At 37.5% G+C, this 72,089-nt stretch overlaps 4 protein-coding genes and 1 pseudogene across 5 annotated transcripts; 3 read left to right on the forward strand and 2 right to left on the reverse strand.

Moving 5' to 3' along the window:
• Positions 1-26,537: 26,537 nt before the first annotated feature.
• Positions 26,538-29,010, reverse strand: LOC103956592 (chlorophyll a-b binding protein CP26, chloroplastic-like). The gene is made up of 6 exons (NM_001302295.1): positions 28,715-29,010; positions 27,932-28,016; positions 27,759-27,809; positions 27,552-27,672; positions 27,262-27,396; positions 26,538-27,023 (listed from the first exon to the last, which is right to left on the reverse strand). Exons 1-6 carry the CDS (start codon positions 28,932-28,934, stop codon positions 26,763-26,765), a joined length of 873 nt encoding a protein of 290 aa, NP_001289224.1. The 5' UTR covers positions 28,935-29,010; the 3' UTR covers positions 26,538-26,762.
• A 997-nt stretch (positions 29,011-30,007) lies between these two features.
• Positions 30,008-31,796, reverse strand: LOC103956594 (glycine-rich protein 23). The gene is made up of 3 exons (XM_018649724.2): positions 31,496-31,796; positions 30,986-31,169; positions 30,008-30,349 (listed from the first exon to the last, which is right to left on the reverse strand). Exons 1-3 carry the CDS (start codon positions 31,653-31,655, stop codon positions 30,256-30,258), a joined length of 438 nt encoding a protein of 145 aa, XP_018505240.1. The 5' UTR covers positions 31,656-31,796; the 3' UTR covers positions 30,008-30,255.
• A 97-nt stretch (positions 31,797-31,893) lies between these two features.
• On the forward strand, positions 31,894-38,480 carry LOC103956593 (uncharacterized protein ycf45). 2 transcript variants are annotated; one of them, XM_009368615.3, is made up of 9 exons: positions 31,894-32,231; positions 32,320-32,388; positions 32,603-32,680; positions 32,804-33,024; positions 33,319-33,391; positions 33,527-33,811; positions 34,713-34,856; positions 35,506-35,556; positions 38,268-38,480. In XM_009368615.3, the coding sequence occupies exons 1-9, from the start codon at positions 31,989-31,991 to the stop codon at positions 38,337-38,339; spliced, it is 1,236 nt and encodes a 411-aa protein (XP_009366890.2). In that variant the 5' UTR covers positions 31,894-31,988; the 3' UTR covers positions 38,340-38,480. The 2 variants fall into 2 exon arrangements, with proteins under 2 accessions (XP_009366890.2, XP_018505239.2); XM_018649723.2 differs by having other exon boundaries at positions 32,097-32,239.
• Positions 38,481-43,488: 5,008 nt separating this feature from the next.
• On the forward strand, positions 43,489-45,211 carry LOC103956603 (reticuline oxidase-like). The gene is given in 2 exon segments (XM_009368623.2): positions 43,489-44,373; positions 44,375-45,211. Coding segments are annotated over 2 exon segments (1,722 nt in total).
• A 5,368-nt stretch (positions 45,212-50,579) lies between these two features.
• Positions 50,580-59,429, forward strand: LOC103956604 (annotated as a pseudogene).
• The last annotated feature ends 12,660 nt before the right edge of the window (positions 59,430-72,089 follow it).

Here is a 72,089-nt window from a genome sequence, read left to right on the forward strand (position 1 = left end):
TTTGTAGGTGCAGTTTGTCCAAGATCAAGGAGGAAGAAATTTGCATCCACACTACGGGCAAGAGGAGAGTTTAATAATCAACAGAGCAATCCACCGTCTATATGCATGGATAATTTTAATATGCGTAGAATCTGAATTGTTTAAACTAAGTATAGGGATTTATATACAGATTTTATTCATCTATTCATCGTATAGGGGAACAAATTAATTAATAGGTAATTTTGTATAAAATCAATAAAAAGTTACAATATTAATAAATGTTTGAGAACAAATTAATTAATGAGTGATTTTGTATAAAATCAATAAAAAGTTGCAATATTAACAATATTTTTCTTGAAAGAATATATCAATAATATTTATGTTAATTATAAATACGTTCATGATGTATTGTGACACTTAAATGCATTTAAAATAAACAAAAATTACAAAATATGCCACCACAGTTGGCACTAACTTCAACTGAACCCTTTTCGCTTATATTTTATATTTTGAAATAGGTCAATATAGATCTAGACACTGTGTTGCAAAAATCGTACACATGGCATGTGACGAGTTATCAAGAGGGGCACGTGTCAACACTTGGCGGTAAGTAATTAAGGAATTATCTTTCTAATTCTTTAATTTAACTCAATCAATTTAATTGATTTAAAATGCCAAATTAAGGATCAAAGGTTATTGATTTTATTTGATTTAAATCAAACATTATTTGATTAAATCAAAGATTTTTATGAAGTCAAATCACGAAACAAGCCTATCAAGTCTTGTTTCTTTCGTCAATTAATCAAGACCAAATCAACCCTCAGTCAAGACTTGGAGAGCCTATAAATACGTGGCTCTAAGACAAAAGAAAGACCCTCTTAGAGAAATTCATCCTCACACCCACTAAACCCCCAAACACTTTCACAACTTAGAAGATTCAAAAAGCTCTCTACATGCTTTGTCACACTTGTGAAGAACCAAGCACCCCTACACGTGCCGCTTCCTCCATCACCACAAGTCAAAACCTTGAGGTGTTCATTAATTCGAGATCAAGTCACCACGACCCTCAGATCAACAAAACACACACTTTTCACCTAGGAGATCGAATTAGTGGATTCAAAGCTGTAACAGAAATTATAACCCTAATTTTACATTGATACAATCATTTACTTTGTACACACATTCTTGTTTGATTTGTCACAAGAATTTCGCGTTTACAACTTTCATAGAATTTGCTTCACCAGTGCGGATAATGTTATTTTAATGTTTTGTTTTGTTTTTGTTTGTTTGTGTCAAACGATAGATTTTGTTAGATTAGATGTTAAATTAGCTACCGATTGAGTTTGAAACCATGCCGTCATGCAAAGGCTCAACACCTTTCCACCACTGTGGTAAAGGGCTACTTGCTTATTTTAATGGTTTCAATGAGATGATTTAGAACAGCTTCTGTATTCATTTCAACTATCTTTCTTTCAGTGTTTGTTTTATTTTCTTTTCTTGACTGTGTTTATCATCTCATGGAGTGTTTTTTCGAAGCTTAGAACCTTAATCAATATGCAAGTGAAAGGCAAAAGTTCTATATTACAGGTTAATTGTGATTCATTCTTAATAATCCTATGCATGGTAGTTAATAAATAATCTGCTATTTGAATGGTAGTTGATAAATATCTTTATAATTAAACTGTGTATTTCTTAGCTTAATTATAAATTAAGGGTGGTTGAAAATTATATATTCATGCATGCAGTGGCGAAGCCAGGAATAAATGAGGGGGGGGGGGGGGGCAAAATTTAAAAGCGTTAATAAAAAAAAGATAGACAATTAAATCCTTTTACATGTTAGACAAAATCAATGTCGTTTATAATGTATCAATACAAAGAAATATAGTTACAATTATGTGGGCAAGGTTTCAAGTCATAAAAGCTTGGCATAATAGGTTCATTATTAATAAAAGCAAAAACATCTCTTTCAATGTGAAAAACCAAGCTATCACTCAACAATGGATTTCCATTTTGCTACACAGGTGTTTTAAACTATTCATATCACTATTTCTTATAGTTTTGTTCCATTACGTAACTTTATAATGGGAAAAAAAATAAAAAAACTTAGACTCTTAATTTTATGGTATAGTCTACTATATGACTAATAACTAATTAAACTAACAACTTAATTAATCAATATCAATAATCACATAAATTATTTTATAATCATATAAGCTATTCAATGATCATTAATTCAATTCATCAATAATAAACCATTTCATTCATCAATAATCATATAATTCATATCAATAATTAATGATCAATACCATAAGCAATAATTCCATATCAATTAACCACACTTCATGTTAAATTATCAATTAGGAATTTAAATTAAAAAAACTAGAAATTTAACTTAAAAATTGGCTTTAAAATCCGGCTTTGAAGCAGAAGTTGCTGACTTGGTTTGGAACTGGAAGTTGCTTGCTAAGGCTTGACTTGAAGGTTGTAAAGGAAGGGGGTAATTTGGGCATAATAACTGATTTGGGTGAGGGGATTGGGAATTTGGGATTGGGAGAATGAAGGATTAATGGGGCTGAGTGGTCCCCATATTGTATTATATATTTTTTTATGTTAAAAAAACCACGCTGGTGTTAGTGGGTGGTCCCCATATTGTATTTTATGGTTTTTTTTCATTAAATCAAACGATGTCATCCTTCCTTTCGTTTTGGGCCTGAACTTTTCATAAAAAAAAAAGAAAAGAAAAAGAAAGAGCCACCGTACGCAGCAGCAGCAGCAAAAAACATAACCCTCACCTGCAAATTTTCCAACGGACCAGAGGGGCAGCTACTCACTCCTGGCTTCATTTCTGGTGAGAGGAGGGGCGTTCGCCCCTCCTTGCTCCTCTGTAGCTTCACCACTGCATGCATGTGTTTTTCTTTCTTCCTAGCTTTTAATCCGTTATCTGAGGTTTCAATTTTATTCACCCGATATTCAAAAGGACTACGAATAATAAACCAGACGGTAGAAGAACATCTTGTGGCAATGAAGAAAAAAGGAGAGGGAAGTACTAAACAACAATGTGGAAATATTTTTCATGTTTAACATGACTATGAAAATGGCTTAATATATTCCACAAACACCTTTTTTTTTTTTTTTTTTTTCTTATTGAACATAAGGATGTAAATAGATTTTGCTATGGATGTCAATAGATTTTAATATTTGAATATCGGATTGCGAACAAACGAGACTACAAAATAATAAGAAAATTATTAATAAACAAGAATGCTGGAATGGTTATAAAACTCCAAGAGGCTAAATTGTCAATGACTTATTCCACGGAGCTACGAAGCATTATGTTTATAGCGAACAAACCTAACCCTAATACTAACAGGCTAGGCCCACTAAACTTATAAGAAAACCCAAACAATATAATACCTAAAATACTAATATTCCAACACCCCCCCCCCCCCAGGGTCAAACTCATGTTGGTATATGACATGGGTTTGCAAACAAACAGATGTGGACTGGCAAACATGCAAACTTGACTTGACTTGACTGGCGAACTTGCGAACTTGACTTGACTGGCGAACTTGCGAACTTGACTTGACTGGCGAACTTGGCTTTGCGAACTGGCGAACTGATTTTAATTCCGACCGGCTAGTATTGAGAGTATGAAAAGAACCCGTCACTAAACAGACGAGATTTCCATATCTCAATTGTAACTACGAACAAACAAAAACAAAGTACTACCACTCGAGTGGTCACAAATCCAAACACTCGAGTGATGTCACAAAATCAATTCCAAACAAGCCAACCAACAATTCATGCAGGCGTAAAACAAACATAACCATATATATATATATATATATTTTTTTTTTTTTGCCCGTGTGGGCCTAAAAACCTTTCAACCTTTTCCTTTTTTTTGTATTTTGTTTTTTGTTTTTGTTTTTTTCTTCCTTCCTATTCTTTTATATTCTATAAACAGTATACCAACAAACAAGCAGCAATCGGGTCAAACTGGTGGTGCAACAACAATGAGCAAGAATGGGCACCAACAGGATTTCAAGCAGATACGGTGGTCAGCGTTGGTTGGGTTCGTCAGGCAGGTGGTTCCAGGTGGCAGCGAGATGGTGATGGTCTGGTACAATGATCAAGCGGTTACGGGGTAGAGGGTTGGTCAGGTAGTTAGTAGTGATGTTGATTCTAGTGGGCATGATGGCAGGTTTGATGCAAGTTGATGGGTTCAACAACTCTAGTCAGGTAGGTGTTGTTCTGGGCTTCACGGTGGTTCAGGTGGACGGCAAGATGATATGCAGCAGCAGTAGCTTTCTGGCTCGTATTAGAGTATGAGTATGATTCTTACATGTCTTGGGATGATTAACATTATCATTAAGAAGTCTTAGTCATGTCAGCTAAAGTAAATCCTGTTGTGATTGGGATATTGAGAACTCTTGTATTTACACAAGTACAGAACTCATTCTGGTATGAGGAATGATATTCCTTATTGGATTGTAATAGGGCAATCTGTGGATTGGTATAAAAACACAAGCCACTGTTCTCACAAACAATGCTCTTACTTTTGAACCAATAACCTATTCTTGGGAGAGCATTCTCACAAACAATGCTCTTACTTTTCATGGATTCATGTTTCAATAATTAAAATGCCACTGCATGCTCTCAATGTGACGACCTATCCCAAATTATTATATATATTTTCTCCCCTAGTGTGTAAAGTGATGAAATTGCCCTCGTTGACTTAGTGACGTGGATGTACATATGTAGTTTTAAATTAATTTCCTCGCTATTGTAATTAGATTGTACTCGACGTCACGAGTGCGTTGACGCAAGTTAGGGCCGAATCGGAGTTGTAACAAGGAAGTTACGAACATATAGAACATAAACCGACCAAAATAAGAAACCAATCACCATAATTCCTATTTCCTTGGACCCAATTAGGTATTTGGGCTATTATCTCATCTGGACCAATCAAAATTAGTCCTCTCTCTCCCTTTCTCACGACAGCCCAATCAAGTTTTAATATTTTCTTCTTCTGCCAATCAGGAGGACACACACATGTTAGGTGACTTTGACTGGCATACTATTTTATATTGGTTTCACACATGGCTTACACTTATTCTTGTTGAGATATTGTGACATGCCATACTTCAATTTTTGCTGCTCTTGTGCATTCATTTTTCCTACCTACGTAGTAATATTTTCTAGAAATTATATGGGTTTTACGGAGAGGGGTTATTATGTTCGTAAAGATAAATGTGTTTTTAAACGCCTTGTTTTTGCCCACTCACCCTTCTGATTTGTGCCCCTCCAGGTTCTAGGTAGCTGTTCGTCTTTGGTGGCTCACGAGGACTACATTGCGGTTCTGATGTTTCCATAAATAAAAGTAAGGATCTTCTCCCTGTTTGTATAATTAGTACTTAGTTAGTTCGATTGCACTTTCATTTTACCTATGATCTGATATGTGTGGATCTTATATTTGATCACTTTCACACACTTACATAGTATCTCTATTTGAATAAGTTTAGTTTTGGTTTTTAATTATTGACATTTCTTTTATTAGTATTACTTCTGTTGCGTACTTGGCTACGTCACTCTCACGTGACGGCCAACATTTCTCGATTCCGGTCGGGGTGTGTCAGTTTGGTATTGGAGTAAGGTTGGGCAGTCCTATAGTTTTTTCTAAAGTCCTAATCATTTTGATCTTTTATGTCAGAACCATGCCGCCTCGTAGAGAGCCACGTACTTCCTCTGAGACTAATTTTCTAGATATTAGACAACTTGGTGAAGCTATTGGTAGTGCTATTCAATCCTCACTTTGTCCTCCCTAGAAGACCCCCTTGGAGACTGTATATAACTTGAATCTAAATGATTTCTTTGGTAATGAGAGGTCCTAGGGAGCTGAGTGTTGGCTCGACCATGTTGAGAAAACCTTTCGGGTGATGCAATGACGAGGAAATCTTTCAGAGGATAGATAGGTCGAGACATCCACTTGGTTCTTGCGTTTGGAGACTGCATCATGGTGGAAACAGGAATCCTTTCAGCTGTCAGCAGGATGATGCCATAAATGGGAAGGTTTTCAAGCATCTATTTCAAAAGAGATTTATACCTCCAGAGTATTTGGATCATAAGAGAGATGAATTCTCAGAACTAAGGCAAGGGAAAATGTCAGCGACTGAGTATCATCGAAAGTTCACTGATTTGTCCCGATATTGTCTAGAGATTGTTGCAAATCCTGTTGAGATGCTCCGACGTTTTAAGAAGGGTACTCGTAAGAAGTTGTGTTCTATGGCGACTTTGACTCCCTGTTCCACATATCAAGAGTTTTTCAAGGTATTACTTCGGGTTGAGGACTCCAAGAATGCTCTGGATGATAGTGATGAGGAGGAAGAAAAAGGTAATGCTTAGAAAAATAATACTAATAAAGATAAAGGGTAGCCCTCATACGGTCCTTGTAAAATACATAATTTTAAGTGAAGTGGCAACAGTTCTGGTTCATCTAGTGGTGGTTTGAATTCTGCTACGCCGTAGAGTGGTGGCAGGTTCACAGGTGGTTCCCGATTCCAGAGGCAAAGAGAATCCTAATAGTTATGGTGCTCCACTTTGTCGTAGGTGTAATAATCGTCATTTTGGAGAGTGTAGACAAGGTGGTGGTAGATGTTTCACTTGTGGTCTGACGGGGCATAAGGCTAACCAGTGTTCGTAGAATCAGTAGAAACCTTAGCCCCCTGCATTACCACTAGCTATACCTCTTAAGCAGATTCTGAGGCCTAGTGGCTATACTCTGACAGGTTATGGTGGTCCTTACTGATGAGTCCATATTATATCATATATTTTATCCTAATCTTAGTATTAATTTATTGGTTATTTGGTCAGAATTTTGATACTTTGGATTATATTTTCAATGTAGGACATTCGACTTCCTCTGAAGCAAAAAGTGATCAAACAGATGAATTTTGGAGTGATTCCAATTGGAGGATGTTGGTGTACCTTTCAAGATGATTGTTTTTTCTACCAGGCCGTTTGACCGTGGCGATGAAATTAAGGCCCATTGCACAGCTTTCCCAAATTGACGTTTTTAGACGTTTTGAGTATTTTGGAGGTCAAGATGGCATATTTTGAGGAAGATTTCTTCTGAGGATTTGTAAGGGACATCTTCAGCTTTCAAAAGAGACTTTTTAGGACCAAATCAGAGTTGATTTGGTCGGTCAAAAGTATGATTTTTTGAGAACTCCAAATTCTGGTTCAAATAGGAAACCTTTTATTTTCTGTTTTATGATTTAATTATGTTTCCTAGTTTTATTCTAAGACCTTTTCAAGGTAGGGTTTTATTTTCTAGTAGTATAAATAAGGCTTGTTAGCCATTAGGGCTTTTGATGCAACATTGGAGGAGAACGCACGCACAACTCTAGAGGGTTTTTGAAGTTTATTTTCTAGGTGTTTTCTATTTTTTTCTTTTTCAATAAAATTCCTTTTGTTTTATGGTTGTTTGTAACTAATTTCCATTTACTAGGGCAATGCCTTGAGGCTTAGCATGAATATGTAGTTTTTATTTAATTGCTTATGATTATACATGCATGCTTTGAATTATTAATCACTGTGCTTTAAATTGTCTCTATATCTTAATGCTGAGCTACCATTATGATATTTAGATAAGTAATTGGATGCAATTCTGTCGGAATGCCACCGGGGAATTGAGTATTGCTTCTTGTGATTGATACTTGTAATTTCACCTAGGCGAATGCCATGTCTTAGGGGCTGCATGGTTTTTCAAAGGGTTTCACAAAGCGTAATGAGTCATGCATGTTTATATTTGATCTGAATGCCATAGACGGATTGCATGTTTGATATAGGTTCTAGCTTGAATGCCACAAGTAGAATATGCATAAGGAAAACCTAACCTTCAAAGTTGCATGTGTAATTCATAAGTAATTGGTAAATCTACATAGGATTGTTAAGGGGACGGCATAACCCTAGGCTTTTACAATTTGGTTTTCAAAATGTTTTCATTTGTTTTCTTTACTTTGCTAATTTCTTTATTCATTTTAATTAAATTCGTTTTTATTATTCTTAAATTCAAAATCAACCTTTTCCAATCTTTGTTTTCAAATAATTAGCTAAGAATTAATTTACATAAATTATTCATTCAATCCCTGCGGAAAATGACCTTGCTTGAGTCGTTTATAGTACAACTACCTTATTCTCTTGCAAGTATTTTTAAGTGCTTTTTTATCCCTGCTTTTGCAGTTGGTAAAATTCCTATCACTTACCATTATCAGGGAGATGTAGCTCTGTATTCCGGGGGAGCATACCAGTATCCAGCTAATCCATATTATCAGGATAGTTATCCACAGTACGAGGGAGGCTATACGCTGTATACGCCATATCAGGGCGGTGGACCATAATGGTATAATGGAGGACAGTCCCAGAACCTTGATGTTGCCTCTAGTAGTGCTGGTTTGTCGAGGCAGCCTAATCAACCCAATCAGGGACGAGGTAATCAAGGAAATAGAGGTTGTGGAGGTTGACAGTAAGCGCAAGGCTATGTTCATCACATCACTCTACAAGATGCTCAAAGCAATCCTGATCTGATTATGGGTACGTTAAATATTCTTGGTCATTTTGCTAGAGTATTAATTGATTCAGGTGCCACGCATTCTGTTATTTCTCATATATTTGCTCAAAAGACTCAACCACACCCTACTCCCCTCAGTTATGAGTTGAAGTTTTCCATGCCTAGAGGCGAGACTTGTTATGTTAGTTGGGAGTATCAGGGATGTCTTGTTTTTGTTGAGGATGTCATCATGCCAGCTAATCTTCTTCCTCTGGATATTGTCGATTTCAATGTTATTGCTAAGTTGGATTACTATGAGAAGGTTGTCACTTTCCATCGGTTGGGCTTGCTTGTGGTCACTTTTGTTGGTCATCGTTGTGGATTAAGACAGGGTATTATCTCAGCCATGAGAGAGAAACGATTGTTGAGGAAAGAATGTCAAGGTTATCTAGCTCATGTGGTGCTAAATGAGGATACTTCTACTCATATGGAGGATGTTTGGGTAGTCAGGCATTTTCCTAATGTTTTTCCTAATTATTTATCTAGACTACCACTAGATCATGTGGTGGAATTCGCTATAAATTTAATTCCAGTACATATCCTATTTCTTTAACCCCTTATCGAATGGCTCCTACTGAGTTAAGAAAATTGAAAACCCAATTACAAGAGCTTGTTGATAAGGGTTTCATCCAGCCAAGTACTTCGCCATGGGTAGCTCCAATTTTGTTCTGTGAAAGAAAGACGAAACTCTGAGGCTATGTATTGACTTTTGATAGTTGAACTGGGTGACGATTAAAAACCGTTATCCGTTGCCTCGTATTGATGACTTTTTTTTACCAGCTTCAGGGTGCCTGTGTATTCTCAAAGATTGATTTAAGATCAGGGTACTATCAGTTAAAGATCAAGCATGATGATGTCCCGAAGATAGCATTTTGAACTCGTCATGGTCATTACGAGTTTCAGGTGATGCCATTCGGGTTAACTAATGGTCCAGCAGCCTTTATGGGCCTGATAAATCAGGTATTTCATCTGTATCTTGACAGGTTCGTTATTGTCTTCGATGATAATTTGGTATATTCTAAACTAAGGCGAAGTATACTAGACATCTCACTCTAGTTCTGAAGAAGTTAAGGGAAAATTAGTTGTATGCAAAATTTCCTAAATCTCAATTTTGGCTGGATCAAGTGGTGTTCTTAGGACATATGATATCAGCCTAGGGTATTCTTGTAGACCCTCTGAAGGTAGCTTCAGTAGAGAATTGGGAACAACCTCGTACTGTCACGGAAGTACGGAGTTTTCTTGGTCTAACCGGCTATTATCGACGTTTTATGAAAGATTTCTCAGCTATAGCTCTGCCATTGACGAGGTTAAACCAGAAAGGAGTTAAGTTTGAGTGGGATGATGATTGCAAGCAAAATTTTTAATCAGTTGAAGTATTGTCTCACTTATGTACCTGTGTTGGCACTTCCGGATGACAGTGGAAATTTCGAGATTTATAGTGATGCTTCTTTAAATGGTTTGGGTTGTGTACTAATGCAGCATGGTAGAGTGATCATGTATGCCTTGTAACAATTAAAGCCCCACGAAAGGAATTATCCCATTCATGATCTTGAGTTAGCCGCTATTATCTTTGCATTGAAAATCTAGAGGCATTATTTGTATGGGGAAACGTGTTGGATCTTCACCAACCATAAAAGTCTCAAATATATTTTTACTCAAAAAGATCTTAATCTTAGACAACGGAGACGGATTGAGTTGCTCAGTGATTATGACTGCACGATTGAGTATCATTCTAGTCGTGCAAACTCTGTAGTTGATGCTTTAAGCAGGAAATCAGGGTCGACTCAACACACTTTATGCACACAGTGTTCCACTCTTGACTAAATTGCGATCTATTGGAGTCACATTAGGTGAAGATTACCAAAGAGCTCTACTTGCTAATTTTCAAGTTAGGCCAATTTTGCTAAATTGTGTACTCGAAGCTCAAGCAAATGATCTGGAATCTCAGGAGTTAATACAAGCAGTGTTTAGTGGGGAAAAGAAAGACCTCAGGGTCTGGAGACCTGATGGTATGTTTATGCAGGGTGATCAGATGTATGTACCAGACATAGCAGAATTAAAGAAAGAGATACTTGATGAGGCACATGTTTCAGCATATGCGATGCATCCTCGGAGTACCAAAATGTATCATACTATCTGACCTTTCTATTATTGGCCTAGTATGAAAAGAGAAATTGCTGAGTATGTGAGTCATTGTGCAATTTGTCAGCAAGTCAAGGCAGAGAGGAAAAAACCTTTTGGGTTATTATAGCCATTTCCCGTACGTCAATGGAAATGGGAAGATATTACCATGGATTTCGTGTACAAGTTACCTCGTATGTGGAATGGTTATGAGGGTATTTGGGTGATAGTTGATCGACTCGCCAAGTCAGCACACTTCATACCTGTTCAGGAAAATTACTTGTTGAGTTAGTTGGCAGAATGGTTCATTTCAGAAATTGTCAAATATCATGGTGTTCCGGTGAGAATCATTTCTAATTGGGATCCCAGGTTCACTTCTAAATTTTGGGTAGCTTTCCAGAAGCCCTCGGTTCCAGATTGCTTTACAGCACAACTTATCATCCTTAGATGGATGGACAATTTGAGAGAACCATTCAGACGCTAGAAGATATGCTGAGATCCTTAATGTTGCAGTTTGGGGATGCTTGGCATAAACGTTTAGCTTTGATCAAGTTTGCTTATAATAACAGCTATCATTCTAGCATTGGCATATCACCATTTGAGGCGCTTTATGGTAAACCATGTCGTACCTCGTTATGTTGGTCTAAAGTTAGCGAAAGAGTGTTGGTGGGCCCGGAGATTGTGGATGAGACTACATAGAATATTCAGGTGACTAAAGCTAACCTAAAAGCAACCTAGGATCGACAGAAGAGTATCGCCGATAAACATGCCACTGACAGAGTATATAAAGTTGGAGATTGGGTATTCCTAAAGTTATCTTTGTGGAAAGGCATGGTATGGGTCGGTAAGAAAGGTAAGTTAAGTCCTCGGTATATTGGACCATATCAGATCACCAAGTGAGTTGGTGAAGTTGCTTACAGGCTTGAGCTACCTCCAGAGTTATCAAAGGTACATGACGTTTTCCATGTGTCTATGCTTTGTCACTATGTCTCTGATCCATCTCATGTAATTCCTCCTCAGCCATTAGAGATTAACCCATACTTGACTTACACTGAGGAGCCGATGATGATTTTAGATTGGAAAGACAATGTTCTTCGTAACAAGACCGCTTTTTGGTGAAAGTTTTGTGGAGGAACCATTTAGTCGAGGAGGCCACCTGGGAAACTGAAGAGCGTATGCGAGATCTGTATCCACGTTTGTTTTAAGGTTATTGATGCATTCTTGATGTTTAGGAATTTCGGGGATGAAATTTTCTTAAGAAGGGTAGACTGTGACAACCCGTCCAAAATTATTATATATATTTTCTCCCCTAGTGTGTAAAGGGACGGTATTGCCCTTTTGGCTTAGTGACGTGGATGTACATATGTAGTTTTAAATTAATTTCCTCACTATCGTAATTAGATTGTACTCGACGTCACGAGCGCGTTGACGTGAGTTAAGGCCGAATCAGAGTCTTAACAAGGAAGTTACAAATGTATATAATGTAAACCGACCAAAATAAGAAACCAATCACCATAATTCCTATTTCCTTGGACCTTAATTAGGTATTTGGGCTATTATCTCATCTGGACCAATCAAAATTAGTCCTCTATCTCTCTCACGGCAGCCTAATCAGTGCTTAATATTTTCTTCTTCTGCCAATCAAGAGGACACATACACATACACGCGCACACACACATACACACTCTCTCTCCCCTATTCTTGAGCCTTCTTTTTCCTTCTTCTCTCTACACCGTGACACCCACATACACCATCATCATCAAACTCTCACAGATCAAGTATTTGGAAACCACCATCATTCTCCTCTTGACCTCACGAGCTTAACCATACCCTTAGCTTATTGAACGAACGATAGGAATGTGAGAAAACATAAGCTCCGGCAAGGAGTCAAGTTTGCTCCAATGCGATCCCAGCGTGGTTTCGAGATTTTAAGGCTTGGAAAGGTATTCATCCAACTTTTCTAACCCTTTGAAGTAGTTTTGGAGTAAAGTGGACGTTGGTATAGGCAAGTTTAGAAGGTTGTAGAGTTGGCCGGAAGTATTGAGGGAATTTCCGACCGTAATCCGTTGGATTTTTGAACTTCTATTAGGTACAAATATGTTCTACTCTTCAGAGCTTCAAATCCATATAAATTTCATGGACTTTGGTTGAGAAATCACAAAGTTATAAGCTTTAGAAAAATTTCCAAAAACTGGCGAGTGTAGACGGCGGCGGACAACGGAGATTGGTGGAGTGATCGAAGAAGAAAGGGAATATTCCGTTTAAGTTAACGGAATATTCTAATGGTGTTAGGTACCATCAGTTACATCTAACGGAATATTCCTAGCAGTGTCAGTCACACGGATGGCACGTGCCTGCGCGTGGCCGACGCATGAAGGCACGTCCGGTGTCCAAAATCTTTTCTAAAAATATGGGGGTGCTCGTGTTGTCTAGCATATCACGTTGGTATATTTAAACACCCCATTTGAGCAACTTATGAGGAATTAATCTTAGGCTTTGTTTATATGCTATCGAATTAACGTTAAATTAGTTATTTCGCATATAGGTGAAAGGTGAGACGTACCCTGAGGATGAGCGTAGACAAGTGAGGTTAGGGGGCTACGATCCTACTACTTATCAGTGAGTGGGCATTTGTTTTATATATATATATATATATATATATATATATATCTATATATGCTTTACAATTTCCAAAAAACGTTTTTAAATGAATTTATGCCTTGTATGCCATGTCTATACCACTTATTACTATATTGTTCCAGTAGTGTGAATACTATTTGATGTTGCAGAGGCTCAGGTAAGCTTCAGGTGAGTTAACATGTGATTGGTCTTGTTGCATTGCATATTGCTATGTGATAAGGATTTTACCACCTAGAAAAGTAGGGATAAAAACATTTAAAAATACTTGCAAGAGAACAAGGTAGTTGTAGTATAAACAACTCAAGTAAGGTCGTTTTCCACAGGAATTGAATGAATAATTTATGTAAATATCATATCTTAATTAATTATTTGAAAACAAAGATTGGAAGAGGTTGGTTTTGAATTTTAAAATAATAAAAACGAATTTAATTAGAAAGGTTAAAGAAATTAGCAAAGTAAAGCAAACAAAGGAATACGTTTTGAAAACCAAATAGTAAAAGCCTAGGGTTCCGCCGTCCCCTTAACAATCCTACATAGTTCTTCTAATTCCTTATGAATTACACATGCATATTTTGAAGGTTAGTTTTCCTAAAGTATGCCCTACTTGGAACCCCCAACATAGAACGTATATCTAACATGCAACCTGTTCGTCGCATCCAGATCGAATGTGAACATGTAAGACTCATTAAGTTTTGTGAAAACCTTTGAAAAACCATGTACTCCTAAGATGTGTTGTCCATCCTAAGTAGTTACACATGTTAACCATAAGAAGCCTTAGTTAATTTTAGGGACAGCCCTCTGCCAAAATTGCATCCAATTACTTATCTAAACATCCTAATGGTAGCTAAGTATTAAGATATAGAGACAGCTTAAAGCACAATGATTAATAATTCAAAGTATGCATGTATAATATCATAAGCAATTAATTAAAAACTACATATTCATGCTAAGGCTCAAGGCATCGCCCTAGCAAACGAAACTAGTTACTAACTGTTTGGGCCCAAAATAATATTATTGGGCCAAGCGTAGGTTTGTGTTCGGCCCAAACCTTCTTCAAATGTATTATGGGCTGTCTGGTGGTCATAAGCCGCTCAGTTAAGGCAGTTGAGTCCTACTGCAAGAAGGAGTGATTTGGATAAGAGCAGATAGGTCGAAGTCCTAGTACAATAAGGGGTCCTAATACAATAAGGATTCTTGGCCGGAAATGAATACAGCCTGAAAAATGGGTGAGTTCAAAGTCCTAATAGGAGTAGGATTGGTCGAGATAAGGTTGGATCAGAATGAGAAGTCCTAGTCCGAATATGGTTTCAACTCGATCTTAAGGAGGATTTGTTGCTATAAATAGAGAGCAAAGTGCATCATTCAAAGCCCCTCCAATTCAGCACACAACTGCCCTGCGCAAACCCCTCAAACATCTTGAGATTTTTTTTTTCTTTTTCCGTCGACACACCTTCAGTTTAGATAAACAACACTATGAAGGCAACCGGCGAACATCTTCAGTTTGGATAAACAGCACTGTTGCCGTAGAATCAGTCGACCAAGGAGCATCTTCAGTTTAGATAAACAGCACTGCATCGAGGGTGACTGGTTACTTATCCAAGTCTCGGTCGAGAAGGGTTTTCGAATCCTTATTGGCAGAGGTCATCTTATTAGCCTTCTCGGCGAGGTAAGGTGTTACAAGTTACAACATTCGGCACATTGAATGCTGAGTGATTTTATGATTAGATACTCACAAGTGAGTTTCAGAGTTCGGCAGTCGAACGGCCGAACAACATTTACCATCAAGACATACATTTCCTTTAAGTACTTGTGTCCATATAGTCTGGTGTCGATTCGACGTGCTTATACTTTTACGAATATAATCACTGTGACTGAATCCGGCGCCGACGATTCATGAACTTTGCAGAACTAGCAGCTTTGTCTTCAGGCTCGAGAACCTGAGGGCTGAGACTTGTTTCTTCCTCAGCCACAATCGCAAGATCAAGAAGTCAGCAACATGCTCAACACAACATCAACAAATTGTACTCCTCGGCCAAGCTCGGCCGACGAGTTGGTACGCCTGCATCAATCGAAAGACGTAGTTAGCTCGTTAGTTACTCGACCTGCACGCCATGTAGGCTTGGTAGTTTTTAGGGTCAACATTTTGGCACACCCAATAGGACATAGTGCTAAAGCTTTAGAGTTCATGACCATTGAGACACGGTCGGTAAAAAAGAAAATAGTCATGGGAAAGTTAACGACCAACTTGCCAGCTCAGGGTCCTGGACAAGATTTGTCACAAGTACAAAATCCCCTCATTAATGTAACACCCGAGGTTGCAAGTGCGACACACCAAGAAAATGAAGTTTGTCTCGGCGGCCAACCTCGCAACGCAGAAATTCCCAACAAAATCGTAGGCATTTTAATCGAAGGAATAGTGGAAGACTGCGACGAAGATGGTGGGGAAGGTTTTGATCCCCCGACTAGGTCGTTTCTTCGAAGATGACTTGATGAGCAATCTCAGCAGGTTGAACAGTCGGTTGGCCAAAAAATGAACTTGCTTGAAGTAATACAAAGTAATGGTGATACACATACTAGATTGCTTGAACTATTGGTCAGTAAAGCCTTCGAAGATGAACACGTCGGTTAACCTCGACCACTTCCATTTAAGAGTGTTCCACTGCAAGCTGAGACAAGATCCGCTCGGCTCCAGCCAATTGACTTAGAAAAAAGAGGAAGATCAAGCAGTAGATTAGACGGACCCGACCAGGAAGGGGAAACAGCATTCGTCAATATGACCAAAGTCCAGAGGATGATTGAATCGGCCTTAAAAAAGGGGTCGAAGTTTCCAGAGTTCATCCATCCATACTCGGCTTATGTGGAGAAGTTTGAATATCCTAAAAGCTTCAAGATCCCGGATTTCAGCCTTTTCGCTGGAAAATCGTCCTTATCTTCGTTAGAACATGTAGCTCGGTTCACTGCGCAATGTGGAGACGTTAATAGCAACTTTCATAAAATGCGACTATTCAACTTCTCACTAACAGGTTTGGCATTCACTTGGTACATCAACCTCCCACCTAACTCTGTCCAGAATGGGAAGGAACTAGTTGAAAAATTCCATGAACAATTCTACCGACTGGGAATGGAAATGTCAGTTTCATCATTAGCAAGGATGGCTCAAGAATCAGACGAGTCGCCAATGGAATAATTAACAAGGTTCAAGTCGGGCAAAAATTGGTGCTGAGTACCTCTCATTAAAGTTGAATGAGTCAGAATAACTCTAAATGGCCTGGATGTGGAACACAAAAAGAAATTCCTAGGGGTAAATATTCGAGATATGTACGAACTGGCCCAGCACATTAAGTAGTATGAGTATTTGCTCCAAGAGGAAAAAATCTCAAAATCCTCATCCAGGGGAATGATATACAAGAATCCCATGATTAGTTACGCATTGGCCGAAAACGAGGATTCCCAATACGCCAGTGTAGATGCGGCTGAGATAGTAATAGATAAACCATACGTTTGCAAGGCATTAACTCAAAATAAGTCCAAGGATGCCAAAACCCACTCAGCCTCTGAAAAGACGATTAAAACATCGAAAGTCTACAATTTCGATATCACCAAGGCTGATGCAATTTTCGACCAGTTGTTGTTAACAAAGATCATAAAACTTCAGCCCGGACATAACATTCTTAAGGTTGAAGAGTTGAAAGGCAAAACATATTGCAAGTACCATAACTCGAACAAGCGTACCACCAATAATTGCGTTGTGTTCCGTCATGCCATTCAAAGCTAGATTGATAAGAGCAAGCTAAAATTTGCTGAGAAACAGATGGTATCGACGTTAATCCCTTTCCCTAGATGACAATTGGCATGGTGGATGCTCATCTACCTAAAAACAAAAGGAAGGGGAAGGCCGAGTTCATCTCAATACAACATGTCCGTAAGCAAAACTCTCAGCCGCGACTCAAGATTGATTTATTTTCAAATGAACCGCCCACAGAGTTTTTGGGACCGGCCATAGTCGAATCTATGTCAAGCTTCAGTACCGAAGAGGCTAATGGACCGATGGTTTTGTGAGGTCGTTGTAAAACACACGTCGTCCTGACCAAACCTAAAGAGAAAACACCTTAGGCTCCAACTTCATGGCAACCATCCACGGCCGCAGCAACACCTCCAAAGGAACTCGGTATTAGCCAACGCCAGAAGGTGTTCGAGAGACTTGGCCCTCAAGTACGAACACATGGTCCTCAGCCAGACGGCGTCTTGACTTTGACGCGCCATTTTATAATGAGGACTATTACTTGCATAACTCCAGTAGTTCGAGTTCATCAATGAGTAAAAAAACCTTCAAGCCACCTAAGCCCCGCGACCAATGTTGGTGTAGTTACAATTCTCCTACTGGCATGTACGCGGCATTATCCAAATCTCAAAAACTATGTCACCAATGGATAAACTGTATGGCTCGACGACAAGAAACACAAGCTAATTCGACTACCAGATGGCATCCAAAAAAAGCAGCAGGAAGCGGCGATGACCGACTAACCCCAACCATTATGGCCGAATTACTTCAAGAGAAAAGGGCAGTTGATCATGACTTTGAAACCACCATTGAAGAGTGCGAAAAGCGCATCAAACTCCTTCTTCGGCCTGGGGAGATGCAAGCAATTCTCTTGTTGATATTTATAAGAACTCAAGCTCTCCAACCACTCTACTAATACCTCCAATCACACCCCTAAACTTTTTATTTGCTTTGTATACAATTTTTTCTTTTTCTTCTTCTTCTTCTTCTTCTTCTTTTTATTTTGTTTTTTGTTTTTTATTCTTTTTTATTTTTATTTTTAGTGAACCAATTTTCACATAACTAAATATAAACATGAAATAGCCCCACACTTATTCTTTTGCCAAACTCCTTCAAAGTACTTCACAAACATTTCTCATAAGACAATCTCACATTACTCACTAGCTAGCTTGGAAAGGGTAAGGAAAAATGTTTAAGGTATAAGGCAGACATATCTGGTGATAAGAAATAAAAGGCTTAACATATACAGCTCAAATTGGCAATCTAATGATATCATTTTTCGTTAGGAAACATGCTTATTTGGGCCATGGTGATAAACCTAATGCCTCTATCCTTTTCAAGTTCATGCAATCAATGACAAACATTTCGAAAGATCGTTACGCAAGTTCTAGAGATGTAAGTCACATAAGTTCATCACACATGAAAGAATACGAGTGTATGAAAAATGCACACTTTCAATAGGCTCAAAAACTCACATAGGTTGTATATGGTCACTATGTTCACATACAAAGCTTTAAATCATGCTTTAGTTTCACATCAACAAGGCTACGTGCATTTGGTTTTTCAAAGATGATTAAACATGTACAAAACTAACAAGAGAATAAGGAATTTCACACAATACATGCTTACTAAGTTCTTGATCACCATGGTTCAAATTCAATTCAGGTATATCATTGGGTCGGGAAACTAACAAAAATCTAATTCAAAACAATAAAGAAAATAAGACTATTTTTGGATTTTCAAATTTTCAAAATTTTCTCTTTTTTTTGGGTTTTTTTTTTTTAGGGTAAACAAAAATAATTAAGAAAACAAAAAGCAACAACAAGGAAACAAATTAAACCAGTTCTTAGTCAAAGGGATGAAAATTTTCAATTTGGTCATTTTTTCAATCCTTACCCCCAAACTTAAACTGGACATTGTCCCCAATGTCAAAAAACACAATAATGCATAAAATAAAAATAAAATAAAATAGTAAGAAGCAAAATAAAGCATTCGGACTAAAAACTTCCCCAATTTGTAGTAAAAGCAAACGATGACCCCCAAACTTCAATTTTGCAATCAACTCCAAGGGTAGACATAACCAAATGTTCCTCCACATTATGCTCTGCAAAAGACTCGTAATATGGGTTGAGTATATGCCCATTCACTTTTAACACGTTTCCGATCTTCGTAGGAAGCTAGGTCAATGCTCTTGGACCTTTGAGTATGCATATACTACATAGAGTACCTGAAATAAATAAATAAATAAAATAAAAAAAAATTAAAAAAATTAAAAAAAAACACTAATTAGACAAGAAAAGAAAACAATAGAAAAATAAGTAATTAGAAATAAAAATCCCCGGCGACACGACGCCAAAAATTTGATAGGATTAAAAGCACACCACAAAGTAGCACACAAATGTCCTATTAATTTTCCTTATTAAGAATAAGATTTATCAATTCTAGCATATGAAAATAAGGGTCTTTCCCGCAGAAGATTATTTTATCTAACTACTTAAAATGTCACAAAAACTGGGGTGCTGTCCCTACTGGCCAACCACCGAAAAATAATTATTAGACCGACTTACACTTATCTAAAGTCTACGAAATTTTATATGCAGATACTAGACACACAGAGCTACACTCATACAAATTTTTGGGATTTTTGGAGTTGATTTGATATTTAAATTAAATCGAACAAAAACAAGACAGAGACAGATTTTTAAGTAGTTCACAAATTAAGAAAAACGAGTTAGGGGAATTGTTATCCACCACCAAATAATCATACAAACATGTTATGTCTAATTCAAATTCCTTTCATTTCCGGATGAAGATGCTCAAGTTGGCTCAATGTTAGAACTCAACCTATTACTCTTTCTTATGTAGTATGTTAAGAGAATGGCGTTTTCAACTTAACTTAGTCCCTAGCATGCAATCTAGAATGGCGTGTTCATAGATTTAACAAGTAGAAATCATTAAGAACGAAAAGAGTTTGAGTCATCACAAGGCATCGTAAGTAGTGGCGTTGTCTTACTTATCCTAGAAATTGGTTCACAGGTTAATCGCAATTAACAAGTACTACTCTAGAACATATGTAGGTCCTCATTCAACAAGGGCAGGCACACACATATTCATAGCATTAGAATCCTGGATATGCTTACTAAGTATGCATCCGTAGAAAACACATAAAGAATTCATCAATGAGACAAATAGTGAACCAATTTTCATCCATTCATAAAAGTAATTCAAACGAAATGTCATAACAAACTTGCAATCATATTCGGGGCTTCAAACAGCCCCTAACTACTAAAAATTTAGTTACACAATCCCTAAGTTAAAACAAAAGGTAGACATGAGTTTGAGAAAATAGAACCGAAAGAAATCGACTAAGGCTTCTCCTCTCTTTCCTTCCTTCCCCAACACTTCTTTTAAATCAATTCTTGCTGCATCATTTTCTTCTCCTTAACTCACCCACTAATAGCCATTTAGTGATGACAATAAGTGAGAGGAAATGGTGAAACAATTGTAACTCCTTGGGTAGCCTTTATGCTAATAACTCCCTCTTAATCCTCATCTTTAATTCCATTTCCTCTATTATTTGAATAGGTGTCAGCTGGTTTGTTCTTGATTGCATCAGTTTTGGCTGCTAGTTTTATTGGATTTATTGCTTTCAATGCTTTCTTGTCAGTTACAAACTACTCAGCCTCTTGGGAACCTTTCAGTGTTAAAACGACCATAACTTCTTCTAGAAAAAATGATATTAACAATCCGTGAAATGCTCCAGAAAATAGACATCCGTAGCTTTCCAAGCATATAAGGCTCATTCTCTAATTCATTCTGAGCTGTCCGCAACTTTATTCCAAAGTCAGCTGAGGTGCACAGGCAGTTTTGACGAATTTGTTACTTAAAATTCCACTTGTGCTATTTTTCTTTTCTTTGCTTGACAAATCCTACAAAACACAAAAACAAAGTAAATAACTCAAAAATATAAGGAACTAATTAAGAAAAGACAAGTGAATTTGATATAAAATATATATAAATATGAGCTTATCAGGCGCTCCAGTCAATAAAGTTCCGGCACTTGGTACATTCGTCGGAGAGCTTGGAAATAAAGGTGTTGGAAGCCATTATGGAGAGCTCGAAGAATTTCTGGGTTTTCTAGGATTTTGAAGACAAAATGGCAAGAGGATTTTCAAGGTTTCTGGAAGCGTAAAATGCAAATGGAAGGGATTCAGGTATTTATAGGCGTTTCGAGAGGAAAGTCAAACATTTGATTTTCAAAAGCATTGATTTTCAAACTTTAGTGCAAAATCAACCAGGAAATCACTAATCATTATGGATATCTAGGGATAGGGAATCTAGGGATAGGATCGAGGTTTTTGTGGTTTAAGGATGCACGATTGCGTGTTGCGACAGATTTAATGCATTAATACAGAAGAGACGTTTCGGCTGACGTATGTTTCCGAGGGTCATGATTAAGGGCTACTAGGTTAACCAAAGGATTGACACGCGGCAAGACGTGCAGGGGAATTCTGATTGTGCGATCGTGCTTCATAAATGGGCTCAATGGATGGGATGTTTGAGGCTTTTCATTATCCTGTAGTTATCTTGTAGGGTTTAATTTCACTTCTTCAAGGTCGAAAGTAGGTTTGTGTTTGGCCCAAAGCCTCTTTAAATGTATTATCGGCTGTCTGGTGGTCCTAAGCCGCTCAATTAGTGCAGTTGAGTCCTATTGCAAGAAGGAGTGATTTGGATAAGAGTGGATGGGTCAAAGTCCTAGTACGATAAGGGGTCATAATACAATGAGGATTCTTGGCCAAAAATGAATACGGCCTGAAAAGGGGGTGAGTTCAAAGTCCTAATAGGAGTAGGATTAGTCGAGATAAGGTTAGATCAGAATGAGAAGTCCTAGTCTGAATATAGTTTCAACTCGATCTTAAGGAGGATTTGTTGCTATAAATAGAGAGCAAAGTGCATCATTCAAAGCCCCTCAAATTCAGCACACAACTGCCTTGCACAAACCTCTCAAACATCTTGAGATTTTTTATTTTCTTTTTCCGCCAACACACCTTTAGTTTAGATAAACAGCACTGTGAAGGCAACCGGCGAACATCTTCAGTTTGGATAAACAACACTGTTGCCGTAGAATCAGCTGACCGAGGAGCATCTTCACTTTGGATAAATAGCATTGTGTCGAGGCCAACTGGTTACCCATCCAAGTCTCGGTCGAGAAAGGTTTCCGAATCCTTATTGGTAGAGGTCATCTTATTAGCCTTCTCAACGAGGTAAGGTGTTACAAGTTACGACATTCAACACATTAAACGTCGAGTGATTTTATGATTGGATACTCACAAGTGAGTTTCAAAGTTTGACATTCTGACGGCCAAACCACATTTACCATTAAGACATACATCTCCTTTGAGTACTTGTGTCCATATAGTCTGGTGTCGATTTGACGTGCTTATACTCTTATGAATATAATCACTGTGACCGAATCCGGCATCGACGATTCGTGAACTTCGCAGAACTAGCAGCCTAGTCTTCAGGCTCGAGAACCTAAGGGCCAAGACTTGTTCCTTCCTCGGCCATAATCGCAAGATCAAGAAGTCAGCAATGCGCTCAACTCAACATCAACAAATTGTACTTCTCGGCCAAGCTCTGCCGATGAGTTGGCACGCCCCGCATCAACCAAAGGATGTAGTTAGCTCATTAGTTACTCGGCCTATGCGCCACGTAGGCTTGGTAGTTTTTAGGGTCAACAGTAACAACCATAAAACAGAATATTATTAAGAATATGGATAGAAAACACCTTGAAAATAAACTTGAATCGTTAAAAGCTCTCCAAAGGCAAAGTATTGCGTTCTCCCCCCCCCCCCCTTTTTTTAACCTAATAGCTAAAAAGCCTTATTTATACTACTAGAAAATAAAATTCTTCCTATAAAAGGTCTTCGAATAAAACTAGGAAACATAATAAAATAATAAAACAGAAAATAAAAGGTTTCTTATTTGAACTAGAATTCAGAGTTCTTAGAAAATTAGTCTTTTGACTAACCAAATCAACTCCAATTTAGTCCAATAGGTCTCTTTCGAAAGTTGAAGTCGTCCCCTACAAATTCTTAGAAGGAATCTTCCTCACAATATGACATTTTGACCTCCAAAATACCCAAAACGTCAAGAAATGTCAATCTAGGAAAGCTACGCGTTGGACCTTCTTTTCATCGCCACAGTCAAATGGCTTGGTAGAAAAATCTAGAATTTTGATACAATCATCTTGAAAGGCACACGAACATCTTCCAATTGGAATCACTGCAAAATTCATCCGTTTGATTACTTTTTTTGCTCCAGAGGAAGCCGAATGTCCTATATTGAAAATATAAAGCAAAGTATCAAAATTCTACCAAAATAACCAATAAATTATAACTAAGATTAGGGTCAAATATGTAGTATAAAATGGACTCATCACTATGCATTTATGCATTTAGAGCTTATTATGTTGCACCACGGTGTTAGTGCTCCCACTTGAGGCCAGGGCACAGCTTTCACATGATTATTCACCTCCCGCACTGCACGCTCACCTTGGATCCAAGTTTTGGTGCTAGCCTGTTGTACAGACCATAATAGGTGGTTTCGACTCATAGGTGACCCGTGATCTATCGCACAGCTTTCACGTGATTGTAGCACTTGAATGTACTTATTTACACCCAGCCCGTCGTACAGGTCACATTAGTTGACTCCATCTCGTGTGTAGACATATGTTGATAAGCTACAGGTCCAGTCGTATAGGCCTCGTTAGGTGACTCCAACTGGCATACTATTTTATATTAGTTTCACACCTGGCTTACACTTATTCTTGCTGAGATATTGTGACATGGCATACTTCAGTTTTCACTGCTCTTGTGCATTCATTTTTCCTACCTATGTAGTAGTATTTTCTGGAAATTATACAAGTTTTACGAAGAGGGATTATTATGTTCATAAAGATAAATGTGTTTTCAAATGCTTTGTTTTTGCCCACTCATCCTCCTGTTTTGCGCCCCTCCAGGTTCTAGGTAGCTGTTTGTCTTTGGTGGCTCACGAGGACTATATGGCGGTTCTAACATTTCCATAAATAAAATTAGGGGTCTTCTCCCTATTTGTATAATTAGTACTTAGTTAGTTCGACTGCACTTTCGTTTTACCTATGCTCTGATATGCGTGTATCTTATATTTGATCACTTTCACACACTCACATAGTATCTCTATTTAAATAAGTTTAGTTCAGTTTTTTTTTAATTATTCACATTTCTTTTATTAGTATCACTTCTGTTATGCACTTGGCTACGTCACTCTCATGTGACGGCCAACATGTCTCAACTCCGGTCAGGGTATGTCACTCAATGATAATGATCCTTGAGGTAATTCTTGTTAATTTCATTTTTTTTATTCATGATGGAGTGATGTTCTTTGATCTAATTGTTAGAATCCCGAAAAATTTTGATTTAGTATGAACATCCTGATACTTGTGCAGAAATTAACTATTTTGTTTATTATTGCTTCGATTTGGTTCGAAACGAAAACCATGAGTTATCTTTGGAGTTTCTATGTTTGCAACACTGTAGAATTGTTTAATCTATATATGCTTTTCGGTGTTATTGAAAAGTTTGTGTATATGATTAAATTGGTTTTTTACAGTAATGTCTCTAGTGAACGTAGATTGAATCAAGAGCTTAGAGTTCTCTTTTGTGATTTCATTTACATGTCTGCAGTTCCCCTTAAAACCCTTAATCTAGCAACTGTTCCGATTCTCACTGGTGGAAGCAATTATAAGAGATGGAGGCGTGAAATTGGTCTATTGCTAACTCTAAATGAGTTTGATATTGCATTAAGCACGCCTAAGCCATCACCATTGATAGATAAAAGTACCAAATCAGAAAAAGATGATTTTGAAAGGTGGACAAGGGCCAACAAAATTGCTTTATCCATTCTTGAAAGTGGGATGGCAGACATGGTGAGAGGAGTAGTTAAGAAATAAGATCTCGCAGTTGATTATCTCAAGGCCATTGAAAGCAAGTTCAAGGAATCTGAGAAGGCTGAAATTAGTTAGTATATGTCTATGTTGACAACTTACAAGATTGAAGGGAATGCATCACTAAGAGATCGTATAATGCAGATGACAGATGCTGCATAAAAACTCAATTCTATGGAAGTGAATATTGGTGAGAAGCAATTGGTCTTTATGATACTTCAAGCTCTTCCAGCAAAATATAGTCAACTAAAAGTGTCATACAACACTCAAGACAAGACTTGGATTGTGGATGAATTGATTGCTCAATGTGTGCAAGAGGAAACTCGGTAGAGGCAAGAGAAGGGTAAGGAGCCAGAATCTGTGAACTTCGTGCAAATTGGCCATAAAGAGACCATTGTGATTTCTGGTAAGGCATCTAAACCTTTGAATTATGTTGATAAGTCTAGTAAGTTTGCTAAATATTTCAAACCCTCTAAATCTAACAATCTTAGTGTCAAAATAAAAGATGTGACTAAAATTAGATGTCATCATTGTAAGCTTAAAGGTCACCATAGAAAGGATTGTGAACAATTCAAGGATTGGCTAAGGAGCAAAGGTAGAACTAATGCCTATGTTTGTATGGAGTCAAACTTGGTTAAAATTCCTGCAAATTCATGGTGGTTTGATTCTGGATGTTCAGTGCATTTAACAAACACATTGCATGGTTTTGAAAGATAAAAAAAAATTGATAAGTTTTCTTATAATGTTTATGTTAGAGAAGGGTCAAAAGTAGCAGTTGAAGCCATTGGAATTGTAAAATTGAAAATGCAAACTGATTTTGTTCTTGCATTGAAAGATGTTTTATATGTCCCAGCCATGAGAAGAAATTTGATTTCTGCATCCAAATTAGTGAAACAAGTTTTGGTTTTCTCTGTGATGATGACAACATTAAGTTTTTAAAAAGAAGTAAATGTGATTCACTTTTATGGACAACTACTTTATATGATGAGACTTATAAGAAAATCCAAACAATATAATACCTAAAAGAGTAATGTTATTCATATCATGTTTTTGTACCATATTTTCATACCACCTTAGGTGGCATTTGATATGGACAGCCACATTATTTGAATTAATCATATTTTTAAATTTAGTTCATTATTTAATAAACTAATAATTAAGAAAAACTAGTTAATTAAATGATGATTGTTGTATACGAGAAGTCTTTCTCATTTCTTTCCTTGAGTTTTGCAAATTTTTCAAATAATGTGACTATCCATATCAGATGTCACCTAAGGTACTATAGAAATATGGTATAAAAACATAGTATGAATAACATTACTCTACCTAAAATACTAATATTCCAACAAATATATCAACGTTAACACAGTTTTAGGCCCCGCTACATCGTAGGGGCTGCTCGTTGGTTCTAAAAATAGCTAGCCAAACAGACAAGTGACAATTGAATGTCACGAATCGGCACAGGATGATAATTTGGCTTAGCCCCGAAGAAATATAATAGTTCTATCAACAACAACCAGCGTTGTAACGTGGGTGAAAAGATAGAGCAATTCCATTTAAAGATCAAGGTTAAAAGCCCTTAAAAGGACTCAATGTGATATACAATGCTTTTAATTTTGATTGGAGGAGAATAAAGAGGAAACTTAGAATTACAGGGTTGGAGCTCTTTCGATAGATCCACCAATGACAGTAAGCAAGTTGTTGCCGAAGGGATCGCTGAGATGCTTCGATAGGTTTTCGACAGGACCTTCTCCGGTGACATACGCTTGGAGGAAGAAACCGAGCATGGAAAACATGGCAAGTCTTCCGTTCTTAATCTCCTTCACCTTTAGCAATGCAGCCTGGTCTGGATCCTTAGCCAGCCCCAATGGGTCAAAAGGACCACCTGGGTGAAGCTTGTCCTCCAATTCCTACAACAGAGTCATGAGATTGTCGTCATCGGTTCTTCTTGCAAGTTTCAAATTAACACTAGGTGGTAATATAAGTACGTACTCCGGTGTGAATTGCGATATGGTTAGTTTTATTGTACAAATAAAATAGTCGGACAAACTTTCAAAAGTTGTAATACCTTTTGTTAGTATTCGGAGTTGTCAGTTCGGATAATAACAGCAATGCTATAATTAACTAAAGTGAATTCTAGGTACGTACCAAACCGTTAGTGATTCTGTAGTATTCAGCTCCACCAAGAAGAACAACCTCAGCAACAACAGCGAAGATAAGATTAATCGGTATGTTCTTCCCAAAGTAATTCAGTGTGTTCCCATCAAGGAGTAGAGCTCCTGTCTGCATTCATGTCGTCACCATGTGTACAAAAAGCGTCAACAATATTTCAAACGTCATAACTCCAATTGGCAATTACTCAACTTGCAATAATATGTATGTATGTATGTAATGTATGTTTGTAAAATTTCAAAGAAAATGGAATGCGAATGAATGACCTTGAACCAAACAGCCTCAGGGCCGCAGTTAGCTCCGAATTTGTTGAAGGCCTCTGGAATGATGAATCCGGCTGCACCAAGCATAGCCCACCGAGCGTGGATCAGCTCATATGCTTGGTATCTGCATTCACATTCATCAATTAATTAAATTGAATTAAGGAGAAATTAAGTAATAATTTCTCAAGAGAGACAGATGAGAGAGGATACTTGCTGAAGTTTTCTGGCTTCTTGCCAAGCCCAAAAGGATCATATCCATAACTGCATTAAAGGAATGGACAATCCAGGATTCGATTAGATTCTGGTAATTAATTATTAATTAAGTAGGCAGAGAGTGGGGGGAGGGAGGGAGAGAGAGAGAGAGAGAGAGACTACTATCTTACTCTCCAGGAACTTCTCCAGTCAAGTACTCTGGGATCTCTGATCGGTCCAAGAGCCCCGACGGCAAGAAGATTCTTCTATCAGGACCTGAAATGCGAATACCACAATTATCATCAAAGTTCTAAGACGCTAGGCGTTAGTCGGGCAGTGAACTAGGGTTTAGCGCCTAGGTTGGGGCGTAGGCAAACTTAAGTAAATTTATTATATATGATATAAATAAATGCATGTTTATACTTAAAAAAATGCATAATTATATTTGGATACATAAATTGAAAAATAGAATGACGTATAAATTAGAAAGTATTAGAACATATTGAAAACATAAGAAACAGGATATAATGAGTGTTCATCCAAGTATTCAACAAGTTTCTTATAATTTATTAAAAAACTAAAATGCAAAATAAAAGTTATCAATTATCTATCTAAGTAACAATCACGATCTAACTGGGTGCTTAGGTGAGTCTAGGCAGGCTAGGCGGGCGCCTAAACATGTATGTGTGCCCTTTCTTAATTTTAACGTCTATGAATTAATTGAGACAATGACAAACCACCTAGCGCCAAAGAAGGCATAGGCGGTTCTAGGTTGCGATTTTTAGAACATTAATTAACATAATTATGAGCTATTGAATCAATCTACTTCTAATTAGCTAGGTAAATTACATTACATTTATTTATGTGTTAAAGTCCATATGATATATTACATAACTCATCGAGTGTGTGAGATATATGAATGATGAGCAAATATACTGTATACACTTCAATAATATAATTAGATATGCACTTACCATACCACTTGGCGAGCTCTTCGTCAGCGGGAGCAACAGCCTTGGCCTTGGGAGGTGGTGCGGCCTTCTTCTTGGAGAAGAGTGCGACTGTCTTGAAGGTGGCTTGGGTGTTGGCTGAAGGGGCCAACCTCGCTGCCCCGGTGAAGTTGATCAGGCTGTTTCCGAGCAATTCAGACATGCCGAGGGAGGCGGCCGCTGTCGATGCTGCCAGAGAAGCCATTTGAATATCAGTCTCAACTACACGTACTGGCCACGTCCTTCCCGGCCAGGAGACTCTCTCCCTATCTCAGTACTGCGAAGTAATGGAAAACAATGACTGAGAAGGGAATACTATAAGCTTGAGCTTGTGGATGTCGACCTGCCACGTTGGATTTTTGTTTGCTGGCTTTGATTGGCTAACCTTGAATCCGCGCAATCCATTCCTATGATTTCATAGGATGGATTTGCTGATTTGGCAGATGATGCTGCTGACGTGGGATGCTCTTGAAATTCCAGGGATAACATCTTGTATCCGAAAATGTTGATAATGAATTGGTCTGCCTTTCTTTTTCTCTCTCTATCTCGGGTCTCAGCCGTGCATTCTTTTTTCCTGTGCAAAATTTTACCACAAATAGCCAATCCCAAGACAGACGCACAAGTGAAGTGAGTGCTTTCACAGTTTCGCTTCTCATTTTCCCTCCTTGTCTTTTCTATCAAGACATTACTGTTTATTGTCATCCCCCTTCATCACATACTGCCAATGCAGTGGGAACGCACACTCGAGTAAGATACCATTCACTGAGTCCATTTTAAATGCCAACTTACTTTTTTTAATGGAGGAGTTAGATTGTAGCAAATGGTTTAGAGCAAGGGAAGTAATTTACACTCCCTCTTTCACCTCCGGCATTCCCCTCCTCAATTTTAGTTGTTTATTCTCCTCTAAATTATTCAATCTAACGGCTAAAAAAAAGGAGAGTATTGCTTTAGCTGAGATTAGAGGGCCATGACTAGGGCAAATTGGTAAAAGTTCCCGCCAATGAGATAAAGGGCATTTCCCTTCAGCACAAAGGCTAACCAATAAGGTCCTTACAAGAATCCAGGACCAAATAATTTGCAGGTCATATACACAATCAACCCCAAAAAGAATGTAATAAAAAGCATAAGGCCTGAATACAGATTTAGTACTGTAGCGACAATTGCTGTCCTGCGTAAGTCCATTCATAAAGATTCAAACTTTCTTTACCCTAAGTTCAAAAGTTGTGTATCTTGCACAAATGACAATAGGCAAATCATGAAGGAAGACTTTTAGAGAAGTACAAACCACAAAGCTACATGTTGAAATCCTAAAGACAAGTAATGCGAGTCACAAGTGTTTTCTTCAATGGCAGTGTACAGAATCATAAGCATTGGTATGCCTCGACAATGGAGATATACACTACATGTCTTAGTAATCCCCATTCCCAAACATGCATATTTTTATAACTTAGCTTTGTATATTATAAATCATATTCATTCCAAATATACACTGAGAATGAACTCATAAAAAACTCACAAAAGCAACCTCATCTTCTCCACTTCTCCATCTCTCTTGTAGTAGCTCTGACAAGTTTCTTCGTATTATCAACAAGCTCCTCAACAAGTGCACCAATATCATCCCTAATAAGATCAAGGAATAATGAAAATACATTCATACACACATGCATTTCAATTACAAAATTATCACCTGAAAAAATTTAACAGCAGAAAAGTACCATACAAAATATTTTTATTTTAGTTTAAACTATTTTGAATGTTCCGCTTCATTTGGTAACTTGATCCATAGTCCGGTAGATGAGGTCCTACTGTTCTCCGTCAACTAAGACATCAGATTCCCATTGCTTTACATTTTTACTTTTCAAGGTTACATGAGTTTGTTGTAAAAGTTGCGATATCATATGCATCAAAGAAACAGCGGTGTTCCCAGTTTCAGTTGTTGCATTCCCTAATTAATTAGGGAACTGTTATTGGCACTCCAAAAATCTCATTCTACACTCCAAACTTTCTATATTTGGAAAGAAAAATATACTTGTGAGGAGTTAGAATGAAATTTTTGGAGTGCCAATTATACTTCCCATTAATTAATTTGATAGCTATTCAGCTTTGTTTTTCATTCTTTCTGTTTCGTTTCATATGGTTTATGTTCTACATTTCTGAAAAGTAAGAAGGAATCATCAGAAAATGAGTGAAATTGAATTGATATATAGCAAAACACAGTATGCAGAAGTAAAGGAATGATGAATAAAACAAACTTACTGAGTAGCAGGAGAAATGCCGACATTTTCACCACGAAAAAGGTTGCCTACATTAGAGTATCTGCGATTGTCATCGTAAGCAATGCCCCTTCCGACACCGTAGCCGAATCCTAAGCCGACCCCGCATCCAGCACCAAGGCCAAAGCCAACTTGCAAGCCAGGAATCCCAGGACCAAATCCTGCGCCTGGACGATTGGAATTTTAAAAACCAATAACCAATACGGCATTAAGCATATACGTGATTTGCATAAACATAATGTAGCAACACCAGCGTAAGCACGAAATCGCCACTGAAGTTGCAGCAGCGGTGTCTGATTTAAGGAATGCTTAGCTTTTACTAATTAAATAAATTAAACTAATAAATAGACGGACCCAAATTGAATAGCTATAACCTGTAGTCTATAGAGCTAGCTCGCTACAACATAGTTAGTTAGGTGGTGTAGTTGGCAGGATATACAGCACTGAAAACTCAACTTAACGTCAGAGAGAAAAAGAGGGAGGGAGGGAGTACCGCCGAGGAGGCCGATGCCGAAACCTAAGCCGCAGCCAGCGCCGAGGCCAAAGGCGGGACCCACCTTCCCTAGTTGCTGGGTTCTGAGGATTGGAAGCTTCCACAACAAACCTTTCCCCGCTCCTCCATCATCTTCTCTGCTCCCCCTGCTGCCCATCATCCCAAATTCTCTCTCTCTCTCTCTCTCTCTCTCTGTGTCCCCTCTGATTCTGGTTCTGATTTCTTCCGAGTCTGGCTGATCACCTCAAAGGAAGAAACGGTTTGTGCCTCTGCCCAAGGAAGGCCCACGGCCCATTTTATTTCTGTCTTTTATTTAGGTTTCGGCACGGCCCAAAACCAAAACCAAAACAAAAGAAAACAAAGGAAGAAAGATTGTTTACATATATTTGTACCTGTTGCGTCCGCCACCCTCGGCCGTTGCCGCCACTCCATTCAGCCGGCAAGAATTAAGTAAGGACAGACGGCAGTAGCACAAGAAGGAAGAAGCAGCAGCATGAGTAATAGTAGTTTGTGGGCAACTGCAAACACAAACCCGGCGGCGGCGGTGAGAGTGAAGCGATTGAATTTGAACCAGAAGTACTACTACAGCAGCAGCATTTCGTATTCCTCCTCCTCATCCTCCTCCTCCTTCACGGGGTGCCCCCTGCGAATGAGAATGGGAAAGAGGGCGCATATGGCTACGGCTTCTAATTGCCTTCATCACGAGCAGGAGGACCATCTCCTCTCCTTGTTGCAGGTACCTAGGTCTCCCTCTCCCACTGACCTAATTCTCCTTTTTATTTAGTTATTAATTAATTAATTCAAGTTCGAATCTTTGTTTGCAGATTCTTCCGCGTGATTTGCATGACAATTTGCTCAATCAACCCCAACCCAAACGAGCTCAACTCTTAGAGGTCTCATCTCGTCTCATTTAATTACTCCTTCTGGTTTCTATTATTATATCTTCGGATTAATTGCACTCTTCACTTGTATCAATCGCTTGACTTGTTTAAAATATTCTTCAAATTATAGAAACATAGAATAGAAACATAACAATTAACAAGGCAGGGCCCTGCTGCAAATGCAAATGGTTGATTATCTAATGTTGTTTCTGTGTACCATATATAGGTTATAATGGATTTGGGTCGACTGCCCGAAGCACGCTACCTTGATGATCTTGGCGCCCAATATTTGAGGACAACTGCGGTACTACCCCATACTTTTGAGCTTCTAAATTGTACACACACACTCCCTCCCCCCAACACCCACACTATTTTAAACAAGAAGCAAAAAAATAATACTGATGTGTTCAAAATATCCGTTACTCAGGTTTCATTGAAAGAGTTGGAGGATGCTCAAAATGCTGTTGGAGATTTTGGGGGGGACAATAGAGCTGGCATTGCGGGTACCTTGCACAGAATATCAGCAATCAGGAGTAGGAAAGGGATGATTGTTGGATTAACTTGCCAAGTTGGCAGGGCTGTATCTGGTCATATTGACATGGTTTACGATCTGCTTCAATACAGCAAGAGCATCTTGTTTATCGGAAGGTAAAGTTATCTGATTCTTTTTAAAGTGGTTTTTCTGGTGTAAAGATAGCTAGAACTGGATGTGATTTGTTTCTAAGGGTCTAAGTAGTTGAAAAACAGTATTAACAAATAATGAAACAAGAAGAGTGGATGTATTGCAAACATTGATGTTAAAAATGAACATCACTGTGACTCACTAAAGAATAACTTATTGATTGATACCAAATTTCCAAAAGGCACTTGTAGTTATTAACATATTTCTAAGCTATTTGATATATATAACTTCTTAGTGAAGATGCCCTTCAATTTGTAAAGGCCCGGGGTTGGTAAGACCACTGTTTTGCGAGAGATTGCTCGAGTCATGTCAGATGAATATCACAAAAGAGTGGTACGTGGAGTTTTTTTCTTTCCCTTTTTATGGTGCCAACTTCCTCCCTCCCCCTCTTTCTCTCTCTCATGTTATAAGTGTTTGCATCTGTATTTCATTACATGATTCAAAAGAACGCTAACACTACTGGGATAGGTAATTATTGATACAAGCAATGAAATAGGAGGGGATGGAAATATTCCACATGCAGCAATAGGACGGGCACGGAGAATGCAGGTAACAGAACCATCCATGCAGCACAAAGTTATGATTGAGGCAGTTGAAAACCACATGCCTGAAGTGATCATTGTTGATGAGATTGGCACGGAATCTGAAGCTCTTGCTTGTCGCTCGATTGCCGAGAGAGGGGTCATTCTTATTGCTACTGCTCATGGGCAGAAGCTTGAGAATATAATAAAGAATCCTACTCTAACTGATCTGGTTTGTTCTGGTCTCTATAAAAAGACACATGTAGAATTATTTTTGCTTGAGGTCCTCTTTACATTTGAGACATAATTTTTGAGTCTGAACTGTCTTCTCGTTATTGCATATTGTATTGCCCTAGATAATATCAGATAAAGATCAAAATTCTTAAAGACATAATAAAGGAGGTTATTAAGGGGGAATCTGGATGGTTAATACACCAATTTCCATGTTTGGTTATTGGTATGGAAGTTTGTAGTAATTTGTAATTCAGAAGGCTAATATTTTTCTTTTATTTTTTTTCCAGGTAGCTCTGATTTGTTCCCGGATGCTAATATTAAAAAACTTGCACAAAAATAGCATCATATTGAAAATTATGTTTTGTGCATCAAGAACTCTTTTTTTTCGTTGCTTATATTTGAGTTGTCCTTTCAAGTTCATAATCAATGATCTATCAAGAAGAAAGATGATCTCTTTGGGCATGGAAGAATGATAGGCAAGGGAAAACAATGAGGGAAGCCCATTAGGATTCACTGAATATATCGGATGGTTTTGAGGGACTTAATTTATGCTCCCTTTCTTGCTAATGTATTAGAAAAATCCACAACACTCATTGGACAAAAGAAAAAATTTCGACGCGGTAATGGAACTTCTAATAGAAAAACTCTAAAGCTATCAACATGGCTTCATCATTTTACGTTGATGCCCTGCAGGATTACTTATCCTATATATACAGTACAGTCCCCCATGGCAGACATGATAGAAACTCTACGATGCGATTGAACTTGCTGGTTGTTTCTCCTATTTGTCTAAAGTAGTGATTATAGCAGTGTTGGCTTTTAAGAGAACGTGGAATAAATAATTTGATGCATGACTCTTTGGTCAAATTGCACTTCCAATTGTTATTTTCTGTTTTCAGGTTGGAGGAGTAGAAACTGTTACTTTAGGAGATGGAGAAGCCAAATCTAGAAAATGTCAGAAAACCATTCTTGAAAGACAAGCATCCCCAACATTTGAGTTCTTAATTGAGATGAGACAGAGGGACTATTGGGTTACACATCAGGTGCGTAAATCAATTTCTATCGTCACTTTAAAATTTAATCTCAGGCATTATTGTGCTTGAATATGGATTGCTGAAACTGTACACTCAAAGTTTAATTGCAAAAAGTTAATGTAGGGGAACTTTAGAAGTATTTGTTTCAACCTCTCTATCCCTTTGGAAAGTACCAAGTATCATGCTTTTTATGTCTTTGTGTGATTATATGTTTGGATCAAGAAACTACCACCGTGTCTTCTTGAATGTAAACCTATCTGCTATAAAATTACTTGTTTCCTTTATAGACACATGCTACTGTTTACATTGGATGGAAATCTAAATCTAATTGTTAAAAGGTTAAAGGCTTAGAGCATGTAAATAAATGACATTTTCTCTGTTTATAATTGTTCAATTTTCACCATATTCTAAACCTTTGGATGGAAATCTAATGGTTCAAACAACTCTACTCTCTCTCTCTGTGTTTATAATTGTTCAATTTTCACCATATTATAAACCTTTGGATGGAAATCTAATGGTTCAAACAACAATTCTCTCTCTCTCTCTCTCTCTCTCTCTCACACACACACACACACACAGAGACAGTGCTCCTAGCTTTCTACAATAACTTGTTCACTTCATATAATATTTCTTTTTCCTTTTCATTCTCATCTGGCAGACAGAAAAGAGTGTAGACCTTTTGCTCCGGGGAAAAATCCCACAGGTCGAGGTAATTTTCTCATGTTGTATATTCTGACATCTAATGGATTTAATTAGAAGTTCCGTTTCGAATATGAAAATTTACTCTTTCCCCCAGGGTTTTACTGATTATAACTCTATAACATTGAAAATTTTATAGCAACCAAATTCAGATTAAATCAAGACACATAATTATTTAAGTTACTTATTTCTATCTTTGAGGTCTTACCTCAAAGATCATGTCTACCAAAAATCACGCAAGTCCGAAACCATATGACCAGTGGATCAAATTTAGTGTGTCTTTGTAGAATTGTATTCGTCTGTTTTCTTCGATGCAAATGAATGTCTTAATGGTTTTGGATTTGTCTAGTTTTTTGCAAGGATGATCTATGGATGATGTACTAAAATATAGAAGGTTGGATAGTTGAAATACATAGTGGGCCCCATAAAAACGAGTGTCAAACGCATGTCCCCACAAAACAGCTTTGTCACTCCTTTCGGACATTACGAATGGAATGTAATGCCATTTGGATTAAAGATTGCACCCAATGAATTTTAAAACATTATGAACACAATATTTAATTCATAGTCATTTTTCCATAGTCTACATAGATGATGTCCTCATCTTCTCAAAATCAATCGATGAACATTGGAAACACTTAAACATGTTTGTCAAAATAATAAAGTCAAAGGGATTAGGTGTTTCAGCAACAAAATAAAATTGTTCCAAACAAAAATAAAGATTCTTAGGATACAATATCCCCCAGTCAACTATCCAGCCCATAGACAGAGGAGTAGTTCTCTTCTTTGTATGTTTTCTTTTAACTTAATGTCAACATTTAATGTTTTCCAATATATTTTAAACGGTTTATTTAAAACTAATAGTTGTTGGTTTACTCAAAATCAGTTGTTGGTGATGTTTGTTCTTCCTGAAGAGTTTTAGTTTGACTTGGGTTTTCGTAAGAGGGATGAGTAACCTGAGAGTTTGTTTTAATTGATTTAAGCCTCATATTTACTAAATCATTAATTAGTTCTTGGTCACGACCTAACATGTCTGTTGAAGCGGATCCTGAAACAGAGTTTCTAACTGGTTCTTTAAACCTAGTGGATTGACTTAATTCGTGAAGTTGGACACTGGACTTGCTAGCTGGAGGGTTAAAATGGATTTTAACTGTACCATCAAAGTATTGTTGTATGTTGTCTAGGTTGACTAAGTTGTTTTGGATGTCTATTGGTTTACTTTCGTTGGTTAAAGACCAATCTGAGGGTGGACAAATTTCTGACCACTTAATTGTTCTTGGTATTATGATGTTGGCGTTTTGATTACTTTGGATTAATAGAGGTTGATCTTTTGGGCTTTTAATTATAGCTTGGAAAATCATTTTGGTGCCTATGCATGTGTAATGATCTCTGTATATTAGAGCTAGTGGTTGGATTCCTTCTAAGACTTGATAATAAGAGGTTTTTATGTTTAATGTGAGTCTGAAAGACTTACCGTGACATATGGGTAACAGTCAAAATGGATTGGCCCATTGTATAAACTTGAGAGTCAATCATTCCAAGAATTCCATCACTAAAGTTAGTGAATTTGGCATCTCGGAGACATAACAAAATAGAGGTGTTGAGACCTCTTCTTGTTAATGGTTTTACTGTGATCTGTAGTAGACTAATATGAATATATTTATGACTGTCTTTTCTATGAGCGTTTATTTGTTCTGAAGTGAATAACTGAGAGGTTTCATGTTCTTTACTAAGAGCATAAGCTTGCTAGATTGTTCTTACATGGTGTTCACTTTTAAATGAAGAGATTGACAATTTCTTTCTATGAATTTCTTTACTAGATATTTTGGGGATATTCCAATCACCAAAATCAACACTTTCAAATTCTCACGTTTGTTCTTCATTTACTATGTCTGGTGTCATATTTAGACTAGACCTAGAGCTAATACTGGCAGATGAATTAGTCCTAAATAGTCTTTTGATTTTTGTGGAGGGTAATAATAAACTAAATCCCTGAACGGGTACTTGAACCTCTCTCCTGACTAATTTTAACTAAATTTCTGAGTTTACAGGTATAAAATAAATTATCTAAATATTGGAAATTTTGGACTTACATGATTTTCTCTCTCTCCGCTCATGCTGCTCCGCTCGGGCAACAAACTCAAAAATTATCGTTTGGATACAGTATCTTGTTTGTTTGAGAGGGGAAAATCAGACAGATGAGAAACAAATAAACAGATTAGATATTGAATAACTGATGATACCAGCCACTTGGGCACAATGAATAGACTTTAAATGACTAACCCAATTACCAACCACTTGGCTCTGATACCAGGCCACTCACCGAAGCAAGTAATCATGCCAGATATGTGTAGTTTGCTCAAAAAAGCGAAGACCTATCCGACCTTAAAGCATACATCATTCTTAACTTCCCAGTTCTGCATTGAGGCTAAACTTTTTAGTATTTCTTCAGTTTGCCCCAATAATGATCCATCTTTGGTAAATATGCCAAATAGCCTTTGATCTGTTGATGACAACTTCATTTTCCTTTGTCAACCCAACAAGGTCATATTCCATATTGTTTTTATATTAAAGTTTGTGATTTAATTGAACATACGGTTGATGCAAGTTATAATCCAAATCATAATTTGCTAGGATGAGGATGCAGCGTTTTCTTGTTCCCTTATTTCTGATTTTCTCTCAAGCTGTCTAGCTAAACCATTAAAGATTATTGTTTTGCAGGTCAGGACAAGGGATAGGGAGTTGAAGTTTGTGATAGAAAGATCAAAGGCATATGACCAGTGTGATGCGTAATATGTGCTTCATTTTCTCGAGATCGACGACTTATCTATCCGTTTAGCTTCTGCGTATCATTGTTGGCTAGGAACATAACACATCAGTTGTCATTTTCTTAGTCAAAGTCCAAAAATAAAATTTCTTTGCATTGCTTTTTCATTAAGGCCAAAAGGGATTTCACCAACTGGTAAAAGAAAAATAAGAAAAAAAAAAAGGAAAAAAAGAACAGGCCAGAAGAGCCGTTTGCAGATGGTATATTTGCTTTTTGGCAAGCACTCCAGATGAGACATCGTGACACAACATGAAAATGTCATGTTTTGGATCAACATGATAAATAATCGGGTCGTTATCGGGTGATTCGTTAATAATGGGTATGCGGGAAGCCTATGGGTAATCTGTTTAGACCTGTTGAGAAAAAATTTATTTTGATAATTTTAAAGTTTACTAAAAAAACTTATTATATACAACAGCCATAGTGTATATGTTGTATATTAAATATGTATTATTGAATTATTATTCTATATAAGTTAAGAAAAATTAAGTTTTATTTATTTATTTATTTTATTATGAGAGTTTTTTATTATCATTACTAGGATAAATTTTACTTGATATTTTACTAAAATTAAATTAAATAGTATAGTATTAGCATAGGCAAAAAGACAGATCTACAAGTGAAAAATGTTAAAGAATATACACTTGTGATTTTATTCTTCCACCATGAGTAGACAATGTTGCACATATATTGTTGTTTAGATTTTAAAAACCCTCCAAACCCTCATGAATAGTGTTTTGTATTTGAGTGCAAAATTAAGAAAATTTGTAATAATTATTGTAGAATGCAAAAAATATATACATAAATATATATACAGTCACTCATAATGTCAAGTTTTACAACTTTCGTGAAGAGGTCAACTTCGAATTTTGTTACCATATTCCATAAAACTTAGATTTCTATTTTAAAGTTTTTCAAATTTTCTTTTTTGAAAACATGATTCTCTAGCGGATGTAGAAAAATAAATATTTCAGATGGTTGATATCACATTCCAATATTTACGACTAACTGAAGTTGACATAGTTTGTAGAGACTTTATAAACTCCGAGTAATATTTTCTCTAATACTAAAACTTTGAATATAGTATCAACGATCTGAACAACTCATATTTCTACATCCTCTAATAGATTATGTTTTCAAAAAATAAAATCTAAAATAAAACAAAATTTGGTGAGAAAAATAAAGCGTAAATATAAATGACAATCAATGGTTTATGTGATTATAGTGGCGAATTTCGAAGTTGAGCCTTTCATGAAAGTTATAAAGTTTGCCATTACAAGTGTTAATATATATATATATATATATATATATATATATATGTGACGACCCGTCTTGAATAATTATATATTTTATCCTCGAATGCGTGAAAATGACGATTATGCCTTCGAGACTTACTGACGTGGATGTATGTATATAGTTTTAAATTATTTTTCCGCTAAGGTGATCAATTAGACTAGACATCACGAGTGTGTTGATGCGAATTAGGGCTGAATTGGATCCGTAACGAAATCATTAAGGATGAATAAGTGAGATTGGATTGGTTTTAATTCTATTTGGACCAATTAGCTAGGCTCGAAATCTCATAACCCAATTAGGGCTTGAGGCAATTTTAAAGTGGCCAAACCGTGACCACACACGCACGCACACACGCACACACACACACACACACACACACACACACACACACACACACAAACGTAACCCACCTTCACCATTTTTCTCAAATTTTCTTCTTTGTCCGTACAACCGAAGACATCACACTCAAATTGAACCAAAACCTCACAGATTGAACTTGTAAGGATGACCTTCGATTCCTTGCAAGCCTGCGAGTCTAACCATACTATTTGTTCATAGAAAGGACGTCGGAATCATGAAGAACCATAAGCTCCGGCGAGGTACCTTGTTACTCCGACATGATCGTGGGCATTTCACAAGATTTTAAGGTTCAAAAAGGGTCCTAAACGATTCTATAAGGATCCTAGTCTAATTTTGGAGCAGTTAGAATGTCAAAATACTCGAGTTTATCGAGTTTCAAGTTTGGCCGGTTGTGTCGAGCTATTTTCCGACTGTTTCCCATTGGTTTTAGGACCTTTAAGAGGTAAGGATTTGTTCCCCTTGTTGAGAGTTTTAAATCCATATAAAACTTGTGAAGTTTGGTGTTGAAACGAAGTAGAAATTCAAATTTTAAAATTTTCCAAAACCAGCAATGTAGCGATGACTGGTGCCGAATTTCGGACGAAGCCACCAAAGAAGACAATGAATATTCCATCAACTTTGACAGAATATACTAATGGCGTTAGGTATATTTAATGGAAAATTCTATTATTTAACAGAATATTCCCTGACGGCTTTAAAGATTCCGTCCATGTGCCAAGCATGTGCCTGCGCGTGAACGGCGCGTGGGACATCAGAAAATTATTCTAAAAATATGGGGATGCTTTTGGTGTTGAGTAGGCCACGATGGTATATTCAAACACCCCAATTGAGCAACGTATGAGAAATTATTACATGGTTTTGGTTATGTACTTAAAATTAACGTTAAAATAAGGGTTTCACATATAGGTGAGACATTTCTAGAGGACGAGCGTAGTCAGGCGAGACTCGGGGGTTACGATCCAGCTACATACTAGTGAGTGGGCTTTTGATTTTCTATATATACGTATATATGCTTGCATTTTCCCAGAAAGTTGTTTTAAATGGAGTTATGATTTTAAATGACATGTCAATTGCATTATGCTTTAGTGTACACATTAGTATAGATATTCATATTGTTGCTTGATGCTGCGAAAGCCCAGGTAAGCTTTAGGTGAGTATATATTGATGATAGTGGATGCATTGTTTGTGGTTATACATAGATGCATTTAGAGCTCATTATCTTGCACCTCAGTACTAGTGCTCCTGCCTGTGGCCGAGGCATAGTCCTTCATGTGATGTTCAACTCCTACACCGCATGCTCACCTTGGATCCAAGTTTGGTGCACAACCCTATCATACAAACCACATTAGGTGGTTCCAACTCGTAGGTGACCAGCGATTATTCGCACAGCCTTCACGTGATTGTAGCACTTGAGCATATTTATTTGCACCTAGCCCTGTCATACAGACCACAATAGGTGGTTCCGACTCCTGTGTAGGCATATCTGATGAGCTATAGGTTCAGCCGTACAGGTTACGTTAGGTGACTCCGGTTGACATATTATTTTACATTGATTTATTTCACCTGGCTTACTCATTTCCATACTGGGACACTTGACATGGCATATATTTGATTTTTACTACTCTCAAGCGTGATTTTTATATACGTATGTTTTTTTATTTTATGGGAAACTATACGGGTTTTACAGTGAGGGGTTATTACTTTTGGAAAGAGAAATGGTTTTGAAAAGCTTTGTTTTTGCCCACTCACGTTTTCTATTTTGCGCCCCTCTAGGTTCTAGATAGAAGTGCGTGTTGGTGGCTCACGAGGACTTTACGGCAGTTCTGACAAATATCCATCAAAGTGGGGTTTCCTTTTATACCCTATATAATTAGTATTTAGCCTGCTGGACTGCACCTTGGTACCTACGCTATGATTATGTGTATCTACACTCTAATACTTCTTCTTGCACTTATTTACTTGTCTTGTGTGCATTAGTTAATTGGTTTTCGATTTCTCACATTTTCATATTACTGTCACTTCTGCATTGCGCACATGGCTACGTCACCATCACGAGACGGCCAACATGCCTCAATTTAGGTCGGAGTGTGTCATATATATATATATATATATATATATTTTTTTTTTTTTCTCTTCCACACTTCTGCAATAATTAATATGAATTTTATTAATTTTGCACTAAAATAAAAACATTATTCATGGGGGGTTTGGGCTTTAAAAATCTAAAAAATGATATAAGTATAATCATTGTCTACTCGTGGAGGAAGGATGCAATCATAAGTGTTTATATATATTTTCACATTTTTTGTAAATCCTTTGAAAATTTGATATTTTGTAATGTACTAATTTTTTTTTTTTCATTATGCTCTTATTTTGGGTATGCAATACTTGAAACACAAATGTGTCTTTATGTTTTGAATGTGACAATGTAGTATATATATACTAATTTAATATTATGTTTTTCATTTGCTTATTTATTGGTTTAAAATATATTTTTCTTTAACAGGTAACGGATCGGGTTATTCTAGGTCGGGTCATATTACCTGTTTATTTTAATAAGTGTTACACGATACGACTCGTTAAGATATCGAGTATGACAAGAAAATGACACGAACACAGAAAATATGACACGAATGCCAGGTCTAATTTTTGGCCACTTCAATTTCTCATGGACAGGGTACTCTGACCACTCGAGAAACTATAAGTTGAGCTTCCGTGTCCATGCTTGGAGATGTGTAATCATGCACGCATGTATACTGCATACATATACATACATACATACACACATACATGTAAACGAACATACATACATACATACATACATACATACATGTACATACATACTTTACATAACCATCGTAGATAAAACACATTAGGCGACGTAGGAAACGGCCAGGCTTTGGACCCTTTGGTTGGCCGGCATGTCGTCGCACGCATATTTTCGGACATTTTTTAACTTTTAAATTGCATAGTTTATTGATTCATGCTTTGGTGCTATAAGTAAGCGATTCTTTGTCTCTCCCCACTCCCTCTCCAACCTAATTTGTTTAACCCGTATTTACTCTCATGCAAACTAGTTTAGTTTGGTCACCTTTCCAATATGGCACTTTGAATAGGCAAGGGATAAACACATTTTTTTTTTCTTTCACACACTTCTGTTTAATCTTGTGTGAAAGGTTAAAAAGAGTGAAAATCAGTTCCAGTAAAGAATATGGTGAGCAAGTGTTTTACTTGGTTCAACTTCCAAATTTTTAATCAATTGCCGGCCGCATGCACATTATCCTTACATTGATCTCTTCATCTGTTTGTCCTCAATGCATCACGTATTCTCATATATGTTTTTTTTCCTCTTCTCCATTAAAATTAAAAATCCACCTTTTTTGTTTCTTTTGGCTCCATATACACATATATAGGAGCTTCAGAAATTGACTAAGGAACCGATCGAGGTAGTAGCTAAATATGGCAGAAAGCTACCGATCCATGATTGAACCCCCTATCTTGTTTATGATCATGTGCCTTCTCGTTCCTTGTTTAGCTGAATTACCTGCTGACCAAATCACTTCTTGTTTGACTCTTCGTGACATTAACAACTTTACCACATTCCCTAACAAGGAAAATGAGTCTGCAGCTTACTACAAGCTGCTCAATTTCTCCATCCAAAATCTTCGTTTCGCAGATCCCGCCATTCCTAAGCCGGTAGCCATTATACTTCCCGATACCGTTGAGCAGCTAATAAACTCTGTATCATGCTCTCGAGAAGGGTTGGTGGAAATAAGAGTGAGGAGTGGTGGACACAGCTACGAAGGGACATCATCCGTTGCTGCAGACGGAGCTCCATTTGTGATCATCGACATGATGAACTTGAATGATGTGATGGTGGATTTGGAAACCGAAACTGCATGGGTAGAAGGAGGTGCAACGCTGGGTGAGACGTACCATGCAATTGCCCAAGCAAGCAATGTTCATGGGTTCTCAGCCGGGTCATGCCCAACTGTAGGAGCTGGAGGCCATATTGCCGGCGGTGGATTCGGACTCATGTCGAGGAAATACGGGGTTGCAGCCGATAACGTGGTGGATGCACTACTTGTTGATGCAAACGGACAATTGTTAGACCGACAAGGCATGGGAGAGGATGTGTTTTGGGCTATTAGAGGAGGTGGTGGGGGTGTTTTCGGGATTGTCTATGCTTGGAAAATCCAATTGTTGAAGGTGCCACAAGTCGTAACTGCTTTCGTAGTATCTAGAGCTGCTTCTGCTGCTGGAGGAGGCGGCCACAAAACCGCTAATTGTAATGTTGCAAAGCTGGTAGACAAGTGGCAACACGTCGCACCTTACCTGGTAGACTGATTTCTACATTTCGTGCTTTGTTGGCGCTGGGTTGCCGGAGGTCAAGACTACTGTTACTGCTACTCGGAGTACTAATATATCAGCTACGTTCAAAGGGTTTTATCTGGGTCCAAGAAGCAGCGCCATGTCCATACTAAACCAAGTTTTTCCCGACTTGGGTATTGTAGAAGAAGAGTGCACGGAAATGAGTTGGATTGAGTCCATAGTATTCTTCTCCGGCCTAAGTAAGGGAAGCTCAGTGTCCGACTTGAGAAGTCGATATCTGCAAGGAAAGGGATTTTTCAAAGCAAAATCGGATTACGTGAGGACACCAATTTCTTATAGGGGCATAAGGGCAGCCGTGAAAATACTTGAGGAGGAGCCGAAAGGGTACGTGATCTTAGACCCTTATGGTGGAGTTATGCATGATATAAGCAGCGAAGCCATTGCTTTTCCTCACAGAAAAGGCAACCTTTTTACGATTCAGTACCTGGTGGAATGGAAAGAAGAAGACAATCACAAAAGAAATGACTACATAGAATGGATTAGAAGATTCTACAATGCAATGACAGAGTATGTTTCATGGGGCCCAAGGGCTGCTTATATCAACTACGTTGACCTCGACCTTGGAGTGATGCAGCAGCAGCATCATTTTCCTTTAAACAATAATTTGGTTAAGGATGATGAATCGGATGCGGTGGAAATTTCCAGGGATTGGGGTGAAAAGTACTTCTTGAAAAACTACGACAGATTGGTTAGAGCAAAAACACTTATTGATCCAAGCAACGTTTTCAGAAATGAACAAGGGATTCCTCCAATGTCGCCTTCTTCGTCTTTGGTGGTGCTCGATGACTAGTGCACGTACGCACGCAACCCAGCTAGCTGAGTGGTACGTACGTTGTTCATGGTAGATATATGATCGTGCATGCCTGCGGAGTGCAAGTCATTCTTGCTAGAATTCTGTTTGTATAATTTTCAATGTGAGTTGATGATCTCAACTCTTACAGAATTGCAGTAAGAAAGTGGAAGAAGGAGGAATGTTTCAGAGAATAATTTTCTATTTTATTGGATTCTTCTCAGCACACAAAGTGTGAGAGTTCTGTTACCATTAGGAAGAGAGGGAAACACTCTCTCTCTTACATCATTACAAACAAATCTAACCATTCAAAACTAACTCATCTCATAAGGTGATTACACATCATGAGCTATTAAATCATGCTATACTTTGTAAAATCCAACCCAATTTAGCAAACACATTTACATCTCAACACTCTCTTCCAAATGTTTTGCTGATTTCACACCAAGACCCTTCCTGAGATACTTGAATCGATCTTTGGCTAATGTCTTAGTGAATATGTCTGCAACTTGTTCTTTTGTCTTGCAATACACCAAGTCAATTGTACCGTCTTGCAATGCATCTCTAATGAAATGAAACCTCATGTTAATGTGTTTTGTCTTCTAGTGAAATGCTAGATTTTTAGTCACAACTATAGTTGCAGTATTCTCACATTACAATGGTGTAGCATCAACCTATTCTTCATCAAAATCAGCAAGAACAAACCTCAGCCAAATTGCTTGTGTTGTGGCTTCTGCATCACTCACATGTTAAACTTCTGCAGCAAATAAGGCAATACTGTTTTGTTTGACAAACGCCCATAAAAACACTCTTAAGCCAAAGCTAAAAGCATATCCAGAGGTGCTCTTCATGTCATCCTTACTCCCTGCCCAATCATTGTCATAATAGTGAATCAACATTGTTGATATTCAATTCCAAAATCTAGAGTTCCCCATATATATCTTAAGACCTTCTTGGTTTGTTCCCATGCTTTTCCTTGTTAGATTATGCATAAATCTAGCTAGTAAGCATGATGCAAACATTACATCAAGTCTTGTAGCAGTTAAATACAACAAACTACCAACAATCTTCCTATATAAACCTACATTAGCATTCTCACTTCCATTAGATTTGCATAACTTTTCGTTTGAGCAACATCTATGCATGCAATTAACAATTGAAAGGCGGAATCATGCTTGTATGCACTAAAAAGAAAAACTTCACCCATGAAATTCAAGGCCTAGTAATTGTGGTGAACCAAGACTCAACTCAAGAACAAAGTGAGTTGAAAAATATTATACCTTTGTTGATTCCTCTTTGCATAAGCAAAGGCTAATCACCCAAGAGAGAGGGCCTTCATTCCTTACTTCTTAGCTCCATGGATTTCTTGGAGAAGGATGGATGAATGGATTCTCCAAGTTCCCAAGAAAGGGAACCTCTAAGTTTCCACACCAAGGAGGGACTTGAAGAAGAGATGAGTGACCTTGGAGGAAAATTCATACTAGTAAATCCCTCCAAGGGGGCCGGCCTCGTAGAGAGAAAAAGGAGAGCTTTTGGTCTCTCCAATTTCCTCAAGAGCGAACCCTAATGAATTTTGGCTGTAAAGTCCTTTATATAGTGACTTCACTTAAGTGACAAAAAGAACCAAAAACCTTTCATTCATGCTATGGCTGGCCTTCTAAAGGCTTTGGGTTGTTTGGACCATTTTGAGTCTTTAGTCATTAAGTTGTCATACAATTTAAGTTAATGGGCTTAACGGTTCTAAGCTCAATGGGCCTGGAGGTGCAATAATTACTCAAAAGCTAAAACAGACTTATTTGTCTGGCAAGCACTCTAGACGAGACACGGTGACATGACATGAAAACATCACGTTTCGGATCAACATGATAAATAATTGGGTCGTTATCTGGTGATTCGTTAATAACAGGCATAACGGGTATACATGCAGGAAGTATGTGGGAACCCGTTTTGATATGTTAAGAAAAAGTTTATTTTGATAATTTTAAAGTTTACTAAAAAAAAAACTTATTATATACAATAGCCATAGTGTATATGTTGTATCTTAAATATGTATTATTGAATTATTATTCTATATAAGTTTTAAAAAAAATTAAGTTTAATTAATTAATTTATTTTTATTATGAGAGGTTTTTATTATCATTATTAGGATAAATTTTACTTGATCTTTGACTAAAATTAAATTAACTAGTATAATATTAGTATAGGTAAAAAGACAAACCTACAAGTGAAAAATGTGAAAGAATATATAAACACTCGTGATTGCATCATTCCTCTACGAGTAGACAATGCTGCATTTACATTGTTGTTTAGATTTTAAAAGCCCTCAAAACCTTCATGAATAGTGTTTTGTATTTGAGTGCAAAATTAAGAAAATTCCTAATAGTTATTGTAGAATGCAACACACACACACACACACACACACACTCGTAATGTCAAGTTTTACAACTTTCGTGAAGTGGTCAACTCCGAATTCCGTTACCATATTCCATAAAACTTAGATTTCTATTTAACCATTACTTGTCCTTTACATTTTATTATTCTTACCAAATTTCGTTTTTCAAATTTTCATTTTTGAAAACATAATCCTCTAGCAGATGTAGAAAAATAAATAGTTCGAATCATTGATACCACATTCCAATATTTACGATTAACTGAAATATGAGTTGATGTGATATAGTTTGTAGAGACTTTATAAACTTCGAGTAATATTTTCACTAATAGTAAAACTTTGAATATAATATCAACGATCTAAGCAGCTCATCTTTCTACATCCTATGACGACATGTCCCAAATTATTATATATATTTTCTCCCCTAGTGTGTAAAGTGACAATATTGCCCTTGTTGGCTTAGCAACGTGGATGTACATATGCAATTCTAAATTAATTTCCTCACTATCGTAATTAGATTGTACTCGATGTCCCAAGCACGTTGACGTGAGTTAGGGCAGAATCGGAGTCATAACAAGAAAGTTACGAACGTGTAGAGTGTAAACGGATCAAAATAAGAAACCAATCACCATAATTCCTATTTCCTTTGACCTAATTAGGTATTTGGGCTATTATCTCATCTAGACCAATTAAAATTAGTCCTCTCTCTCCCTCTTTTACAGTAGCCCAATCAGGGCTCAACATTTTCTTCTTCTACCCAATCAGGAGGACACACACACACACACACACACACAACACGTACACACTCTCTTTCCCTCTCCTTGAGCCTTCTCTTTCCTTCTTCTCTCTGCATCGTGACACCCACATACACCATCATCATCAAACTCTCATGGATCGAGTCTTTGGAAAGCACCATCATTCTCCTCTTGACCTCACGAACTCAGCCATACCCTTAGCTCATCGAACGGACAACAGGAACGTGAGAAACCAGAAGCTCCGGCAAGGAATAAATGTGTTTTTCTAAAGCTTTGTTTTTGCCCACTCACCCTTCTGTTTTGCGCCCATCTACGTTCTAGGTAGCTACTCGTCTTTGGTGGCCCACGAGGACTACACGGCGGTTCTGACATTTCGATAAATAAAAGTAGGGATTTTCTCCCTGTTTGTATAATTAGTACTTAGTTAGTTCGACTGCACTTTCATTTTTCCTATACTCTGATATGCTATATCTTATACTTGATCACTTTCACACATTTGCATAGTATCTCTAGTTAAATGAGTTTAGTTTTGGTTTTTAATTATTCACATTTCTTTTATTAGTATAACTTTTGTTATGCCCTTAGCTATGTCACTCTCACGTGACTGCCAACATGTCTGGACTCCGGTCGGGGTGTGTCACATTCTCTAATAGATTATGTTTTCAAAAAATAAAATCTAAAAAAAAAACAAAATTTGGTGAGAAAAATGAAGTGTAAATATAAATGACAATCAATGGTTAAATTTTGCTCAATGGTTTATGTGATTATAGTCGCCAATTTCGAAGTCAAGCCCTTCATGAAAGTTATAAATATTGCCATTACAAGTGTTAATATATATATATATATATATATATATATATATTATTTTATATTTTTCATACTTCTGCAATAATTAACATGAATTTTTTTTTAATTTTGCACTAAAATAAAACACACTATTCATGAGGGGTTGGGGCTTTAAAAATCTAAAAAAATGATGTAAGTGTAACCATGGTTTACTCGTGGAGTGTTTATATATTTTTTCACATTTTTTGTAAATCCTTGAAAATTTGATATTTTGTAATGTACTAATGTTTTTTGTTTTCATTATACTCTTATTTTGGGTATTTAATACTTGAAACAAACGTGTTTTTATGTTTTGAATGTGAAAATGTAGTATATATATACTAATTTAACATTATGTTTTTCATTTGATTATTTATTAGTTTAAAATATATTTTTCTTTAGCAGTTAATGGGTTGGGTTATTGCGGGTCAGGTCATATTATCTGTTTATTTTAACAGGTGTTACATGACACGACTCATTAAGATATCGAGTATGACACAAAATTGACACAAACACGAAAAACATGACACGAATGCCAGGTCTAATTTTTGGCACGTTAAATTTCTCATGGACAGGGTACTCTAACTACTCGAGAAAGTATAAGTTGAGCCTCCGTGTCCATGCTTGGAGATGTGTAACCATGTACGCATGTATACTGCATACATGTACATACATACATACACACATACATGTAAACGAACATACCTACATACATGTACAAACGTACTTTACATATCCATCTTAGATAAAACACATTAGGCGACGTAGGAAATGGCCAGGCTTTGGACCCTTTGGTTGGCCGGCATGTCGTCGCACGCATATTTTCGGACATTTTTTAAACTTCTAAATTGCATAGTTTATTGATTCATGCTTTGGTGCTAGAAGTATGCGATTCTTTGTCTCTCCCCACTCCCTCTCCAACTTAACTTGTTTAACCCGTATTTACTCTCATGCAAACTAGTTTAGTTTGGTCTCCTTTCCAATATGGCACTTTGAATAGGCAAAGGATAAATACTTCTTTTTTTTTCTTCCACACTTATGTTTAATCTTGGTTGCTGTTTTCATATTTGATTTATTTAATTGAACATTCATGAATAAAAAATGTGGTGTGAAAGGTTAAAAAGATTGAAAATCAGTTCCAGTAAAGAATATGGTGAGCAAGTGTTTTACTTGGTTCAACTTCCAAATTTTTAATCAACTGCCGGCTGCATGCACATTATCCTTACATTGATCTCTTCATCTGTTTGTCCTCAATGCATAACGTATTCTCATATCTGTGCTTTTTTCCTCTTCTCCATTAAAATTTAAAATCCACCTTTTTTGCTTCTTTTGGCTCCGTATACACATATATAGCAGCTTCAGAAATTGACTAAGGAACCGATCGAGGTAGTAGCTAAATATGGCAGAAAGCAACCGATACATGATTGAACCCCCTATCTTGTTTATGATCATGTGCCTTCTCGTTCCTTGTTTAGCTGAATTACCTGCTGACCAAATCACTTCTTGTTTGACTCTTCGTGACATTAACAACTTTACCACATTCACTAACAAGGAAAATGAGTCTGCAGCTTACTACAACTGCTTAATTCTCCATCCAAAATCTTCGTTTCGCAGATCCCGCCATTCCTAAGCCGGTAGCCATTATACTTCCCGAGAGCGTTGAGCAGCTAATAAACTCTGTATCATGCTCTCGAGAAGGGTTGGTGGAAATAAGAGTGAGGAGTGGTGGACACAGCTATGAAGGGATGTCATCCCTTGCTGTAGACGGAGCTCCATTTGTGATCATCGACATGATGAACTTGAACGGTGTGATGGTGGATTTGGAAACCGAAACTATTAGATGATATGGGGTGACTGATGCTGCCAAATTTTATGTTCTCTCTTTCCATGGGATTCTTTGTTAAGTCTAATCCCATAATTTGAGGAAGATTGTCATCTAGATGACATGTTGATAGTTGTGTGCTAGCGACTTGTTGCACTCCCTTAATTTAATGAGTGAGAAAACTTTAGGGTTTACCGGGTTAGTAGGATTTGCCAAGGTAGGGTTGCTTGTAACCTTCTACCTCATTATATTCCCCCCCTCGTACATTCAATCAATCTATCAAAAATACATTCAAACAAACTTAAAATTTCCACATAGTATCAGAGCAGTGTCGTCCTTGACCTGCCTTTGCCCCTTTTTTTTTTTTTTTTTTTTTCCACTGTTATTCATCTTCAAGCTCCAGTTATAGCTAAAGAAAGGTCAGTAAACCTTGGGGGAGAAAACTCACAAAGTTCTCCCTCTTTTGTTCTAGATACTGAGATAAATACGAATATGCGTTTATGCTCAATTTTGTTGAATGAATTCAACTATCTCCCATGGTTTAGAGCAATGTCTCTTGCTCTCGGTGGAAGAGGAAAGCTAAGGTTCAGCAATGGAGGAGTTGAAGCACCTGAGCCTTCTACCCAAGCATATGAAGCATGGTTGTGCAAGGACCAACAAGTCATGTCAATGCTTCTCACCTCAATGGAGAAACATATTGCAGAAATCTTTAGCTATTCCGAGTTTTCACACGATCTGTGGAAATCTGTGAAGGACATGTACTGGAATCAAAATAATTATGCACAAGTGTTTCAGCTAAAGAGGGAAATTGCCAATCTTCAACAAGATGGGAAAACCTTTGTGCAGCTCCTGGGAAGTCTCAAGACAATGTGGAATGAGTTAGATGTTTATCTACCTTACACCATTGATGCTGCAGTTCTTCTGAAAAGAGTTGAAGAAGACAAGATATATCGGCTGCTTGCGAGTTTGAACTTGGACTATAAGGATCTCAGGAGTCACATCCTGATGAATGTCGAAGTTACTTCCTTCAAACCGGTGTGTGCCATTGTTCAACGTTAGGAAGCTCAAAGAAGGGTGATGAACTTGGAGAAAAATTCCAAGATTTCTGAGTCAAAAGTCTATGTTGCCAAACATAAACCCTCAGACAGCAAGCCTTACAAGGGTAAAAATCTACACTTGAAGTGTAGTTACTGTGACGTTGTAGGTCACGTGGAGGAAAGGTGCTGGATTTTGCACCCCGAACTAAAACCTAAATTGTCTTGTCACTTTCTCACCAAGTAGTGTTATGTTTCAGGATTCTCTCACCAAGAAAATGATTGGTGAAGGGTTCTTCCTGAATGGTCTTTACTATCTATGCAAGGAACCTTGTTTAGTCAAAGCTTTCCAAGTTGATTCAATTTCTTCCAGGAACCAACAAATTTGGCATCAAAGATTAGCCCATCCATCAAAGATTGTCTTGCTTAAACTCTTTCCCAAAAAGTATCAATCAACTGTAATGTGTGATACATGTTAGTTCTCCAAGTTTACTAGGCTCCCTTTTAGTTCCTCAATGTCTAGGGCTAGCAAACCTTTTGAACTTGTACACTTCGATGTTTGAGGTCCAACTATTGAATCTTTTGATGGATATAAATATTTTGTTATCTTTGTGGATGATTTTTCTAGAACAACGTGGCTATATCTGTTAAAATAAAAACAAGGATGTCTTCACTATGTTCAAAGACTTTCATCAACTTGTCATAACTCAATTTCAGTCAACCATTAAGAACCTAAGAACCGACAATGGCACTGAGCTCTTATCCAACAATATGAGTCAATATTTGAGCTCTTATGGTATTGTTCACCAGACAAGCTGTGTGGGAACCCCATAACAAAATGGGATCTCTGAAAGAAAGAACAGGGATTTACTTAAGAAGACTCGTGCATTGATGTTGCATATGAACATACCAAAGAAATTTTGGTCACAAGCCATTCTCACTACAACATATTTAATCAACAGATTGCCTAGTCGTGTTTTAGAGTTAAAGTCTCCTTATGAAACTCTTGAAGGAAGACATATAACTTTATCGCATTTGAGAGTCTGTAGCTGCACGTGCTATGTTCATGTTCAAGCATTGCACAGTGACAAACTGGATGCTAGGGCTGCAAAGTGTGTTTTCATGGGATATTCATCCTTCCAAAAAGGTTACAAATGTTTTCATCCTATTACTAACAAGATGCTTGTGTATAGGGATATAAGATTTGAGGAAACAGTTCCCTATTTTGTCCAAGGAGGCTGCTCACTCCCGAGTGGGGGAACTAATGTGTGATTTATTTCCCTTGCCTGCGTGCATTGATCACTCAGTGCTCTTGGATCCAGAAGCCACTAGTAATCATGAATAAGCAGATATTGTGAGTGAAACTACTCATATGTCTTCTCAACCAAGAAACCTAGAGGATGGTACTGAGTCTACTCAAGATGAAAGTCATGAAGAGGCTCCCACTTTACCTCCTACAAGGTGTAATCATGTGCGTGCTCGACAACCTCCAGCAAGGCTCCGAGACTATGACACCTTTGCTTCCAAACACCTAATTGTTGAGGTGTTGAGTTATAGTCTTGTTCACCCCAATCATGCCACATTTCTTGTTGAAATCTCTCATCACATTGAACCACAAACCTTTTAAGAGGCTCAACTAATTCCTGAGTGGAGAAATGAGATGAAGGATGAACTTCATGCCTTGGAAAACAATCAAACATGGAGCATTGTGAAGTTACCCTTATGAAAAAAGGCTGTTGGGAGTAGATGGATCTATAAAACAAAGTTCAAGGTTGATGGATCACTTGAACGTCACAAGGCTGGATTGGTTACACATGGTTTCACTCAAACGTTTGGGGTAGACTACAAGGAGACATTTGCTCCAGTTGCCAAAATGAACTCCGTTAGCCATTATATTAAATGGATGTAAAAATGCATTCCTTCATGGGGATTTACAAGAGGAAGTATATATGCAACTTCCACCAGGTTATTCTCAAGGTAAAATGATATGGTGTGCTGATTACACAAAGCAATCTATGGTTTGAAACAATCTCCACGTGCATGGTATGCCAAGTTGAGTTCATTGTTGGAAGCTGCTGGTTTTGTTCGAAGTAATGCGGACCCATCCTTGTTCACTCATAAAGGATCAGCTGGTATATTGGTGGTTTTCATCTATATGGGCGATATCATCGTCACATGTGAAAATGAAGTTGAAATTAAAGCTCTCAAGAAATCCCTCAATCACACCCTTGCCATAAAGGACATGGAGAGACTAAAATACTTCTTGGCATTGAAATGGTAACATCTCAAAAGGGTTTGTTTTTAAATTAGCACAAGTATGTTATGGATCTTCTCACTGAGGCTAAATTACTTGATCGCAAGCCTGCTATCAATTCCCTTGATAGTAAGCTAAAGCTTGAGATGGATGGAGAACTTTTCACTGATGTGAGTCACTACCAAAGGTTAGTTGGAAAGCTTATATACCTTACCATAACCAGACCGGATATCACTTATGTTGTGAGCTTGGTTAGCGAATTCATGCATGCACCATCAGTGAAACATCTTCTCATTGTCAAAACAATTCTACGCTACCTCAAAGGCTCTACTGGTAGAGGTATTCTTATGAAGAACAACCAGTCCACTCAAATAAGTGGCTACACCAATGCAGATTGGGCCGAAAATGCAATTGATAGGAAGTCTACCACTGGCTATTGTACGTTTGTTGAAGGAAACATCGCCAAATGGAAAAGCAAAAAATAATAGGTTATTGCACATTCTAGTGCGGAGGTTGAATATCATGCAATGGCATCGACAACATGTGAGTTAATTTGGCTCAAGGGGTTACTTTTAGACTTGGGATTCTCTAGTTCTACTCCAATGTCACTCATGTGTGACAATCAAGCAGCCATGCATATCACTGCTAACCCCGTGTTCCATGAAAGGACCAAACATATTAAGGTGGACTGTCACTACATTAGGGCATAAGTTCAATCCCAAGTTATTTAAACCATCTATACTCGTAGTCATGGTCCACTGGCATATGTATTCACAAAAGCACTTCCCTTAGTTCCTTTTTAGTATTTCCTTGACAAGCTTGGCTCGATCAATCTCCTCGATCCAACTTGAGGGGGAGTATTAGACGATATGGGGTGACTGATGCTGCATATGGATATTAGACGATATGACGTGATTGATGCTGCCAGATTTTATGTTCCCTATTTCCATGGGATTCTCTGTTAAGTCTGATCCCTTAATTTGAGGAAGATTGACATCTAGATGACTTGTTGATAGTTGTGTGCTAGCTACTTGCTGCACTCCCTTAATTTAAGGAGTGACAACTTTAGGGTTTACTGGGTTAGTAAGATTTGCCAAGATAGTGTTGCTTGTAACCTTCTACCTCATTATATATCCATCCTTGTACATTCAATCAATCCATGAAAAATACATTCAAACAAACTTAAAATTTCCACAGAAATTGCATGGGTGATAGGAGCATATTTATGCGACTTAATTGGCTTGTTCTCATGCATTTACGTTGTGTTTCTTTAGTTATTTTAGTCCTTTATGCCATTTTCGTGTGTTTCTAGGTTCATATGGCTAAGGAAGCAAAAAGGTGCATTTTGGAGCATTTTGGAGCACTTTTGGGCACAAATTGGATAGCTTATGCTTGGAGCAAAAGGAATGGACGAAATTGAAGAGTTGATGTCGCAAGGATTCCTACTATGACAAGGATTCCTACTACGATGAGGATTCCAATTACGAGATGGTTTCCAAATTGAAGGAGGTTTCCCACTCACATGAGGATTCCTAGTTGGACGAGGATTCCTAATCACACAAGGATTCCTACTTGAAGTAGGAAAGTTAAGCCAAAGTTTCCTATTTTGGTTGACCTTTCCTAAATCAAGAACGCTCTAAGTTTTAGCACTTAAGATGGCTCCCGAGCACCCTTGGACAACAAACAAAGGTTCTTTGCAAATTTTCCCTTCCTTGCCGTGCAAAGAAGGTGGTTTCCCTTTCTTTGTGCAAAGTTCCCTATTTTTCACATGTGTTAGGACCTTTCCCTTATTCTAACACCTCTTGTTTGGTGCCTTACCTTTCCCTAAACCTTATGCCACACCTCCCCTTATGTTTCCTGATTTCAAACTCTTATTTCCTAGTTTAATTCACTTTCCTAGTTCTAAAACTTTCCCTAAAGTCCTAATTTTTGATTTCTTGCAAGGAATTGACTTTTCCTTCCTTCTTTTGCACCAATTTTGTTTCTTACCTTAAATACCCTTTCCTTGTTGTGCAAGGGGTTTAATTTCTGATTCCTTGCAAGGCAAGGACATTCCCTATTTGTTTAAATTCGTGCATCCCCTTTTTCTGAAATTATTTGGACTTTATTCACTTACCTTTTCTATTTAGACTAGGAAATCTGAATTCAAACTTAATTAGGTATGTTATTAACTTCCTAAAACACATATATTCAGCCTTTGGCCGAACCCTAGAGGGGGATTCACACAGAAATTCGTTCATAGAGAACCTAGGCAGCAAAACACCCCAAAAACACCATTCTAACACCATTTCCAGCTTTCCCCCTTCATAAAACAATCAGCCACACTTCCACATGCATTCCCTCTTTAATCATTCACTCCCTAGCTGTCATTCCACATGCATTCCCTCTTTAAACAATCAGCCACACTTCCACATGCATTCCCTCTTTAATCATTCACTTCCTAGCTGTCATTCCACATGCATTCCCTCTTTAATCATTCAGCCACCTATAAATAAACATCCTTGTTGCAGCCACAAACCATTCATTCATTCACCATTCACGCCAAAAATTCATCCCCTCTTTATAACACATCCATACTTCACCATTCTTCATATTTTCTGCCCAAAAATAAGCCTTGCCATCCCCTACATCCATCCCTATCCTAAACACATCATTCTACACCATCCACAACCCCCAAAATTCACAACAAACCCTTGTGCCACAACAAAGAGGAGGAGAAGAGGGCTTAAACGTTCATACAATTCAAGTTTGAGTTGTTGGAATTTTTAGGTGTTTTCCTCTCCTTGATTTCAATGGTTAAATTTACTTATCTTTGTCTTGTACGTATGAGGAACTAAACCCCCCTTGGCTAGGGGGGGATTCAAAACCATGATCATGCTTGCTATATGATTTGATTACCTCTAATTGCGTTTCATAAGTTGTGAATTCAATTTACTTATCTATTTGAATTAAACTGATTTGTGTGTGTTGGTTGAGAGTGCACGCTTAATTATCATGCGTAAATCTAATGCTAGGATATAAGGAAGTTTCACCTAATCGTTACAAACTTATATTCACAAGTAGTAAAAGTTGATGACCTCAATTGCGTTAAGTAAATTCTTGGCATAAGTTTCATGCAATTCATAGTAACGAGTGCTTCGTCAATGCTTATGGTTTTCAAAGAACTTAATGATTCTTGCTTGTATCTCTATTATGCAATTCATGTAGGGAACTTGTGGGGAATGCTTTGGGTTGTCATATGCAATCATCCAATTCAATAACGTTAGGAAAATCTGAGGGTTAATTAGTGCAATTCACGGTTAATCTGGGGCGTTGAGAATTCATGGGTTATTGAAAAGCAATTAGAAATCATTTTGTGTGCAAGTATGGCATGTGTGGAGGTGAACCCCTTAGCTAGCTTCCATTCCATTCATTAAATCCAAATTCGTTTTAAAATCTGTTCGTTTTACAAAGTTTTAAGTTTTGTTTTCAAATTCGTCAAAAACTCAATCCCCCTTTGCTTTAGTGTCCAACTTAGTTAGAAAGTGTCTTAGTTTGTGTTTCTAAGTGTTTTGATTCATTTTATTACCCAATTTCGTCCAAAGTAGTCAAAGTGCTCAAAACTGCCCAGAAAGTGTTTTTAAGGCAGTTTTGAGTGTTTTGGGTGCTGTTTGAGTCTTTTGGTTTGTTTTAGTGTTTTAAGTGTTTAGTTTTGCATTCTTTGAGTCTAGTTTAGTGTTTTAAACTTTATTTTACGTTTTTGAGTCAGTTTCCAAGTGATTTTGCAATCCCTCCTAATCCCCGGTTAAGAACGATCCCTACTTATACTTATACTACAATTGTCACAAGAGGGTTTTATTTTGTGTGCTTATTTAGTTAGCATCAATGGGTAGGTGCAACGCTGGCTGAAACGTACCATGCAATTGCCCAAGTAAGCAATGTTCATAGGTTCTCAGCTGCGTCATGCCCAACTGTAGGAGCTGGAGGCCATATTGCCGACTGTGGATTCAGACTCATGTCGAGGAAATATGGGGTTGCAGCTGATAACTTGGTGGATGCACTACTTGTTGATGTAAACGGACAATTGTTAAACTGACAAGGCTTGGGAGAGAATGTGTTTTGGGCTATTAGAGGAGGTGGTGGGGGCGTTTACAGGATTGCCTATGCTTGGAAAATCCAATTATTGAAAGTACCATAAGTTGTAACTGCTTTCATAGTGTCTAAAGCTGCTTCTGCTGCTACAGAGGAGGAGGCCACAAAACCACTAGTGGTAATGTAGTAAAGCTTGTAAACAAGTGGCAACACGTCACACCTTACCTAGAAGATGATTTCTACATTTCGTGCTTTGTTGGCGCTAGGTTGCCGAAGGTTAAGACTACTGTTACTACTATTAGGAGTACTAATATATCAGCTACATTCAAGGGGTTTTATCTGGGTCCAAGAAGCAGCATCATGTCCATCCTAAACCAAGTTCTTCCCGACTTGGGTATTGCAGAAGAAGAGTGCATGGAAATGAGTTGGATTGAGTCCACAGTATTCTTCTCCGGCCTAAGCAAGGGAAGCTCAGTGTCTGACTTGAGAAGTCGATATCTGCAAGGAAAGGGATTTTTCGAAGAAAAATTGGATTACGTGAGGACACCAATTTCTTATAGGGGCATAAGGGCAGCCCTGAAAATACTTGAGGAGGAGTCGAAAGGGTACGTGATCTTAGACCCTTATGGTGGTGTTATGCATGATATAAGCATCGAAGCCATTGCTTTTCCTCACAGAAAAGGCAACCTTTTTACGATTTAGTACCTGGTGCAATGGAAAGAAGAAGATAATCACAAAAAAAATGACTACATAGAATGGATAAGTAGATTCTACAATGCAATGATAGAGTATGTTTCATGGGCCCCAAGGGTTGCTTATATCAACTACGCTGACCTCGACCTTGGGGTGATGCAGTAGCATCATTTTCCTTTAAACAATAATTTGGTTAAGGATGATCGATCGGATGTTGTGGAAATTTCCAAGGATTGGGGTGAAAAGTACTTCTTGAATAACTACGACAGATTGGTTAGAACAAAAACACTTTTTGATCCAAGCAATGTTTTCAGAAATCATCAAGGGATTCCTCCTATGTCGTCGTCTTCTTCTTTGGTGGTGCTCGATGACTAGTGCATGTATACACGTAACCCAACTAGTTGAGTGGTATGTACATTGTGTATGGTAGATATATGATCATGCATAGATGCGGACTGCAAGTCATTTTTGTTAGAATTTTGTTTGTATAATTTTCAATATGAGCTGATGATCTCAGCTCTTACATAATTGCAATAAAAAAGTGGAAGAAGGAGGAATGTTTCAGAAAATAATTTTCTATTTTATTGAATTCTACTCAGCACACAAAGTGTGAGAGTTCTATAACCATTAGGAGGAGAGTGAAACACTCTCTCTCTCTTTTACATCATTGCAAACAAATCTAACCATTCAAAATTATCTCATCTCATAAGGTGATTACACATCATGAGCTATGATTCATTGTAATCTAATCTAAATGAACACATAGACTATGATCTAGTGGCTCATATTAAATCCTGCTATATTTTGTAAAATCCAGCCCAATTTAGCAAACACATTTACATTTCAACACTCTCTTCCAAATGTTTTGTTGATTTCACACCAAAAGCCTTCTTGAGATACTCAAATCGATATTTGGCCAATGCCTTAGTGAATATGTCTGCAACTTGTTCTTCTGTCTTGCAATGCACCAAGTCAATTGTACCATCTTGCAATGCATCTCTAATGAAATGAAACCTCCTGTTAATGTGTCTTGTCTTCTGGTGAAACGCTAGAATTTTAGTCACACTAATAGTTGTAGTATTCTCACATAACAATGATGTAGCATCAACCTATTCTTCACCAAAATCAACAAGAACAAACCTCAGCTAAATTGCTTGTGTTGTGGCTTTTGTAGTATTCACATATTAAACTTTTGCAACAGATAAGGCAATACAGTTTTAGTTGATAGATGCCCATAAAAACACTCTTGAGCCAAAACTAAAAGCATATCCAGAGGTGCTCTTCATGTCATCCTTACTCCCTGCCCATTCATTGTCATAATTGTGAATCAACACTATTGATTTGGCTTTCTCATATTTAATTCCAAAATCCAGAGTTCCCTGTATATATCTTAAGACCTTCTTGGTTTATTCCTATGCTTTTCCTTGTTAGATTAGGCATAAATCTAGCTAGTAAGCATGATGCAAACATTACATCAAGTCTTGTACCAGTTAAATACAACAAACTACCAACAATCTTCCTATATAAACCTATATTAGCATTCTCACTTCCATCAGATTTGCATAACTTTTCATTTACTGCAAATAGTGTACCAACTCATTTGTAATCCTTTAGCCCAAACTTTTGTAATAATTTCTTAGCATACTTCTTCTGATGAATAAATATGCTATTCTTAGTTTGCATTAACCCCAAACCAAGAAAATGATGCAAAAGTCCTAAGTAGTCTTCTCTCATAGTGTTTGATCAATGCAAAAGTTCTAAGTAGCTAGTCATCTCATAGTGTTTCTCCATTTTCATTTTGAACTCCATCATGACATCTGAGCTACCAGTGTAAATTATGTCATCTACAAATAGAGAGACAATGAGAATACATGCATAAGTGGACTTAATGTATAATGTAGCTTCACTTGGGCGCTTTTATGGAAACCAAATGTGTTGAAGTAGGCATTAGTCTTATCATAGCTTTACTTAACTTGTAAACCTTATCTTCTTGACCTTTGATCATGTCCCAAAGGTTGATCAACATACACATCTTCATGCAAAATACCATTCAGAAATGCAATCTTGACATCTAATTGGAACAATTTACATCCTTTTTGAGTTACCAAGGCAATCAAAGTTCTAATGGTATCCAATCTTGCCAAATGTCTTATTGAAATCCACCTCAGGCTTTTGAACATAGCCTTGCCACCAATCTTGTTTTATTCTTTTGTACATAACCATCCAGATTTAATTTAGTCTTACATACTCATTTGACACGAAGGACAATTTAATTTAGTCTTACATACTCATTTGACACCAAGGACAAGTTTTTCAAATCATCTATCAACCAACTCCCAAATACAATACTTTTATATCATTTCAATCTCAGAACTCGTTACCTTTGACTATGACTCATCTTTTAATGCTTCTTCAAAGCACTCAGGTTCAATTACACATAGATTGTACCTCTTATACACCCCACTCAAGCTTTTAAACTTGAGAGAAGTGTGATCATACTTATGTGGATCTGTGATAACATTTTAAGTGTCATGACATGCAGAAAAAGTAAAGACTTGATTATTTTGATCATATGATAGCTGGAGACAGTGTTCATGTAACAACCTGGCCTAATTTTTATTTACCAATTTTGGAATGAAAAGGTAGTTTGGTAATTTCGGTGGGGTTGATAGATATTTTAAATTGTTACTTTTGGGTCTTGTTTGGTGTGCCTAAGTGAGGCCCACCCTTGGTTTTTTTTCCCTGGCCCAAACACTTCATCTCTCTCTATCTCTCTCTTTCTCTCTTCTTTCTCTTTCACCTTATTTCTTTCTCTTAACTCCCCCGAGCCATCTCTCTTAGCTCTCACCCCTCTCGGTGTATCGTTGCACCACCATCAACGTCTATCTCATTGGCGAGCCACACCACCATCATACCAGTCATCCTACCTCTCTCCCCAATACTTGAACTGGAACTAACCCTCGAACGTCTCTTGCATGCTCTCTCTACTCACTGCAAGGTCTGATGGCATTTGAGCTGATTTCTGGCCAACTCCGGCCACTACTAGGGAAACCAAAGGTATAGTCCTAATCTACACTTGGTTGTCTTCAATTTGGTGGGTAGATCGTACGTTAGGGTTGACAATCGAGGTTGATTGAAGCTTGAGAATTGAGGTTGACCGGAGCTTGGGAAGCTCCGACTTTCATCTTCGTGAGAACTAGTCTGAAAACGGGTCAAACCTGATCCACAAAACCTGAACCAACCCACTTGTTAGGCCATGGAACTCGGCTCAATTGGCCAGCGCAACCTAATAAACTTGGAACCTAAAACAATGCTTTTAGGTCGCGGAACCCTGCCCAAACTCTAAGCTCAGACCCATTTATCTTAGGCCCAACTTTGCGGCCCAAAACCCTAGAACCCAACCAGTGCGTGGGCATCTATCTTCGCCAGTGCATGGAGCACACATGCCTTTATTGAAAATACTATGATAATGGTGCCGGCAACCTAAATCGGCGCATGGTTGTCCAGGCTACTGTTCCGTGGTAGCGCGTGCGGGTACCCAAGGTCCCCCTTTATGTTTTTTGACGTCTTAAATCCATTTATGATGTATGTTTCCTAAAATTCAATCATTATGGTAGAGTTTTATTAATTGGACCCTTTATGTGCTTAAGTGCATTTATTGTGGCGTTTCCGTCTTCGCTAGTTTTCATGGCTTTTCAACGGCGAAGTATCTATGAGTGGACCCCTTCCAAAATGCATGTTTTAGAAATGCATACATGAAAAACATGATTTGATGGCTACGTTTTATGAAATGTTTTTGAGTAAATTGGAGTTACACTTTATGATATATCATGCTTTATCGAATTTATGTTCTTTGTAGTATATGTGATTTATGATATGATGTTTGGGCTATTGATGCGAGAATTATACGCACACAAATTAAACCCTCTTTTTGACAATTGTAGTATAGAATGTAAGTAGGGATCGTTCAGGACCGGGGATTAGGAGGGATTGTTAATCACTTGGATTTCACTCAAAAACGTAAAAACACAATATAAAACACTCTACTAGACTCAAAGAATGCAAAACTAAACTTTAAAACACTAAAACAAACCAAAAGACTCAAAACAGCACCAAAACACTCAAAACTGCCTTAAAAACACTTTCTGGGCAGTTTTGAGCACTTTGAGTACTTTGGACAAATTTGGGTAATAACTTGAATCAAAACACTTAGAAACACAAACTAAGACACTTTCTAACTATATTGGACACTAAAGTAAAGGGGGATTGAGTTTTTGACGAAATTAACTAAAATGCACAGATTGTAATTAAAAACAGATTGTAAAGATGAATGTGATGGAATTGAGTGGATGGGATGGCTAGCTAAGGGGTTCATCTCCACACATGTTACACTTGCATATAAAACGATTTCTAATTGCTTTTCAATAAACCATGAATTCTTAACGCCCTAGGTTAACCGTGATTGCACTAATTAACCCTAAGATTTTCCTTGAATTTGATGATTGCATACGACAACCCAAAACATTTCCCACAAGTCCCCTACATGATTGCATAATAGAGATACAAGCAAGAATCATTAAGTTCTTTGAAAACCATAAGCATTGACGAAGCACTTGTTACTATGATTGCATGAAACTCATGCCAAGAATTTATTTAACGCGATTGTTTATAAGCAACCTCCACTACTTGTGAATATAAGTTCATAACTATTAGGTGAAACTCACTTATATTCTAGCGTCATATTCATGCATGAAGATTAAGCGTACACTCTCAATAAACATACATAAATAGGTTATCAATCAAATAGTTAAACAAATTGAATCCACAACTTATGAAACGTAATTAGAAGTAATCAAATCATATTGCAAGCATAAACATATATTTCGAATCCTCCCCTGGCCAGGGGGGGTTTAGTTCCTCATACGTACAAAACAAAGATAATTGAAATTAAACATTGAAATCAAAGGAAAAGAAACACCTAAACATTCCAACAACTCAAACTTAAATTGTATGAACGTTTAGGCCCTCTTCTCTTCCTCTTTGTTGCTGCACAAGGTCTAAGGATAGTTTGATGGTGTGAATGTGCATGAATGGATGAATTTCTGAATATGGAAGAGTTTATGAGAATGAATGGGAATGAATGAATTGTGGCTGCAATGGATGCTTATTTATAGGTGAAAAGGAGGGAATATAACAGCTAGGAACTTGGTGGAAATCTGGAATGGTGATGGGAGATGCATGTGGCTGATTTATGCATGTGATTAAAGGGTAATGACAGCTAGGTTATGATGATGAATGTATGTGCAAAGTTGGTTGAATGATTATGGGTGCATGTGGCTGATTTATATGAAGGGAATGCATGATTGTTTACATGTGAATTAAAGCTATATGTGGCTGCAATGATGAAATGGATGGGAGTGCATGTGCTTTGACAGCTAGGTTGAATAAATTAAAGAGAGTGCATGTGGCTTGGCTGGAATGATTGGAATGCAATCTGAAATGGGATGTGTTGGTGTGAATTTCTGGTACAAAGGGCCTCCTTTGGTCTTCAATTTCGTCCATCTACTTGGCTTCAAGTATATGCAATCCATTTAACGCCCCAAACTACTCCAAAATGCACCCTTTTGCATACTTTGCCCTTAGAACCTGAAAACACACAAAAGAAGCATAAAGGACTAAAATAACTAAAGAAACATAACGTAAATGCACGAGAACAAGCCATTTAAGTCGCATGAATATGCTCCTATCAGCTATTGAGCTCCGTTGAGATATATACATATACTTTGGAAAGATTATGTTCAATGATTTTTGTGCTTATCTAGTGGTCACTATATGCCTACGAGCAAATGATATCTACATGTGGCTTCGGTCAGGTGCTATAGGAGCCTATGGGCGATTGATATTTATATATGACTTTAGTCGGGTGTTTGATATTTATATATGGCTTCGCTCGGGTGTTGTAAGAGCCTACGGGTATTGATATTTATATATGGCTTCGGTCGGGTGCTGTAGGAGTCTACAAGCGAATGAAGGCCTTTAGGCGAATGAAGTGTTATATATGCCTTCAGACGATACTGATACCACTATTTAGCACACTATATAGAATATATGTGAAGGAAATATTTGTGAAAACTAGTTCATTTGAGCAACATCTATCGATGCAATTAACAATTGAAAGGTGGAATCATGCTTGTATGCACTAAAAAACAAAAGTTTACCCATGAAGGTCAAGGCCTAGTAATTGTAGTGAACCAAGACTCAACTCAAGAACAAAGTGAGTTGAGAAATATTATACCTTTGTTGATTCCTCTTTGCATAAGCAAAGGCTAACCACCCAAGAGAAAGGGCCTTCATTCCTTACTTCTTAGCTCTATGGATTTCTTGGAGAATGATGGATGAATGGATTCTCCAAGTTCCTAAGAAAGGGAACCTCTAAGTTTCCACACCATGGAGGGACTTGAAGAAGAGACAAGTGACCTTGGAGAAGAATTCATACTAGTAAATCCCTCGAAGGGGTCCGACTTCCTACAGAGAAAAAGGAGAGCTTTTGTTCTCTCCAACTTCACTTAAGTGACAAAAAGAACCAAAAACATTTCATTCATGCTATGGCCGGCCTTCTAAAGGCTTTGGGTTGTTTGGGCCCTTTTGAGTCTTTAGTCATTAAGTTGTCATACAACTTAAGTTAATGGGCTTGATGGTTCTAAGCCCAATAGGCATTAACGTCCAATAATTACTCAAAAGATAAAACGAATTTATTTGTTTGATTAATTAATCATAGTCATAAATAATTAAACCATTTAATTATCCTTACTCATCTCCGTTGTTTCTTCAATCTCTACCTTTCATGGTGTACGATCCATTAGGTTCCCTTTAGCGAATTAGTGGGCGATCAAAACTCTTCAAATCGATTGTGAATTGGAACATACTTTCAATTCTCCCTTTAGTGATTATACACATTTAAGGCTTCCACAAACCATGAGTGACCCCTAGTAGTATGTCATGGCTACCGAAGTTAATTAGAAGAGGTGGAAAGCTTATTCAGTTTGGGATTACAATGCAATACGATTTTTCTCTAATACAATACTCTTGACCACATTGTTTGGTTTGATAGTTTATTCATGTCTACTATTCAATGTGATTTGTGATTCTTTTACTTATATGATTACCTTGAATGTGTTTTGGAACGACTTCCTAAATCTCATTCATACTCTGGCCAGAGATTCTTAATCATATCATAGAGAGATCCCTTGTTGTGCATTCACTTGCCTCTATGGCTAAGTGGCCTAACCACAATTATGCCGTGGACACTCTTTGATGGAGTGACTTTGATATAGTCAAAGATCAAAGACCTAACCACAAGACAACTATGATGCCTCAGGTCAAAGGACTACTTTGTATTATCCCAACCATGAGTTCTCATGTGACATGAGTATGAGAACTCCTCGTTGATCACGTTCAGTGGACTCATTCTCTATTGAGCACCTACATGCTTGTCTTAGTGTTAGTCACACAAATGACTCGAGACCTAGTGACTCTCTCTAAGAGAAGACATAGAAAATACTGATCTTAATGTATTGTCAATGCCCAATTGGCAATCTATGATCAAGAATGTTTAGGATATGTATACGAAAGAGAATGGTCTCATGAATCTAACTTCTTTAGATTACATTCGCCCAATTACATATTCCTTGGACTTATCGTTTAAGCATATAACATTTATACGAGACTGCTTTAAACAATACTCTTTGCCTTTACATTAAACTAGATTAGTTTAACATGTGAAATGTCTGTAAAGTATCATCATATGATTGGCTTTAGGGCACATTTCCAACAATATGTTTTATTGAAGGCTTTATGGCATGTTAGGGTTTTTGGAAAACCTATTACTTATTATGCTATATGATTTTTCATAAACTTTGGGGGTTAGTATGTTATAGAATAACTGTTTCAGTATTACTGATGCATAAACTTAGTCTACTCATGTTTTGTTTTGTGCCCCTTTCGAACTTAGAATTGAGGTGTACAATCCCGACATCAAGGCACTCTCAGATCAGCATCTTTGACTCCTCTTGGTGTAGGACCCATCCTTTTTGTCCATTAAATTTTATATTATTACTTTTAGTGTCTCAGATTAGTTGTATGCTCTGAACACATTCCTCAATTGCATATTCATTATATTTAAATTTATATGTTTTATTTACATTCGCATTTCTTCATTGTTCATATGTATCTTATTGTGGCTTTGTCACCTCGGGTGTCGGCCAACACGTGCCTACCCTACTGTTTGGGGGATATCAGGGTCGGGTGTGTCAATTCACCATTTCCTTCTTCAATCTTAGTTGTACACCATCTGCATGTACTGCTTGTGCGTCATCAACAATAGTTACACTCATAGTTCTCTTAGTCTTTGACTTCCAATCCCAGCAAGCACTTTCAGTTTCCAAGTTATAGAGCCTATAGCCCTTTTCACAAGTTCCATATCCAAGAAATAAGCATTTGGAGCTGGATTCATCAAGTTTTTGTCTCAATTGATTAGAAACATGAGTATAAGACAAGGGTCAAAAAACTTTCAAATGCCTGATTCTAGGTTTTATTTCACTATAAGCTTCACATGAAGTTTTCCTATCCAAAGCTTTAGTAGGACATCTATTGAGAATGTATACTATAGTATTGACTGTTTTTGCCCAAAATTCTAGAAGGACATTTTTCTATTTCATCATACATTTTGCCATCTCAACAATGGTCTTGTTTTTCCTTCAACCACCCCATTCTTGTTGTGGTGAATATGCCATAGTAAGTTGTCTTTCTAGTCCTAGATTCTCACAGAGTTGAGTAAACTTCAATGAGGTGTATTCTCCTCCTTTGTCACTTCTTAACTTCTTTAGTTTATAACCACTTTGTAGTTTCGTTATTCTTAGAACTTCTTGAACACACTAAATGTCTCAGATTTGTTTCTTATAAAGTAGACCCAGTATATCTTAGTGCAATCATCTATGAAGGTAAGGAAATACTTGTTCTCAGCCTGTAGAAATTTGCATCGGACCACATATATCTTAGTGTAGTAATTCATGTGGAAATAAAGCTCTCTAAGTTGCTACTCTTGGAAATGCATCTCTACTATGATTGCCAAGTGCATAGCCTTTAAAGTTGGCTTTTATCACCTTCAACTCTGGCATTCCAACCACCATTTCTTGTTCCTAAAGTTGCTTCAAGGCATTTGCATTCAAATGACCCTGTCTTTTATGCTAAATCATTGCAGATTGACACACATTGCTTCTCATTACAAGTTACATTCCTGCTTGTAGCTTCAAAGGAAAACTTTTGTTTCCTTTCATGGGAACCTTAACAATCAAGTTAAAAAAGGTACAATTATCATTAACATCCACCTTATTGCCCCCAAAGATGAGAAAATATCCATGCTCCATCATTTGTCTCACGCTTGATAAATTTTCAGTAAAACCAGACACAAGCATCACTTTTGTTTATATATCTTTTGCCTAGCTTAGTTTCAACCACAAGATTACCTTTTCCAACAACATCCACAAGCTATCCTGTATAAATTTCAAGCTTAGCAGTTACAATTCTGTCAATATGTGACGATTTGTCCCTATTTTCTATATAATTTTCTCCTCGAGTGTGTAAAGTGATAATAATGCCCTGGTTGGCTAAGTGACGTGGATGTATTTACTCAGTTTTAAATTATTTTCTTGCTATCATACTTAAATTGGCATCAACGTCACGAGTGTGTCAACGTGAGTTAGACCCGAATTGGAGTCGTAACAAGGAAGTTACGAATAATTAAGTGCGCAAACAGGTAGAATTATGTCACGCGTGCATTAATTAATCAGTGTCGAAAACACTGTTTTGGATAGTGTACGTTAAATTATGTTTTTACAAAATTTCATCATTTTTCTCCTTAAAGGTTTGACCTGTGCCTATCCTTATCCACCAATTATTTTAGTTCCTACTTTCTTTAACCCAATTAAAATGACTCTCTCTCCTCTGCCCAATCAGACCCGGGCTCTTTCTCTCTCATTCTCGAACCTTCTTCTTCCTACTTCTTACACCTGAAACACCATTACCTTTTAGCACACACCAAATCATCATAGACTGAACCTCCAAAGATCATCATCGTGTTCATCTTGACCTCATCAACACACTCGTACCACCTAATTGTTGAACAGATGATTTTTGACTTGCCAACTCGAACGCTCCGACTCGGTGCACTTTGCTCCAACTCTATCCTGTCAACATTACAAGGTTTTAGGATGTGGGGAAGCTTATATTCAACTCCATAGGGACTCAGACTAAGTTTGGGAAGGAGTTACTGTCGGATCACGCTAGTTCAAGAAATTTCAGTTTTGGCCGAAATTTTTGAGGCATTTTCAGGCCATTTTCGTTTGATTTGAACTTTTAAGAGGTATGAACTTGTTCTACTCCTCAAGAGCTTCAAATCCATATAAATTTCATGGATTTTGGTTGAGAAAGGGTAAAGATATAAGGTTTGAAAAATTTCCCAAAATTCGGCGAACCAGATGATGGTAGCGGTAGCGGATGGTGAAGCTCACCGAAGAAAAAGGTGAATATTCTATCAAAGTTGATGGAATATTCTGATGGTGTCCGCCGTTGTTATTTAATGGAATATTTCGTCTATTTTGACAGAATATTGCTAACATCCGTTAGGGTTCCTTCGGCACATGCTGTGCACGAGCTAGTATGTGGCCACACGTATGGCATTGGGCTAGATGGAGCATAAAGGCACGTTCGGCCTCCACCCGATGAGTGGTTTTCATGTGTGGGTTCGTGACTTCGACTAGATCATTTTCGTATATTCAAACCTTCCAGTTGAGCAAACTATGAGAAGTTGTTCCAAGATTCTTTTGTATGTGCTATTTTGATTAACAAAGAATAGTTGTTTTGCATATAGGGGAGACTTACCTCAAGGACGAACGCAGACAAGCGAGGCTAAGGGGCTATAATCATTCAACATATCAGTCTTTAAGGTTTCCATAGAAATTGAGTTATGCATTTCATGCCATGTCTAAAATGTGTTATATTTTAAATGTTGCATTGTTATGATTTATGTTTATGTTAAATGATTCTACGGAGGCACATATATGTTCAGGTGAGTTATTATATGATTGAAATGGTTGCATTATATTGGCATGCATATATTGATTTAGAGCTCATCATTGTTGCACCCTGGTGTTAATGCTCCTGCCTTAGGCTAGGGCCAGTCCTTCACGTGATGTTCACCTCCCACATCATACATTCTTCTTGGATCCAAGTTTGATGCCACGCCTGTCGTACAAGTCACATTAGGTAACTCCGACTCGTAGATGACCCGCGATTTATCGCTAGCCTTCATGTGATCGTAGCACTAGAGCGGACATATTTACACCTAAACCTATCGTACAGGTAACACTAGGTGACTCTAACTCATGTGCTAGCATAGACTGATAAGCAATAGGTGCAGTCGTACAGGTCATATTAGGTGACTCCGACTAGCTTGATAGTTTAGATTAATTCACACCTGACTTACATTGATTATGGCTGAGAAATTGTGGCATGGCATGCCTTTGTTGTCACTACTTTTGTGGATTGGTTTTTCACACATATATGTAGTATTATTTTCTGGAAACTATACCGGTTTTACAGAGAGGGGTTAGTACTTTTAGAAAAGATAAATGTGTTTTCTAAAGCTTTGTTTTTGCCCACTCACCCTTCTGTTTTTTGCCCTTCCAGGTACTAGATAGCTGTTCTTCTTTGTGGCACCCGAGGGTTACCCGGCAGTTCTGACATTCCATAAAATAATGTAGGGATCTTCTTTCTGGTTGTGTACTTAGTACTTAGTTAGTTCGATTGCACCTTTCGTTTATCTATGCTCTAAACGTTTGTAATTTGGGTTTGACCACTTCCGCATACTCACTTATTTCTAGTTTAAATGAGTTTTAGTTTGGGTTCAATTTGTTCACATTTTTAATTACTTCCTTTGCACTCTTGGCCACGTCATTCTCATATGACAATCAGCACAGCTCAACTCCAAACGAGGTGTGTCAATTTGGTATCAAAGCTTAGGTTTGGCAGTCCTGCATTTTTCGCTTGTGCTATAAGTCCTAAGTATTTTTGACTTATGTCAAAATCATGCCACGTGTTCCTTCTGAGACTAGTTTTCCTGATTTTGGATAACTTGGTAAAGCTATTGTTAATGTTATTCAGTCTTACTTCATCCTTCTCAAATGACTACTTTGGAAGCAATGTCCCATCTTCAGATCAATAATTTCTTGAGCAACGAGAGACTTGAGAAATCTGAGCGTTGGCTTGATCATCTTGAGAAAACTTTTTGAGTTATGCAACGTCAAGGAACTCTTTCAAAAGAAAGGTGGGTCGAGACATCCACTTGGTTTTTACATTTAGAGGCTGCATCCTGGTGGATTCTGAAATCACGCCCGTTATCACTTTAAGATGCCATGAATTGGGAGGTTTTCAAGTAGTGGTTTCAGGCTAAATTTATACCATCGGAGTATTTGGATGGATGAATTCTTAGAATTGAAGCAAGGGAAAACGTCAGCCACTGAGTATCATTGGAAGTTTGCTGATCTATCTCGGTGAGATTGCTGCAAATCCTATTGAGATGCTATGGCATTTTAAGAAGGGGACTCGCAAGCAATTACGTCCTATGGCGACTTCTATTCCTTGTTCTACATATCAAGAATTTTCGACATTCTGCTTCGGGTTGAAGATTCCGAGAATGCTTTGGATGATAGTGATGATGAAGAGCAAAAAGGTAATGTTCAGAAAAATAATAATAAAGGGCAGTCATCCTATGGTTCTTGTAAAACTAAGAATTTCAAGCGTAGTGGTAATAGTTCTGGTTCATCCAGTGGTAGTTCAACTTTTAATACACCGCGAAGGGGTGGCAAGTCCACAAGTGGTTTTCGCTTCCAGAATCAGAAGAACTCTAACAGTTCTGGTGCTCCACTGTGTCGTAGATACAATAACCGTCATTTCGAGAAGTGTAGAAGAGGTACTAAT

The sequence above is a fragment of a genome, unplaced genomic scaffold (assembly GCF_019419815.1).
Source record: "Pyrus x bretschneideri cultivar Hongxiangsu unplaced genomic scaffold, Pyrus_bretschneideri_v1 Contig81, whole genome shotgun sequence".
Lineage (NCBI taxonomy): Eukaryota > Viridiplantae > Streptophyta > Magnoliopsida > Rosales > Rosaceae > Pyrus > Pyrus x bretschneideri.

Coding starts and splice junctions, on each gene's coding strand:
- LOC103956592 (NM_001302295.1), bottom strand. CDS start 28,934: ATGGCTTCTCTGGCAGCATCGACAGCGGCCGCCTCCCTCGGCATGTCT. Junction 27,810..27,931: donor ACTGGAGAAGTTCCTGGAGA/GTAAGATAGTAG, acceptor CCTTTAATGCAG/TTATGGATATGATCCTTTTG. Junction 27,673..27,758: donor AAGCCAGAAAACTTCAGCAA/GTATCCTCTCTC, acceptor ATGTGAATGCAG/ATACCAAGCATATGAGCTGA.
- LOC103956594 (XM_018649724.2), bottom strand. CDS start 31,655: ATGATGGGCAGCAGGGGGAGCAGAGAAGATGATGGAGGAGCGGGGAAA. Junction 31,170..31,495: donor CGGCATCGGCCTCCTCGGCG/GTACTCCCTCCC, acceptor CCAATCGTCCAG/GCGCAGGATTTGGTCCTGGG. Junction 30,350..30,985: donor GGCATTTCTCCTGCTACTCA/GTAAGTTTGTTT, acceptor TGATCTTATTAG/GGATGATATTGGTGCACTTG.
- LOC103956593 (XM_009368615.3), top strand. CDS start 31,989: ATGAGTAATAGTAGTTTGTGGGCAACTGCAAACACAAACCCGGCGGCG. Junction 32,681..32,803: donor AATATTTGAGGACAACTGCG/GTACTACCCCAT, acceptor TCCGTTACTCAG/GTTTCATTGAAAGAGTTGGA. Junction 33,392..33,526: donor ATGAATATCACAAAAGAGTG/GTACGTGGAGTT, acceptor CTACTGGGATAG/GTAATTATTGATACAAGCAA.